The 60117-nt window shown below is 37.8% G+C and overlaps 1 protein-coding gene across 4 annotated transcripts; it reads right to left on the bottom strand.

The window, feature by feature from the left end:
* Window positions 1-7832: 7832 nt before the first annotated feature.
* On the bottom strand, window positions 7833-52064 carry LOC108990165 (AUGMIN subunit 7). 4 transcript variants are annotated; one of them, XM_018964039.2, is made up of 11 exons: window positions 51852-52042; window positions 50961-51292; window positions 48433-48587; window positions 45527-45612; window positions 40194-40255; window positions 23633-23724; window positions 23308-23433; window positions 12343-12433; window positions 10988-11095; window positions 9335-9433; window positions 7833-8342 (listed from the first exon to the last, which is right to left on the bottom strand). In XM_018964039.2, exons 3-11 carry the CDS (start codon window positions 48564-48566, stop codon window positions 8151-8153), a joined length of 990 nt encoding a protein of 329 aa, XP_018819584.1. In that variant the 5' UTR covers window positions 48567-48587; window positions 50961-51292; window positions 51852-52042; the 3' UTR covers window positions 7833-8150. The 4 variants fall into 4 exon arrangements, with proteins under 4 accessions (XP_018819584.1, XP_018819585.1, XP_018819586.1 ...); XM_018964040.2 differs by lacking the exon at window positions 50961-51292 and having other exon boundaries at window positions 51852-52064; XM_018964041.2 differs by lacking the exons at window positions 50961-51292; window positions 51852-52042 and adding an exon at window positions 50566-50865 and having other exon boundaries at window positions 7902-8342.
* Between the last annotated feature and the right edge of the window lie 8053 nt (window positions 52065-60117).

Raw genomic sequence — 60117 nt, 5'->3', positions numbered from 1 at the left:
AAATAAATTTATAATTTAACATATTATATTAAATCACATCAGTTTGTAGATTTATTTTTGTGAGAACTTTTTGTGTCTAAAGCATTACTTTTATTAATTTACTATACCATGCTCTAAAACAGGCGGGCTACACTCTAGCAGCGGCTAGGAGGGATCGCTAGACTAGCAACCAGACCAACAATAAATGTGTAATGATGGTGATTCTACACCAGGCTCAATAAGAGCAATGCTACATACAATCTCCATTTAAGAATTACAATATAAGTTTAGATAATTTTATCTTTAAAATTTTTTAAAATTATAAAAATATTCCTATTAAAATAATAATTTTTCTCGTTTAATAAAGGGTCCGTATATATAATCTTCAAATGGGAACTGTAAATATAATTTCTTGCTCAATAAATAATTGAATGTAGAAAGGGAATCCTAAGAGCGTGGGATAGTTTGTGATTTTCATAAATCCCTTGGCAGTTGAGAGCTCTGATTATGATCTATATTCTATACACCTGGTAATATATTGACACAATTCATGATTTCGAATCAAAACAAGCGGATTTGAATTAAATATGAATGAATTTTGGTTAGAATAGGTTAACGTAAATTAAAAAATTGATCAATTGTAGATCAACTTGTGATACTGCGCGATCAACCTGTATAACGAAAATAAATTATATCTTTAAATTTTATATGTTATTTTTATATTTTGTTGAGATGTAATATTATTTTATTGCGTATTCTACTTGCATTTATTTTACATCGGAAGAAGAGAAAAAACAAAAAATTTCTAACTGCTTCTTGTTGGATTCCTTAATTGGAAAGTATATATAGAAGATAAGGATAAGAATAGGATTCAAGCTTGGGGAGCGGAGTCAGACTAGAATTTTTGTGAGGATATTGTTAGTAGATATTAAAAAATTCGGAAAAAGCTATATATATATATATATATTTAATTAGAGTGCATTAAAACTAAATTAGAAATATAAGAAGAGGGAGTGAGATGTCCCGTATAATAATTCGAATAATGCTATATATAATTGTGAAAAACGCAAACATCATACAATCATTTAAAAAAAAAAAATCTACTATTAAAAAATTAATTTTATACGCGACACACTTAAAACTACATTTACCATTTCTCTAAAAGTCCTATTACATTGATTGCAGTATTCTAAAGTTGGGGGCTGGGTAAAATAATCAACAAGAAAGACAAAAGAACTACAGTTTCAGGTCAATGTTCATTGCCTGAGCCAAATAAGAGACTGTTAATTGTGGTTTGATTTGATCCAACAAGCATTTGTTTTGGTGCACTTCATAGGAATGGAGTAGGCCTTAAGCATCAATAGGAATGGAGTGAGATGGGATGCAGTTTGAAGATTTGAGGTTAAAGAATTCGCGTAATTAATGGTGTGCGTGTAACTATTGGAGTTAAGTGGAAATGCAGCTACTTGAGTGGCACGTGAGGCTCATGCAATGATCAGATGGTGGCAGTTCTTATCCCATCTTGTAGGCTAGTAGCATTTGGAGAATGCTATGAGGTGACACGTGTACTTTTTTGGTGACTAAAAAGCGATAAATATGATATTTTGCGACATAGTAGATAAAAATATTAAAAACAAAGTATCAATTTAGAGGCACGTTGGATGGAGATCTGAAAGGAAAAACAAAAGTTACTAGTGAAGGACTCCAATATTATAAATGTAAAGGCTTTGGATACTATGTTGTCATGTGTCCTACAAGAGATAAGAAACTAGCCTTTATATGTGAAAAGGAATTATTAATTGTGGAAGCTGATAAAGACACGGATGGGGAGGAGTCCAATGGGGATAGTCACGATGAAGAAGAGCACTTGGGTGTGTCGGAATTACCTTGTTGTGTGATCAAACAAGCATTGACAGGGACAAAGAGAGAACTCTAGGGCAATCCCGAGTGGTTGCGCACCAATATCTTTCACACACGAATGGAACATAATGGTCGGGCTTTGAATGTCATTATTGATAATGGGAGCGGTATGAATGTGATCTCTGAAGCTGTTGTCGAACGTTTGGGGACTGAAAATCGAGAAGCATCCCACTCCTTATTGAATTAGTTGGGTTAATGAAACCAACTCAATCCTAGTGAAGCGGCGTTGCTTGATTAAATTTTCATTGGAAAAAAAATATGTGGATGAAGCCTGGTGCGATGTAATCCCCATGACCTTTTGCCACATGTTATTGGGACGTCCATGGCTTTATGATCAGAGGGTTCTTTATGAAGGGTATGCTAACACTTACTCTTTTGATTTCAAATGTAAGAAGTTTGTTCTGGATCCTCTACAGGTTTCAGAATTTGAGACAAAAGAGGAGGTTGTTCCAGTTTTGATGATGCGACAATTCACTCGAGTTATGCATGAGGATAATCTGGTGTTAATGGTAGTAAGAGGTGAAGTGAAGTAGGAGAATAGAAATATTCCAGTGGAGCTCTCGTCAATGCTGGAGGAATTTCAGGATATCATGCCAGATGAAACTTCGAATCAACTACCTCCAATGAGGGAGGTGCAACATGCTATCGATTTGATCCCTGATCAACCTTGCCTAATGTACCACGCTACCGCATGAGCCCAACAGAAAATGAAGAGCTTAGTCGGCAAATTCAGCAGTTGCTAGATAAAGGTTTTATTCGAGAAAGCCCTAGCCCTTGTGTTGTCCCGATTTTATTACGCCAAAGAAGGATGGTAGTTAGAGGATGTGTGTGGATAGCCGAGCAATCAATAAAATAACCGTGAAGTACAGATTTCTCGTTCCACGTCTTGACGACATGTTGGATTTACTAAGTGGCTCCGCTATTTTCACTAAGATCAACCTTCAGAGTGGTTACCACCAAATTCGTATCCGGTTGGGTGACGAGTGGAAGACGACTTTTAAGACAAAAGATGGTTTGTTTGAACGACTAGTTATGCCTTTCAGATTAACCAACGCGCCAAGTACCTTCATGCGCGTTATGACGCAAGTTCTCAAACCATTTTTGGGAAAATTTGTTGTTGTTTACTTTAATGATATATTAATTTTTAACCGAAGTGTGCAGGATCATTTGAGCCATGTCGAGCAAGTATTGAAGGTCTTAAGAGCTGAACAACTCTTTATTAATAAGGACGAGATCTCATTTATGCAGAATAGTGCCAAGTTTCTGGGTTTTATCATTACAAATCATGGAGTCGAGGCTGATCTCTCAAAGGTGCACGCTGTCCAAACATGGTCAAGGGCCCAGAATTTTTTCGAAGTAAGAAGTTTCCATGGTTTGGCCACATTCTATTGGCGATTTATTTGTAGTTTCAGCACTATAATGGCTCTGATCACTGAGTGTTTGAAAGGAAAATTTTTTTTTGGAGTGTCGCAGCTGCCAAAGCATTCACCGAAATTTGAGAAAAGAAGGTGTAAGCACCAGTGCTGAAGTTGCCAGATTTTTCTAAAATTTTTGAAGTAGCTTGTGATGCTTCGCATGTGGGAATCGGAGGTGTGTTAAGTCAGGAAGGTCACCCCATTGCTTTTTACAGTGAGAAGCTTAACGACACTCGCCGGCGCTACTCGATTTATGAAATGGAATTTTATGCTTTAATTCAAACTCTCAAGCATTGGCGACCATACTTAATCCACAGAGAATTTATTCTTTATACAGACCATGATTCTTTGAAGCACTTGAATTCTCAAAGTAAACTAAATGCACGACATGCCCATTAGATGGACCATTTGCAGCAATTTAAATTTGTTATTAAGCATAAGTCAGAGACTGAGACTAAGGTGGCTGACGCCTTAAGCAGGAGGCCTCATTTGTTACATATGTTTTCAACTAATGTAGCATGATTTGATAGTCTAAAAATAGAGTATGCCAACGATGAAGATTTTGGCAATGTATGGAGTGATCTCTCCAATCATGACCACCCATCTGGTAGTGATTATATGTTGCGCGATGGACTTTTATTCTTCAAGTCATGACTATGCATTCCGCTTGGGTCCTTTCGGGAATATCTAATTTTGGAACTCCACGACGGGGGTTTAGTTGGGCATTTTGGGTATGACAAAACTTATGCTATTGTTGTTGATCGGTTCTATTGGCCTCGGATGCGGAGGGATGTACATACAGTGTTGATCGGTGTCGAATTTGCCAACTCAATAAAGGAACAAAGCATCAGGCAGGGCTCTGTACGCCACTTCCCATTCCAGACAAACCATGATAGCATATTAGTATGAACTTTGTTCTTGGGTTGCCAAAAACTCTTCGGCAACACGATTCAATTATGGTGGTGGTAGGTCATTTTTCCAAGATGTCCCATTTTATTCCATGTCACAAAACATATGATGCATCCAAAGTTGCAGCAATATTTCTGCAGGAGGTCGTCCGTTTACGTGGTATTCTAGTCTCCATTGTGTCTGATAGAAACGTCAAGTTTGTAAGTTATTTTTGGAAGACCGTGTGGACGAAAATGGGGTCAAAGCTGATGTTTTTGAGTGCATTTCATCCCAAATCTGATGGCCAAACTGAGGTAACCAACAGGAGTTTGGGAAACTTATTAAGCTGCCTTGTCGCCGATCATGTTACCAGCTGGGATATGGTGCTTCCACACACCGAATTTGCCTTTAATAATTCTGTTAACATATCAATAGGATGTACTCCATTCGAAGTGGTTTAGGGGTTTCGACCTAGCACCCCACTTGATATTAGTTCATTACCATTGCCACCCAAGCCAAGCGAGGCTGCACTGGATTTTTCTAGCTATATGCGAGATGTCCATGAAGAATGCAAACAACGCCTTACTTTCCATACAAATTCTTATGCGGCTTCAGCAAATTCAAAACGTAAGGATCATCAATTTAACGAAGGTGATATGATTCTTGTTTGTTTAAGATCGAAGCGTTTTCCTCTGGGGAGTTTTACCAAGCTTCATGTGCGCCGAGCAGGTCCTTTTAAAGTAACCAAGAAATTGGAAACTAATGCATATGTCGTTGATTGACCCTTTGATTTTGGTATTAGCCCCGTGTTTAACATAGAAGACCTTACTACATTCAAAGGTGATGTCAATGAATTTTCCGCACTACCAGTTTTGGAGGTATCACCAGTTCTACGAGTTCCAGAGAATGCAACGCCGCAATATGAGATTGCTGCCATTCTTGACCATCAATTTGTTTCAACTCGTCGAGGAGGATATTATAAGTTTTTAGTGCAGTTGAAGAATCGTCTGAATTCAGACTCTGTTTGATGGCAAGCTTCAGAACTGAAGCATTTACATCCACATCTATTTGCCGCTTACATTCAGCAAAACTTGCCAGAGTCAAGTTCTTAAAGAGAGCCGACAATTGATGCAAATCAGGAGGGGGATATTTCATAAGTCCGTAATCATTGGAGCTGTTATGTTATGTAGAGGAGTTTTAGAAAGTCTTATTCTATTTCTGTTTTGAATAGATTCTATTTATTTCTTTTTGAGTTTACTGCTTTCCTAGTTTACTTCTTCCTAGTTTTTTGCTTTCCTAGTTGGAGTTGGAGATGGAGATTGTAATATTGGTTTGATATTTAAGGAAAGAACGAAAATAATGAAGGCGGTTTTTGTTGCCCATTCGAGGATTTCGAATTTTTGTTGGTGTGATTCCAATGCCGTAGAGAGATTCTGCATTAGCCCAACTCTTGGTTTTAACGAGAAGTTGATCCAGGAGATTAGGCATCATCTATGTACAGTCGTAGATAAGTGTCGTGCAATTACTTTAAAAAAAAGTAGGGTCTACTATTAAAAAATTAATTTTTATTTTATATGAGTTCTGTATTTATTCATTTTTTTCAAAATACTTGCATGGCACTTACACACTCAAAACTACATTTATCATTCTCTAAAAGTCCTATTACATTGATTGTAGTATTCTGAAGTAGGGGGCTGGGTAAAAAAATCAACAAGAAAGACAAAAGAATTACAGTTTCGGGTCCATGTTCTTTGGTTGAGCCGAATAAGAGACTGTTAATTGTGGTTTGATTTGATCCAACAAGCATTTGCTTTGGTGCACTTCATAGGAATGGAGTAGGGCTTAAGCATCAATAGGAATGGAGTGAGATGGGATGCAGTTTGAAGATTTGAGGTTAAAGAATTCGCGTAATTAATGGTGTGTGTGTAACTATTGGAGTTAAGTGGAAATGCAGCTGCTTGAGTGGCACGTGAGGCTCATGCAATGATCAGATGGTGGCAGTTCTTTTCCCATCTTGTAGGCTAGCATTTGGAGAATGCTGTGAGGTGACACATGTACTCTTTTGGTGACTAAAAAGCGATAAATATGATATTTTCCGACCTAGTAGAGAAAAATATTAAAATAAAAAAGTATCAATTCTATCAACTGTGGGTTTAGGGGAAGACTGAAGAGAATAGGAGAGGGAGGCTCCTCCCTGGGAGAAAAAAACAGGGGCCAAGGCTTTTTGGTTTTCTGGAGAGAAGGGAGAGGAAAGTTTCAAAGTTGTGTTTGGATAGTGAATTCTGTTAATAATAGTTAAAAAATAATAAATAGTAATAAAAAGTAGATAAAAAGTAATAATAAAATAATGAATAATAGTGAAATATTCTGAAAATACTTGAGATATTCTAGTAAAAGAGTTGAAATGTGTTAAAAGAGTTGAATCTTTTTTCCAACTTACGGAATAGTAGTGAAAAATAATAATAAAGTAATGAATATTTTATGTCATGTTAAAAGAACTGAATATTTAAAAAAAAAAAAAAAAGTGTTAAATCAACCCAAAACCCTCCCTAATTTCTTTCAACAAATATTTGTTGGGTGGGCACGGAGGGTCGTTGTAATGTAATGCCATCCATGATATGATAGGATTGGTAGTAAACAAGGACGATTTTTCATCTAACAAAAAGTAACTATGAAGTTGGTCTCTATTTTTTGGGTACAACTCTATTACAACTCATTTCACAATTAACCAAATGCAAGCCTAATAGGATAGGGATCGATTTCGGCCGAACTGAAGGTTGAAACACCCTCTTGTGTGACAGACACAATCTTAAGTATCAAATATTAAGAGAAGGTGCCCATTTTGAAAGAGGCGAAATATGGATACACTAAAGACCCGTTTAGATAGTAAGATGAGATTAGATCAGTTGAGAATTTGTAAATAGTAGTGAGATTATTAATTGAAATTAGATGAGATGAGATGAGATGACCTCTGTATTCAAACGGACCCTAAATGTAATTTCTCCTATTTCTTCATGCCATTTTCTTGTTGAGGTAATATCGTGATGGGAGAGGCCGAGTCTGTAAGAGGCAGATTTTTCTCCCTTCTTTCGTTGGGCTCTGTAGGGAGATGGAGGCTTTCAGTGGAAGGGGAGAGGGGTTCAAGAAGGGAGAGTTTTTTAGCAAGCAAGCAGCTGACTGAAGACATACATTTTAGTCTGTTGGAAAGAAAAGACTACACGTTTAACATTTACCTATACTTTATTTTTGGCAATCTTATAGGCGAAATATGAAAGGAATGACAATAAAGACATCGTGAATGTGATTTACTGTATTTCTTCTGGAGATTTAGATCGATAACTAGTCCGTCCACATGGGCTTAAGAATTTAGATTGATACCCCGACATTTGATGGACGGATACTTCATTTTTCTTTGTTACTCTGCTCAGTCAACAAGTTGGAAAATCTCTCCACTTTCACCATATTTTTTTCCTAAAAAATTGGAATACGAGGACTCGAACCCCAGATCATGACCTGACCACACTACGTATGGGATGAATGCGTTTGTATGGCTCTGTTTGGATACAAAAATAGTTTCATCTCATCATTATAACTTTTTCAAATTTACATAAAATATAATAAACAATTCAATTTTTTCAAATTCTAAAAAAATAATAATATTAAAAAATAATATTCTAACAATATTTTATTCAAGTTTCAAGTTTCATCTAAAACTATCTCATCTCATCTCAATATCCAAACGGAGCCTAAATCTACAGTTACATATCGAACACTTGGTCAGTCAATATCGTTCAAATCCAAATGGAATAATATGCAACAATGCAACCACAATCAACATTCCTATATAGAGACATCAGTATGGTTTTTTCAAATGTACCCAAAAGAATAAGAAGATTGCATCTATGCTTTCCCTGGGCAATACATTTATGTAACAATTTCAGCATAAATTCATCTCCTCTCACCCTGTTCACGAGCAATAGAAGCCGAGAGAATTCCAAGGTCGCGATTTAAAAAAGTTAATGCAGACTCACACTCAGATATTATTCTCGTTACAGAAGAGGGCTCGCCAGCAATTGTTTCGCACGAGCCAACGGCCAGAGCTGCATGGGAGTCTCTAAGATTCCTCAAATTCCCTAGGAACTACAACCAATGCGCAACAGTCACCAAAATAGTGGTCAGGCCAGTTCTTTTACAAGCACAAATATTTCTTTGATGCAATCCATGAAAGGAAAAAATAAGTACTCAAGTGCAAGATTGTGAATCCATGTAATGAGTCATTAATTTTTTTTTTATAAGTATGTAATGAGTTATTAATTTTTTTTATAAGTATGTAATGAGTTATTAATTAGACTTCTTTTTTAAGACTTGTTATCTATGATGTGATTCTCTGATGAAATCTATATTCAGGAATACATGAAAAAATAGAGAGAAAAGTACAACCGACATTTTTATCAATACCTCGCAAAATTATTTGAGCTGAAGTTGGGTATGACCATGTCTTCCATGTAATTTGTATTTTGAAAAACCAAAAACCAAAAGTTCGAGAGAGAGAGAGAGAGAGAGAGAATATGAGTGATGGGTATTAGACTGAATGAGTGTGAAGTACTCGCATACATCATGGTAGCATTCAAGCAAACCCCACCTCACTGGGCGTGCTTGTGTAAATACACTCCCAGAAAGAAACAGGAAGAAAAAGAAAGAAATCAGCATTGGAAACTGAGAAGTAAAGTTTTTGATTGAATGAATGCTTAGCACTGCATACAGAGAATTAATATGAAAACACAATGTACCAACTGTATAATTATGGAAGATTTGAGAAACTAAGAGGAATGAACTTCATAAATGCACATTTATGGAAAATATCAAACTTGGGAAAGCTGGGTTCAGAAATTGCATATACAACATATCCATGCATATAGAGTAACTTATGTTAGTTGTAGTAAACCACCACCAGCAATTTAGCTGGGTTCATGTGCCAACCTAATATGCAAGCCAATAAAAAGGAAACTCACAAACCACATGATGAGAATATCCAAGTGACGGATACCTAGAGAGAAATCTGAAACCAGACTAAAAAACATAAAATAAATAAAATCGAAGATAAAACATATCAATAAGCGACAATGAAATACCTTCAAAAGCATTTTGTATGCATCCAACAAGCGATTGGCAGCTGGGCCAAACCCATGGAGCTGTGGTACCTCCATCATATGTGTCCAGGGACGAATTTCCTACAAGATATGAATTCTATTTCAGAAACTGGGTAACAGTGAGGGTAGAAATCAAGAATCCCAAGAAAGTATGATGCAAATATTCCTCAGCATAAAAAACAAAAGTCACAAATTTTACAGGGATTGCAAAAAGTTCAATAGATTCTATCTTGGAACTTTTCAACATAGGATGATGACACGGGGTGTCAAGAAAGAGTGAGTTGAGGTCCAACAAATAACAATAACTTCTCATAATATTCACCACCAAGGGTGGTGATTCAATAGTCCTTGGGTTACTCCCATGTGGTTTGGCATGTATTAGGTCTTGAATTCGAATCCAAACATGGATTTGAATTAGACTATTATTAGTATTAGCTGCCTAAGGACTCATTGAATTCCCTAGTGGGTTCAGGGTCTAAGCTATGGCTCAAACTCGACTCGAGGGGAGCGCCTACAGCTTCTTGCCGTCTAAGCTTCTCCTGTTCGGTTCCAGTGGGGAGGATGTCACTATGGTCACACTCAGGTAGAGAGACCACCTCTAGTTACCCCTCAAACCCTTTTTTTTATTAGGGAAAAAAACTTCTCACAATCATCAAAACTATGCTAATATATCTCTCTCCCTGCCTGCCTCTCTCTCTCTCAAACCACATTAAACAAGATGAGATCATTTTTCACAATGATGCACATAGAGATGGGTGTGGCGGACATGCCATCTTCTGGATTCTCCCGATGCACCACAGCCAGCAAAATTTACATGGGATTTTGCAATAACCTTCCCTTCTGAAATTTGAAATTCAATGGATTTGTCCTTTTTGCTCCATTGCCAAATGGGATCCAAAAATTGTAGTTACCCAAATTTACTTATCATAAAACAACATGGTAGTTACCCAAATTGCCCCTGATGGTTGTCAACAGTAAGACCGTGACCTTAGCCTTAAGGAGTCCCAACCCTGAACCCAGCCTTTTACTCGTCTTCGGTCTAGAATCTGCCCTTCTAGATGGCAAAAACCCACCATGAGACTGACCAGGAGTCGCAACTTTTGTCCCAACACTGATGAACGACTATAAAAAATATTACCACCCCCTTGAAGCTAATCACAAAATGATTTTAAGCCATTACCATCTCTTCCTTTTGAGCGTTGGTTAGCGACCAACGGTCCTCCAACCATCTCCTACTTGGTGAGTGACAGAAATTGAATAAATCTGTTGGAGCAACACTGAAAGAGGAAGGCTTAGATTCCTGCCCGAGAAGACTCCACAAACCCATCCCAATGATCAATTTTTTTAAAACACGAGATGAGCTGTAAAAAACTGAAACAGAAAGAACATTGACCGAGAACGAGAGAGACAAAATGAACAATAACTCAGACAAACATGTTGATCATACATCTCACAATACAACTCATAATCACTGCCAGAACACAGGCTGGCGTAGTTCATATTATCAGCTCAAAATATTATGTATACAAATATAACGCATACATGGCATTTAATAATTTGTCAGAAAAGAAAGTGAGATGATCAAATATTCTAAAAGCCGATTTAATGAAAAATAGAAAAAGAAGAGCAGGCCACCTTGGTGTAAATCATATTGAATGATCTTGCAGTTTCTAGAAAAGATTCCAAATGTGCCCGCAATTGGGATTCAACCTCAGCGTACTCCTCATCTGGGTTGTAAGCATGCTACACACGAGGAAAAATACAATCACAATGATGCAAAAAAGTAAAGACAATGCATAACTTATAGCATGCAGATTTCAGAGGTACGTAGAAAATATAGCAATGCATTCAAAATTGAGTGCTCATTATAGAATGGAGTGGATTAGAATGCATTAAAAACATAAGAGTTGAAAACATATTCAAAATGAATCTTCATAGAGAAAAGACCACAAAACGTGTATTTCCTGCTCTATTTCCTGCCAAGATCCAAACCTATGATGCTCTGAAACCACGCCCTACCCCTCTGACTTGAAAGGCCCGGGGGGCACACAAATGTTCTGTCACTAAGAACTACTCCAGAAATCTAAAAAATAATCTAAAAACTACATATAATAGTGCTCACATTTTCTTTTCTTTTTTCGGCTAATAGAAGTAATTAAATGCACAAAATGGAGCACAATCCCAGTACACATGAGAAACATAGCAGAGAATGCCCAAAAAGAAAACACGAAACCCAAAACTCAAACTGGGCTCTTAGATGACAAAAATCCAGAGAGAGAGAATAGAAAAAAAAGCCACTTGTCCCTATCATCCACTCACACAGAGACCTCAAAACAAATGCTTCAATTGGACTACAGAAAGCTCTTGAACTTTTATGTTAATTTGAAGAGGAATTCTCCACAGCTTTAATTTCTTAAATGACTAAAAACTGTGCCAAGAACTGTAAAAAATGTGAAAGTAATAAGTTAGGATCATTTTCATCAACACAAACAACTGATGGATGAATTTATAGATGGTCTTTGCTAAAATATGAATTTGAGGGAAACAAGAAGTTGAATCACCTTACCCATTGAAAACTTAGGAATATGCCCATGCCAGCAACAGGTTGGAGAAGAGAACACAACCTAAACTGAATTGTTCTAATGCATCCAACTTACTTGACTTAATAATAAGCTTATTATGACGAAAAATTATTGAGGAACAGAAAAAACCTGGCTGTTATTTTGTGTAATGATGATTTAACAAGATACAATCAAGGTGGAAGAACCTTAAATCCCAAAAGCACGATGTGGGCCAATAACCATAAAAGGGTTCACCACTTTCATGAATCAAGGACTTATTTTATAAACATCACTCCCCAAAGAAGGTTAACACAGAAATGATGATATCATAGATGGAAACTAGGTGGAGCTGCTGAACAGCAGAAACAATTTACAAAAACTTACAAACTAATTGTGAAAGATATGTTAGGGCTACAGAGCTGGGATAACCTTTGATGCCAGATCATCGACCTTCTGTTGAAGATTCAACAATATCTTTGTTTGTTCTGAAAGCTTTGACTCCAGCTCAGAAACATCTGGCCTGAAAATGTAGATTGATAACAAAAAGTTATGATATTTACTGAAAAAGTTACTAACAAATTTCCGCAGCCAAAAAAGAGTTCTATGTAAAAGCCTGGTGTAGCACACCTCTTACTGTGGAACCCAATACATTCATAAAAAAAAAAAAAAAAAGTCAAAATACCAAAACTTTTCTATGTAAGCTGATGTGGCAATGTGGCAAGATTCCACATCAATGGTATTTGGTGTGACAATGAACTTTTTAATAATATTCTTCCTTGCAATTTGGAAAGAAAAGCCGAGTTTTTTTAATGACAAGGAAACCCAGAGACCATGCAAATACAACATGTCTTTTACCCGATTAAACCCCAGACCCACGTAACATGCCTACATCACACCGATTAGGTAATTATCAGCTTTTCACCGATAGGACTTGGCCCTAAAAATTGTTTATACCCAAGCTTCAAACCTTAGACCTAGGGGAACATACCCCCAAGACCAAGACCCTTAGCACTTGAGCCAACTATAGGGATTAACATTTGTTGTAACCCACATAATATAGATAAACTGCACATTGAATACTATAAACAGAAAAATTGTGGTACTTCTAAATTCCGTTTGGTAAAAATGAGGAGTTGGGGGTAGCAAGAGCAGTAAAGTAGCAAAAGAAGCAGTAATGCATAGAGAGTAACGGTAATTCTCTACAGAACATGCTAGCTTGTGCTAATACTGCAGAAATTTCAAAGAATCTCTCTCCTGGATGCACCTTTTGCGTTTTCTTAAGAGTTTTACCACTTACAAGCCAGTGTGTAAACACACCACTTGTTGTGAGATCCATATAGGTATAAGAAATGTTAAAAGTTAGCTTACGTGTAAGCATTCCACATAAGGGGTGTTAGGTGTATCAACACCCTGAAATATTCTTCTCTTCCCCTGAAATATCTTGGGTTACCTTTGGGGGCTCCTCATAAATCTGTGGCTGTTTGGGATGGGGTGATTGAGAAGATTGAAAGGAGACTAGCTGGTTGGAAAAAGCTATATTTGTCCAAAGGGGGAAGAGTTACTTTAATTAAAAGCACCTTATCCAATTTACCCACTTATTACCCTCTCTCTTTTCCCTATTCCAGCGGGGGTGGCCAAAAAAATTGAGAGGATTTTTAAAAATTTCTTATGGGATGGCATTGGGGAGGAACAAAAATTTCATTTGGTGAGTTGGAATAAGGTTTGTACTCCGGTGTCTTGTGGAGGTTTAGGTGTGCGGAACCTAAAGCTTTTTAATAAAGCTCTTCTTGGGAAGTGGCTTTGGAGATACATCAATGAGAGAAATGCATTGTGGAGACAGATTGTAGATGTTAAATATGGAAGGATGTGGGGGAATTGGTGTTCTAATGATATAAAAGGGGTATTTGGGGTGGGTTAATGGAAGTCCATACAGTTGGGATGGGGGGATTTTGTTAAGAATATTAATTTCAAAGTGGGAAGCGGGACCAATATTCTCTTTTGGCACGACATTTGGTGTGGTGATTACCTCTTAAATTAGCATTTCCTAGTCTTTTTAGGATTGCTAAAAACAAAGGGGCTGCTGTGGCTGATTCATATTTATTCTCTAATAACATGCTGAATTGGAATGTGGAATTTACTAGAGATTTACAGGACTGGGAAGTGAGTGAAGCTGCTGATTTCTTTGTTAAACTTTTGAGTCGAAGATTGATCTGATCAGGTAGGACAAGATGCAGTGGGTTCATGATGGTAAGTTTAGATTCTCGGTGAATTCCTATTACAAGGCATTAAATAGATATGATAATAATGCATACCCCTGGAAATGCATTTGGAAACCTAGAGTGCCCAGTAAAGTTGTACTTTTCTGCTGGTTGGTGTTGCTGGAGAAAGTCTTAACAACTGATAATTTGAGGAAAAGAGGTTTATATGTGATGGATTGGTGTTTTTTGTGCAAAAAAGATGGCGAATCAGTAAATCACTTGTTTCTTCATTGCGATATGGTCACTGCTTTGTGGAATGAATTATTTGCAAGGGTAGGCATTGCTTGGGTGATGCCTTTTCAAGTGGTGGATTTCTTGGACAGTTGGCAAGGCGTTGCGGGATGTGGAGGCAATAAAGCTAAATGGAGGATGATTCCTTTGTGTTTGTTTTGTTGCCTTTGGCTGGAGAGAAATGGGAGGTGCTTCGAAGATTGTGAACGCACAATGGGGGACTTTAGGGATTTTTTCTTTAGCACTTTAAATTTTTGGGTGAATAATCTAGTGAAGGACATGAATATCTTGTAATGCTTTTCATTTTCACCTTGCTTTAGTTTGTATCTAGTTGTATTCTCATGTATACTCCCTGTGTACTAGGCTATGCCTATTTACTTGGAATAAATTCTCTTATTACCTATCAAAAAAAAAAAAGGTGTATCAACAAATAGGTTTGCAAATAGAATTTTTTTTTTGTGATGTGTAGAAGTTTTTTTTTGATAGGTAATCAAAAAGTTTTATTCATAAGAGAAAAAGGCATAGCCCAAGTACACAAGAAGTATACATGAGAAGTACCTATCTAGGGTTTACAACCAAAAGTAGAAAATCATGGACATTAGTCCATTAAAATCAATGACCCCGGCCCATAAGAACAAAGTTTTAAAAAAGAGAACTTTAAGCTCATCCCTTGTCCTCTTGCGATCCTCAAAGGGTGCATGAGTTTGATACATTCTCCTCTCTCTCTCTCTCTCTCTCTCTCTATATATATATATATATATATATATATCGATGATTCCTGCAGGTGATAATCGTCATTTCCAGCAAATCTTTATGGGTCAGTTTTGTCGTTTTTGGGTGGAATTGAAAACTTTTGAGTTCTCAACAGTAACATGGAACTTCTACATAAATATTATGGAGGAGCAAAGGGGTTTCAAGGTCTGTAGTACTGAGTTGTGGTGGTGTAGGGTGGCTAGCAATTACAATGGAAGCAAGGTCCAGGCAGAGAGACAATCAAAATTCATAAAACACATGCGTGAAGAAAACACAACGTTTTTGGCTCAACACTGATCCAATGTCCATGGCCGATATTTAGTTGTTATGGAGTATGGTGGAGGAGGTCGGTGGGGTATACTAGTTATTCCTGAAGGGCATGAAGGTCTAGGTTGAGCAAAATTTGCCGCCAACTTACACAGAGCCGATGCTCTGTTTTTCTCAAGTCATGGTCATGGGTCACGAGGAGATGACCAGAAAACGCATTATAAGTACTTTGTTACTTTCATTGATGACTTTAGTCGCTTTACTTGGGTATACTTCCTACTGGCTAAGGCCGAAGTGTTTTCAGTATTTCAGCGCTTTCTTGCACTTCTTGAGACTCAATTCTCTACCAGTATCAAGGTCTTGTGCTCTGATTCTGGCGGAGAATACATGTCTAATGAGTTTCAAGACTTTCTTCAAAGCAAAATGAAAATATCTCAGCACTCCTGTCTTTTGACACCGCAACAAAATGGTGTTGCTGAGAGGAAAAATCGTCACCTTCTTGATGTGGTAAGAACCATTTTACTTGAATCATCTGTTCCTCCTCGTTTTTGGTGTGAAGTGCTTTCTACTTCGGTTCATTTGATTAATCACTTACTCTCTCCTACGTTACATCATGTTTCTCCTTTTTTAAGTTGTTTGGCCATTCTCCTTCATATTCTGATCTTCGGGCATTTGGTTGTGTTTGTTTTGTGCATCTTCCTGCTCATGAACAACATAAACTTACTGCTCAATCTGTTAAGTGTGCTTTTCTTGGTTATGTTATACCTCAAAAGGGTTATGTTTGTTATGATTCTCATGTTTGTTGTATACGAGTTTCTAGGAATGAATATTTCTTTCCATCTCATGTTGAGTTGCCATCTTCATCTTTATCACTTATGCCTAACTTCTCTAATTCTCCAATGAGTGGAACGATTTAAACCTAGTTTTATGTATGAACGACGTCGTCATCATGAGTCTAGTTCCACTTCATCTGTGCCCCCTCCAGATCTCGATCTGGCGCTTGATCCTGTTCCTGTTTCCACCACACTTCATCAGTCTACTCGTCCTTCTTGACCCCTGATTAGTATGGTTTCTCATCCCATGTCTCTCTCGTAACTAATTTATCCTCTATTTCCATCCCTTCTTCCTACAAATAGGCTATGAAACATGAGTGTTGGCAAACTGCAATGCAAGCAGAACTTCAAGCACTTAAGGAGAATCATACTTGAAATATTGTTTCTTGTCCTCCTACAGTCAAATCCATTGGGAGTAAATGAGTTTTCTCTGTAAAACTTCGTTTTGATGGGTCTTTGGACAGATACAAAGCTCGCCTTGTAGCTTTGGGTAACAAACAGGAATATGAGATTGACTATGAGGAGACATTTCCTCCAGTTCCCAAAATAACTATGATTCGAACCATCTTAGTAATTGCCGCTTCACAGTCGTGGCAACTACATCAGATGGATGAAGAACGCATTTCTTCATGGTGATCTCCAAGAAGAGATCTACATGAAGCTTCCATCTGGTATGACTACTTCTTCTCCTCATGATGTTTGTAAGCTTAGGCGTTCTCTGTACGGGCTCAAGCAGGCTCCCCAGGCCTGGTTTGAGAAGTTTCGTAGTACACTTCTTACCCTTTTTTTTTGTAAGTAATAATATTATATATATATATATATCAAAAGGAGTAACCAAGTACATTGGATGTATACAAGAAAAACAACTAGCCCATACAAGAAAGCCCCTAATGGCCCATGAAAACCTACCCAAAATACACAGCCCGAATTGAAAAACTATTGATACACCTCCCCGACCCCATCCCCATCCCCTAGATTCCATGAAAATAATCCTCTACCCAAACACCCCACTACGAGAACGTCTTCACAAAGCCCTCCCTTTAGCCTTCCCTCAACTTGAGCTAGCTCACTTGGTATCGTAGTTGATTTCTCAAGAAAGATTATTTAACTCCCTGCTTTTTTTAAACTTAGATTTGGTTTCAAGCTTGTGGCTTGCCTCAATTGCAATGAGTAGTGCTTTAAATTGGTTTTCATATTCTCCCTATTCTCCATATGAAAGTCTCAGGGTTTGTAGAAACCCATTATCTTTATTCAGAATCCAATCCACTGTTGATCCCGCTATTCGTTAATCGGAGGAAGAGAAACTAGGGAAACGACATTATCCCCAGCCACAGTACCCGACTGCACTCCCTACTCTAAACCTTCCCCCACACGAGGCACCAATGACAAATCGATAATTTCCTTCTCTCCAAATGGTTGCTTGACAGGTATATGGTTGTTTTCCCCTCCATCTGTTACCATTACAGGTTCCTCACCTCCATCAACATTTTGTGTATATGCTCCACCCCTTGACGATCCTTGTCGTGCCACTTTGTCTGACCCTACTGCTTCATCAAGAGGGGAAGCACTACCATTTGTTACCCCGTTTGCATGTTCTAAAAGAGGCTCGACTTTTCTTCCAAAATACTCGAGACCTTGGAGGGACCCCTGTCTTTAACTACAAATGAACCCTGGACAGAAGGACCAACTACATCTGTAATTGGTGCATGAGACCCTATAGCTCCCTTAGAAGGCATAGTGCCATTGGCATGAACAAAGATGCCAGCGTCCAACGACTCTATCGTTGACACACCCTTTGCCTGCACACTTTTCGGCACACTTGTACCCATGATTAGGTCCAGCCCCTTATCCACCTTAATCATTAGATCTCTTACATAATCCATAACTCCCTTCAATTGAGATTTGACATCCCACAAGACCCATTTCAACTCTCCCAAAGTCACTTGAGATCTTTTGTCTCCTACAAGTGCCTTGCCCTTTCTTTCTACCGCTGAGTTGGTCTCAGCCTGACTATCCGCCAGTGACCTCAACACAGCTGCGTACAAAGCACCTTTGATTGAGGAAGGCCTTTCCACTGTTTTCCCATCAACAAACTCTCCACTTCGAAAAGTGGCTTTGGATTCGGTGACACTTAGAATGGACTGCAGAAAGCCTTTCCATCCAATGCCATTTGCACCCTCCGAAATCACCAACAAACATTTCCTCCTTCCATTACGGTAACATGATGTTGAATGCTAAAAACTCCATTACCCATCCTTAGCTCTCTAAAGAAACCTTCATGGCAATTAAGGTCTAAACAATCCTCAATCCCCTTAGCCACCCACGAAGTTGTCGTCCTCCCTAGATACATGAACTTAGCTATCATTTTGCTACATTCAGAAATGCGAAAGATATTTCCTCCATCTTTCGTAAAAACGAAAGTTTTTTATTCCACTTTCAACCACCTCTCACCTTCCAACTGGGACAAAACCGCATCGTGTTTTTTCGTTATTGTCAAATCCCACTGCAAATCTGTTCCTAGTGCTCCCCACTGCTTCCACTTCATCCTAAGGTAAAACACAGATCTATTGGAGGCCTTGAGTTCACGAATTTCCTTGTAAAAAAATCCTTGAGAGAAAGGAGAACTTCCAGTCGTCGGAGGATGACGTCGGATGCCCACAATGTGGTTGCCGAAGTCTATCGAAACAACCTATAGCAGTGGCTAATGGAAAAGCTCAAATCGCAGATCGCCAGAGGAGGAAACGGAAGAGCAACAGAAAAATACCAGTCGGTGGAGAAGGACCGACGTCGGAGGCCCCACAACGGAGAAGCCTGGGTCTGTTGATCAGTTCTGTGACAGATTCAAAGTACACAGAGATTGAAGTCGGGAAAAAAAAATGAGAAAGTGTTCGCCGACAAGGAACCAACAGCGACGGCCCTCAGTGAGGACACCGGGGCACGTCGGCCTCGTCTATGACTGCGGTGTCCCTCTCCGATCGATGGTGGGTGGGGGTGGTGGCAAGATAGGAAGGTTAGGGTTTCTCTCGAATCACTGTTCACACATGGGTTAGGCTTCGTATGGACAGAAAACTGATAACCTATCTGTAGCCAGAATAGGAAAAATAACTTCTCTTGAGAAACCCTAACCTTTAGCCTTACACAAAGTCAGTATGATTCCTCTCTTTTTTTCCACATGTCTGATGCGGGTGTAGTTCTTCTCTTAGTTTATGTGGATGATATTATCATTACTGGCACTGACTGTGGTTTGATTAATAAGCTTCAAAAGATGTTACATGCAACTTTCCATATGAAAGATTTTGGCCAGCTCACATACTTCTTGGGACTGAAGGTTCATCATCGGGCCAATGGTATTTTCTTGAACCAGCATAAGTATATTCAAGATCTTATCACCTTGGCTGGTTTGGAGGACACTCCTGCTGATACACCTATGGAGGTAAATGTCAAATATAGGAAAGATGAAGGGGATCTTCTGGATGATCCTCCTCTCTATCGGCGCTTGGTTGGGAGTCTTATTTACTTGACCACAAATCGACCAGATATCTCCTATGCCATTCATCAGGTTAGCCAGTTTATGTCTTCTCCTCGACACCTTCATCTTGTTGCAGTTCGCCGCATTATCCACTATTTTCGAGGGTCGCTTGCTCGTGGATTATTCTTTCCTACAGGCTTATCTCTTCAACTTGTTGCCTATAGTGATACTGATTGGGCTGAGTGTCCGGATATGCGTCGATCTACTACAAGTTGGTGTATGTTTTTGGGTGATGCCTTAATTTCTTGGAGATATAAGAAACAAGATCGTATTTCTAAATCATCTACTGAGGCTGAGTATCGTGCCATGTCTATTGCTTGTTATGAAATTGTGTGGTTATGTGGTCTTCAGGAGGAGCTTGGGTTTCCTCAGACTAATTCTACCTCTCTTCATGCTGATAACGCTAGTGCTATTCAGATTGCCACCAATCCCATTTTTCATGAACGCACCAAGCACATTGAGGTTGATTGTCATTCTATCTGAGATACCTTGGAGAGTCGGGTCATATCTCTTCCTTACATTTCTTCGGATCTCCAAGTAGACGATGTCTTCACCAAAGCAATGACTCGACAGCGGCATCAATTTCTTGGCAAATTGTTGCTGGTTGACTTACTAACATCAATTTGAGGGGGGATGTTAATGTATACAATATACAATATAGGAATTTATACAATTTAGGACTATTAATATTAGTTGTCCAGATTATATTACCATGTATAAAGGTTGAATATTAGGAGGCAGTTAGACTTTGTGTATAGCAGATTATTTACTTCCTTGTATAGTTTGGGATTACGTTGAATGAGGCAATTATTCCAAAAAGCTCACTTCGTATTTTCTGGTTTCTCTAGTATTTTGACACCACCTACTATTATTTTTATCATATGGGATATCACAATCTCCCCCCGTTAAATTCCTGACGTCCTCGTCGGGTTAGTCCATCGTAGGTGGCACGACTCAAGTCCCACATTTCTGATTAGAATAGGCTCTGATACCATTTTGTAATACCCCAATGGAAGGCCCAAACCACATGGTGGGAAAGAAACAAGCGGTGTTTGAAGATAGAGAGTGTACAATGGCGGAGTTGCAGAATTTTTTTGTACACACTTTAATGCTTTGGTTTTCAGCCATTGTACTTAATGGAAACAATGTGCTTGACTTCTTGTCTTTAATCTCTTGATCTTAGAATGTATTTAGGTGTTCTTTTGTATATTTCTTGTGTACACGAGCTATGTCTATTTCATTCGTATCAATAGATATACTCTTATAAAAGAATAAAATAAAAGAGAGTGAAAATCCAATTTAAGTGTAGACTCCCCACACCACAAGTCATGCCAGAAAAGTATCATCGTCCCATCTCCCACCTTTAATCTAATATGATTAGAAAATTCCCCCTATCCTTTCCTAATGAACTTCCACAAACTCACCCCATATGCACCTCTTGTATCTTTTGAGCACCAATCTCCCCACAAACTACCATATTTTACATCAATAACATTTCTCCATAAGGCAGGGGCAAGGACAGTAAGAAGTTTTCAGTCAAGACATACTATAAAATTCTGGTATCACAAGGTAATGAATATTTTCCGTGGAAAAGTATCTGGAAGTCACACATACCTTCCAAAGTGGCTTTTTTTGTGTGGACTGCGGCACTTGGAAAAATTCTAACCACAGATAATTTAAGAAAGAGGGGACTCATAGTAACGGACTGGTGTTATTTGTGCAAAAAAAAATGGAGAATCAGTGGACCATCTATTATTGCATTGTGAGGTGACGAGAGAGTTGTGGAATGGAATATTTCGTAGGGTAGATGTCGCATGGGTTATGCCGGCAAAGGTGGTGGACTTGCTTGCTTGTTGGAAGGGTCTACAAGGTTGTACACAAGTAGCTGCAGCTTGGAAGATGATCCCGCTGTGCATTATGTGGTGTATTTGGTTGGAAAGGAATGCACGCTGCTTTGAAGATAGGGAGCGATCGATGGAGGAGCTTTAGAATTTTTTTCTACACACTTTACTATTATGGTTTTCAGCCATTGTTCTTAATGGAAACAGTGTACATGAGTTCCTAGCTCTAATTTAGTTTTTAAGAATGTATTTAGGTGTTTTCTATTGTATACTCCCTGTGTACATAGGCCTTGCCTATTTTCATTCATATTAATGAAAATTACTTTTTACTGATAAAAAAAAAAAACATTTCTCCATAAGGCATTTCTTTCCAAGTGGTATCTCCAAAGCCATTTCCCAATTAATGCTCTATTAAACAATCTCAAGTTTTTTATCCCCAACCCACCACAATCAATCGGTTGACATACCTTCTTCCAACTAACCAAATGGAACTTTACTCTAATATGAATAAAAAAATATTATAAAGTTAAAATATTGTTATAATATAATTTTTTAATATTATTTTTGCTTTGAAATTTGAAAAGGTTGAATTGTTTTGTTTGGAAGTTTGGTAAATTTATAATGATTAGATGAAAAAATTAAAGATTTAAAATTGAAAAGTGTGTTTGAGTGATGTTTGGGAAGGAAATATGAGAAATTTTAAGATGAGATGAGATGAGATGGTTTATGTTCCCAAACGAGGCCTTATAGTTTCTTTCTTGGTATGGATGACAGCATTAGGAAAGATCTTGGTCATGAACAATCTACGGAAACGCTGTATTATTGTGATTGACTGGTTTTGTATGTGTAGGAAAAGTGCTGAGACTGTGGACCACTTGCTACTGCATTGCAAGGTTGCCAGGGTCCTGTGGGATATTTTTTGGCAGAATTAGGTTAGCTTGGGTTATGTTGGGGAGGGTGGTAGGTCTCCTAGCCAGCTAGAGAAGTATTCATGGTATCCCACAAATTGCAACAATATGGAGGATGGTCCTCAAATGCTTTTTGTGGTGAATCTGGAGGGAAAAGAATGATCAGAACTTTGAAGACAAGGAACGTTGCTAGATTAACTCAGAAGAATCTGTTTCAACACGATTCTTTTCTGGATAAACGCTTTAGATTTTAATGGACTTTAATGTTCATGATTTCCTTGTATCTATTTTTTCTTCCTAGCTAGGTGTTTTTGGTTGTATACACCCTCTGCAGTTGGCACTTGGTTACGCCTATTAATAAAATTTTCATATAAAAAATTGAATTTTTTCTTCTTTTTAATGAAGTTCTAATACTTGTATAAAATGAACCTAGAAAAACCCCTAGTCTACCATAAGCATTTGTTGTTGGCCAACTCCATGTGTACAATCTTCCAAGTTTTAAATGGTACATCCATTCTAATATATGCAATCCTAAATGAACACATTTGCTAATAGAATTCTTCATGACATCTTTTAAAAACTCCATCCAAAGTTTGGAACAAAGAGCTACTTTTCCAAACTTTGACAATACATAGTTGACATCATTTTTATATGGGGTACATCTATGAAAGGAAAGAAAAGTTTAAAGCTGGTCTATGTTGGTATAGTTTTATACATTTAATAAGTAGATCTTCAAGGAAAACAGAAACAAAAATGAGAAAATTCTGTTCTTACAGTGGATAGATTGATTGAATTTGAACATCCGCAGGGAACAACTTGCATTCTTCTGAGAATATTTGAGCTTGTTTTTCAGCAATAGAATCTATAAGTTGTATATCCCTTGACACCTGCTCATCTATGCTGCAGCAAATAGAAAAGCAAACCAGATTTCAGGTTCAAGAAATTTTCAGAAATCAGAAAACAATTAATATGCATTTATTAGACAAGATTTGGAATAATAAATTTATAAACTGTGATTGTTCATGGTGAAACAAGAAAACTGAATAATCATAATATAAACTGTATTAGAAGTAAAAATAAAACTGAGAATCATCATAACCTCCATTCTGGATTATCAGCATAGATGCTCGCCTCCACAAGATCGACAATAAGACGAAGCATTTCACTTCGATCTTCATAGCTTCCTCGTCCCTGAAAAAGAGGGAAATTCTAGTTAGCGAAGTTGAGGGGAGGTTTGCTGCTTTATAAACACAGAGAGTACACGATGCTTCAAATAACATATGATAAACATATTTTCTTTCATGTGTATTATGAAGATTAGAATCTCAACTAGATACACATTGTACAGTCAAGCAAATCCTTTGAATCCATTTTTCCTCTATGGATTCATCCTGGGAATAAGAAATCTCAGTCAAATCCTTGTACAAAATTATGTCGACCCATTCATCTACTGTTTTTCCTTGGTAGTGCATTTGGAAAAGCAAAGTGCCTCTCAAGGTTGCTTTTTTCGGTTGGTTGGCTTCTCATGTGAAAATCTTGACTATTGATACGTTGAGGAAGCGTGGCATTTTTATCATGGATTGATGCTTTACGTGTAAAAGGTATGGTGAATCAGTGGATCGTCTTTATGGGATGAGATCTTTTTAGGCTAGATATTGCATGGGTGATGCCTAGGAGGGTGGTGGATCTTTTGGCTTGTTGGAGTGGAATTCAAGGCAATTGTCAAATAGTGGCTGTTGGGAAAATGGTACCATTGTGTCTTATGTGGTGCATATGGAATGAGAGGAATGGACGTTGCTTTGAAAATAAAGAACGTTTGTTGGGGGATTAGAGATTTATTTTTCCATACATTGTTACTTTGGGCTACGGCTATTGTATTGGAGGGGATTAGCTTTATTGATTTTTATGCTGCTTTTTCTAGCTCATAGATCGTAATCAGGTGATTCGCTCTCGTATACTACTTGTGTACTTGGGCTATGCCTAAATGTGGATCAATAAATTTTCTTATAAAAAACTTTCCTCTCAATAAATTTTGTAGGGAAAAAAAAAATCCTCGTATCTTTTTTTTTTTTTGATAATTAATAAGAGAAATTTTATTCCAAGTAAATAGACATAGCCCAAGTACATAGGATGTATACAAATAAGAACACCTACTTACAAGCTAAAGCAGAATAACACTAAAGCAAAACATTACAATCATTCTCGTTCCTTACAAGATTATTCACCCAAAAGCTTAAAGTACTAAGGAGAAACTCCCTAAGTTCCCCTATAGAAAGTCACAACTATCAAAGCACCTCCTATTCCTTTCTAACCATAAACACCAAAGTAAGCACAGGGGGATCATCTTCATCACAGTAGTGTTGTTACTTCTCCCCTCAATACCTGGCCAGCATGCAAAGAAATCCACCACATGCATAGGCATCACCCAGAAAATGCCAACCTTTGCAAAAATCACATTCCACAACGATGTCGCCACCTCACAATGAAGGAAAGGATGATCAATAGATTCACCATCCTTCTTACACATAAAACACCATTCAGCCACCTGACGACCTTTCTTCCTCAAGTTGTCAATGATTAGTATTTTCCCAAGAGACACCAGCCAGCTGAAGAAAGCAACCTTACTAGGCACCATGGCTCTCCAAATACATTTCCACGGATAATCTTTGACCCCATGACTGGTTAATGCCTTGTAAAAAGAACTCACTGAAAATTTGGAATTAACCGTATGCACCCACAACAAACTGTCCTCCCTGTTCTGATCAAACTTCATCTCATATAATTTTTCCTAATAATTCTGAAACTTCACATACTTCCCAATCTTGCACATCTCTAGTAAATTCCACAATCCAGCAAATCATATTGTTCGAAAAGTGATAGGAATCAGCCACTGCAGCCCCTTTATCTCTAGCGATCCTGAAGAGATTAGGGAAAACAACCTTAAGAGGTGAATCCCCACACCAAGTGTCATGCCAAAAATAGATCTTTGCCCCATCCCCCACCTTGAATTTAGTATTCTTGGCAAAGTCCCCCCCCCATCCCAGCCGAATAGACTTCCACAAACCCACCCAAAACATCCATCTTACTTCATTCGTACACCAACTCCCCCACATCCTCCCATGTTTAATATCCACAATATTTCTCCAAAATGCATTACTCTCATTATTGTTGGATTTCTAGGAGATCAATTAGGAAGTTCTATTTTAAATATGTCGGATTTCTAGGAGATAAATTAGGAAGTTCTATTTTAAATAAAATCTAAAATAACTATTTCAGATTTTAGATGTTTCTGTTTCCTGTTTTCTAGCCTAGAGATTTGCTGATTTTGTGGCCTTCATGATTTGGTGGCCTTCCTCTCCTATTTATATTGTAATCGTTTCTCTTGGAAATTAATAAGAATGGTTATTCTTCTTCTAAAAAAACTACATGGTATCAGAGCTTCGTGCTCTTTTTCTATTTTCTCCTTTCTTCTGATGATGTCGTATAAGTCGGCAATGACCCACGCCCAAAGAAATCCTCCCGTCTCTTTAGACTCTTCCAGTACTTCCAAAACCATTCCACCCAATCCCACTACTCCTCCCACGCCTATATCTGCTGATTCCTATTCCCATAATTCAGCCCCTTGATCACACGGCTACAAAACTCAATGGGCACAACTATCTCAAGTGGGCTCAGTCCGTAAAATTGGCAATCGATGGCAGAGGAAAATTTGGGCATTTGACTGGCGAAATATCAAAACCTGCTCCTGGTGACCCTAATCTCAAAAAAATGGCAGTCCAAAAATTCTCTTGTTATTGCTTGGCTCATCAATTCCATGGAACCTGCCATTGGAAAACCTCACCTATTTCTTCCCACTGCTCAAGATGTCTAGGAGGCAGTTTGAGATCTTTATTCGGACCTGGAGAATTCTTCTCAAATTTTTGAGTTGAAAACTTGGCTCTGGAAATCCAAGCAAAATGATTGCAATGTTACTACTTAGTATAACGAATTGGTAACGTTATGGCAGGAACTTGATCAGTGTTCTGAGGATGTTTGGGAAAATTCGAACGACTATGCTCGTCACAAAAAGAGAGGAAAACGACAGGATTTACATGTTTTTAGCCGGCCTTAATTGAAGTTTGGACGAGGTCTGAGGCCGCATTCTCAGCAGGCAACCATTGCCCTCTATTCGGGAAGTTTTTCCTGAAGTTAGACGTGAGGAGTCCAGGAGAAAAATCATGTTGCGCAATACCAAAACTGGTTTGAACTTGGAACATGAAAATTCTGCTCGTGTCAAGAAGTGTTGATTCTGACAATGACGGGCGTAATAAACCGTGGTGCGAGCATTGCAAAAAACAGTGGCATAGGAAGTAGACGTGTTGGAAGCTTCATGGTAAACCTGCAAATTGGAAGCCAAAATCCAAACGTGATGGTCGCGCCTACCAAGCCACTGCTGAAGAGACTCAGGAGCCATCTACCAACTCGGATGCAATACCTTTTACAAAGGAGCAATTAGAGCACCTGTACAAATTATTTCAATCTCCAAAATTGTCCTTAACTCCGTCTTGTTCTTTGGTACAGAAGGGTAACCCTCTTGCTCATGCGTTTTTAGGTGTTATTCCTAACTCTGTTCATTCTTGGATAATTGATTCTAGCGCAACTAATCATATGACTGGTTGCTCCAAACTGTTCTCATCCTATAGTCTGTGTGCAGGCAATAAAAGGGTCAAAATTGCAGATGGTAAACTCTCAGTAATTGCCGGGATAAGAACTATCAAACTCACTTCGTTGTTAACACTCCATGATGTGCTCCACATTCCCAATTTGTCCTGCAATTTGTTGTCCATCAGTAAAATTACCTATGATCATCAGTGTCAAGCTAATTTCTATTCTTCTTATTGTGAATTTCAGGACTTGACCACGGGGAAGATGATTGGCAGTTCTAAGGAAAAATATGGACTCTATTATTTTGAAGATGGACCTAACTCGAGTAGACAATGTCAAAGTACTTGCTTAAATTCTGTTTCTGTTTCCAAGGATAATGATATTCTGTTATGGCAATATAGGTTAGGCCATTCTAGATTTCATTACTTAAAATACTTGTTTCCCAAATTATTTCGGAATAAAAGTCCAACTTATTTTCAATGTGAAGTTTGTCAGTTTGCTAAACATCATCGTGCATCTTTTTCCACCCAACCCTACAAACCAACTACTCCATTTACTGATATTCATAGTGACATATGGGGCCCATGTAGAACATCTATGCATTTTGGAAAAAAATGGTTTGTGACCTTTATTGATGATCATACGAGATTAAGTTGGGTTTATTTGATGACGGAAAAATCTGAAGTGGAAACAATTTTCAAAAACTTTTACACCATGGTACAAAGTTTCAAATATTTGAATATTTTAAAAAAATATTCAAATATTGCAGAGTGATAATGGTCGAGAATATTTCAAAAACATTTGGGCCAATTTTTTCTTGAAAAATGAATTGTTCATCAAAGCTCTTGTGTTGACACTCCGCAACAAAATGGTTTGGCTGAAAGAAAAAACAAACACTTATTGGAAGTAGCTCGGGCATTGCTTTTTACCAGTCAGGTATCTAAATATCTTTGGGGTGAAGCCGTTCTTACTGCTACATATCTCATAAATAGAACACCTAATAAGGTTTTAAGCTTTGCAACACCTTTTTATATTTTTCTTAAGTGTTATCCAACAAATCGGCTTTCTTCTTCTTTACCACTAAAGATATTTGGTTGTACCACTTTTGTTCATATTCATAGTCATAATCGAGGAAAACTCAAACCCCAAGCCACAAAATGTGTGTTTGTTGATTATGCTCCCACTCAAAAGGGGTATAAATGTTTTGAACCTATTTCAAAAATGTTTGTTACAAATGGATGTTACATTTTTTGAATTACATCCATATTTTACGCCTCATCTTCAGGGGGGGAACCAAAACATAGATTCAGCTGGTTTTCATGATTTTTTCCAAACTTCAGACTTGCAAAATGACCCTTCTCCAACTTTGATTATTCAACCTGAAAACCCAAGCTTTATTATACCAGGGAAAAGTGAGCTGAGTTGTTTAGATACTGAAAAGGCAGGTCTCCCTACAATGCCATCTCATGATGTTCACAAAGGAAAACAGAAATGGAAAACACAACGATGGTACCATTTGACATTGTCTACTCGCGACAGAAGACAACTCGAAAGAAAGGGTCTTCCAATCCTTCGCACTGCCCAGAATTCGTAAACCCTCCAGGTAATGTCCTCACCAAGCCCTTACCTCATGTTCAGCCTATTTAATCTTCTAGTTCTAAACCCGAGTCTGGGTCTAATCCTAAGTTCGATGATTCTGAACTTCCCATTGTTATCTGGAAGGGTGTGAGATCTTGCACCCAACATCCATTATCCAATTATGTGTCATATGAAAATCTCTCACCTGTTTTTCGTGCTTTTACCTCAGAATTGTCTTGTGTGGAGATTCCTAATATTGTGCAGGATGCTTTGAAAGTTCTTGAGTGGAAGGAGGCTGTCTTCGAGGAGATGAAAGCTCTTGAAAAAAATGGCACGTGCGAGTTAGTTGATCTACCAAGAGGAAAAACAATTGTACGGAGCAAATGGGTGTTTACAGTCAAGTATAAATCTGATGGCTCTCTAGAACGGTATAAAGCTCGATTGGTTGCCAAGGAATTCACTCAGACCTATGGCATTGATTACTTAGAGACATTCGCCCCAGTCGCAAAGCTAAACACTGTAAGAGTTCTTTTATCACTTGCGGCTAATCATGACTAGCCTCTACAACAGTTGGACGTAAAAAATGCATACTCAATGGAGATTTGGAAGAAGAAGTGTACATGGATGCACCTCCAGGATTTGGTGAAAAGTTTGGCACAAAGGTGTGTAAACTGAAGAAGTCCTTATATGGGTTAAAACAGCCACCAAGAGCCTGGTTTGAGAAATTCACCCAGTTTGTTAAAAGTCAGGGGTATACTCAAGAGCAAGGTGATCATACGATGTTTACAAGACATTCGCAGGATGGGAAAATAGCAATACTGATTGTGTATGTAGACGATATAATTCTCACTGGAGATGACGTACTTGAGATGAACCGATTGAAGACTTCCCTCTCATCAACATTTGAGATCAAGGACTTGGGATCTTTGAGGTATTTCCTTGGAATGGAGGTTGCTAGGTCGAAGAAAGGGATTGTTGTCTCCCAACAGAAGTATGTCCTTGACCTCCTCAAGGAAACAGGGATGAGCGGTTGTAGGCCAGCAGACACTCCAATCGATCCAAATCAGAAACTTGGAGATGACAAGGTGATCCAGTGAATACAACTCGATACCAAAAGTTGGTGGTAAAGTTAATTTACTTATCACATAAACGACCCAATATTGCTTTTGCTGTGAGTTTGGTAAGTCAGTTTATGCACTCACCCTTCGAGAAACATCTTGAAGCAGTTTATCGAATTCTCAAATACTTGAAAAGTACACTAGGCAAGGGTTTACTCTTTCAGAAGACCACATAGCAGAACATATAGGCATACACTAACATTGATGCAGATTGGGCAGGCTCGGTTATTAACAAGAGATCCACGTCAGGATACTGAACTTATGTTTGGGGAAATATGGTCACATGGCAAAGCAAGAAACAAAATGTGGTTGCAAGGAGCAGTGCCAAGGCAGAATATAGGGCTATGGCTAACGGAGTTTGTGAGATGCTATGGCTGAAGAGAATTCTTGAAGAGCTACGGATGCCGGTGAACGTGCCAATGAAGTTGTATTGTGACAACAAAGCTGCTAGAAGTATTGCTCAAAATCCAGTACAACATGATTGCACTAAGCGTGTAGAGATTGACAGACAATTCATAAAGGAGAAGATTGATAGTAGCACTGCTTGCATGCCTTTTGATCCTACTACTCAACAAATAGCCGATATCTTCACCAAAGGACTTTTCAGACCTAGTTTTGAGCTCTTTGTAAACAAGTTGGGCATGGTAGATATCTACACTCCAACTTGAGGGGGGTGTCAGATTTCTAGGAGATAAATTAGGAAGATCTATTTTAAATAAAATCTGAAATAACTATTTTTAGATGTTTTTGTTTCCTATTTTCTAGCCTAGAGATTTGATGATTTGATTTGCTGATTTTGTGGCCTTCCTCTTCTATTTATATTGTAATCGTTTCTCTTGGAAATTAATAAGAATGATTATTCTTTTTCTCAAAAAAACTACAATTATGATACCTCCAAAGCCATTTCCCAATGAGAGCTTTTTTGAAAAGTCTTAAATTTCTCACTCTCAACCCTTCGCAAGAAACCGGAAGACAAACCTTATTTCAACTCACCAAATGAAACTCTCTTTCCTCCCCATTACCATCCCACAGAAAATTCCTATAAATCCTCTCAATTCTTTTAGTAACCCCAACTGGTAAAGGAAAGAGAGAGAGAGAGGAAATAAGTGGGGAGATTAGTCAAAGTGCTCTTAATTAGGGTAACTCTTCCACCTTTAGACAAATATAATTTTTCCTAGCCAGCTAACCTCCTCCTAATCTTCCCAATCACCCCATCTTAATAGAAACTGATTTGTGAGGAGCGCCCAAAGGTGGTCCAAGTTATCTCATAGGTAAAGAAGCTACCTTACAACCCAAAATATTGGCCAGATCTAGAATATTTCTGATCGTACCCATTGGAACAATTTCAGACTTGGAAAGATTAATTCTTAATCCAGAAACAGCTTCGAAACATAACAGTAAGGCTCTCAAAACACAAAGGTGATCCCGCTTTTTTTTTTTTTTAATGTCGGGGAACCTCTCCAAGGCCAAGTATCAGAATCAAAGTATCGTCTGCAAAAAGCAAATGTGATACTAAAATACTATCTCGAGTCTCATCACCCACCACAAAACCCGACATAAATCTTCCTTCAACAGCCGATTCAAGCATACGACTCAATGCATCCATCACTATTACAAAAAGAAAATAAGATAAGGGGTCTCTTTGCCTCAAACCCTGAGAGCTGTTAAAAATGCCAACCGGATTGTCGTTCACTAATATCGAAAATCTGGCCATCGAAATACAATGTTTAATCCATGAACACTACTTCTCGTCAAAACCAAATCTCCCAAGAATGTAAAGAAGAAATTCCCAATTGACATGATCAAAAGCCTTTTCCATGTCCAATTTAACAAAAACTCCAGATTTACCCATTCTTATTCTGCTTTCCAAGCATTCATTTGCAATTAGAACCGAGTAAAGAATTTGTCTTCCCCTGACAAATGCATTCAAAGGCTTTGATATAATCTTGTCCATAACCACGCTAATATACGATTGGCTAACACCTTGGCTATGATTTTATACACCCCATTTACCAAGCTAATGGGGAGAAAATCTCTCATCTCCACTGTACCGGCCTTTTTAGGAATAAGAGCAATGAAAGTAGTATTGATACTTTTCTCAAATTTCAGGAACGAGTGGAATTCACCAAAAACTTTCATAACGTCATCCTTCACGATGTCCCAACATGCTTGGAAAAATGCCATGGAAAAACCATCCGAGCTCGGAGCCTTGTACTTAGTCATGCCTCTAACCATATCAAGAACTTCTTCCTCGAAAGTTCTCTCTAACCAATCTGCACTCAATTGATCAATGGGCTCAAACACCAGCCCATCTAACTTTGGTCTCCATGAGTGTTCTTCCCTAAAGAGCTTCTCATAATAACTCAAAATGTGATCTTCAATCTTTCCAATATCAAAAAGAACATTTTCACCATCTTGAAAAGCTTCAATAGCATTGTATCTACAATGAGAGTTTGCCATTTTATGAAAGAATTTTGGACAGTTATCGCCTTCCTTCAACCAAAGGATCCGGGATTTTTGCCTACACGAAATTTCCTCCATAAGAGAAAGCTTTTCAATTTCTGCATTCAACTCTTTTTTCTTCTCTTCTCCTCAAAGGAAAGTCCGCCCGCAATATCATTATCTTCCAGAATTTGCAACTGCTCCATAAGCTGTTTTCTTTTATTTACTAAATTACCTAAAGTCTCCAGTTCCAGCTCTTCAAGTTTTGTTTCAGCGCTTTGAGTTCGCCCGCCAGAACAAAACTTGGAGTACCAGAAAAATTATAAGAGGCCCACCACCTCCTAACCCTTTCAACAAAGCCCTCATCCTTCAACCACATATTTTCAAATTTAAAATATCTTCTCCCACTTACAATGCCCCCACAATCCAATAAGATAGGATAGTGGTCAGAAACAATTTTTTGCAACCTTTTCTACCTCACATCCATAAGGCTTCCCAAGAAGTCGAAATCAAAAATCTATCCAACCGGAACCATGCTCTCCCATTTGACCATGTGAATTCCCTCCCACCATGGGTAAATCAATCAACTGTAGCTCGAAAATAAGATCTGAAAATTCAGACATAGCTTTAGTAATTTGAGAATCCCCTCCTCGCTCACAAGGAAACCGAGTAACATTGAAATCCCCACCAAAGCACCAAAGGAGATCCCACCAACTGCAAAGTCCCGCCACTTCATCCCACAAAATACTCCTTCTAGAGTCCAAGTTAGGCCCATACATTCTAGCAAACACCCATTCGATTCCATCATCCACATTCTTAAAATGACATGCCACTAAATAATTTCCCACATAGTGGTCTACTAATTCCACAACCCTCCTATCCCACATAATAATAATATCTCCTGAGGCTCCATTAGAGACTAACTCAGCCCAACCCACCCAACAACTCCATAGGCTATTAATCATTGAATGATTAACTTTCTTCAATTTAGTTTCTTGAAAACAAATAACTTCTGTCTTCCATTGACGAACCATATTGTTCACTCGGAGGCGTTTCCTATAGTCGTTTAGCCCCCGGACATTCCAAGAGACGATCTTGGGCTTCATTGGGAACCATTAGTAGCCTTCTCCATACCTTTATTACTAAAGGCACTCCCTTACCGTTATCTCCATTGAGACTGGCCTGTGCAGGTTGGCCTGTCTCAATGGCAATAAGTAGAGCTCTAACTGTGACATACCAGTTTTAGTGTTAGGGTATATTAGTAATATTTCCTAGTAAACTTTTATTTTAGAATTTATATTTTTATGAGTATAGTTTTATCAGAATTTATATTTAATTTTATCTCTATATTTCTATTATAGTTGCTATTTATGATTTGTTAGAGTTTTGTTTTAATAAGGATTTTTAAAGTGTTTCAGATTACGTTCACTGCGATGTGTGTTTTGAAATTAAAGTTTAAATTTTCTAGTCTCCGAACCTCATCACTTTGTTAGCCGCTGTTTGACAAATTCAAATCACCAATCCGTAAGTTCATCCACTTTGTTTCAAATTTGAAACCCTGATCTCATACTCTTTCTCATCCCGTAGTATGTAAATTCGAGTCCTAGTAGGAGTCTAACTCTCATTAGAAAAACCCTATCAGATAGCCTTTCTATCGTCTTTATAAATCCATCTAAGAATATCCGATTCAAACACAAGAAAAATACAAAGAAAACTCACTTGTTTTGGAGTTCTCTTCTCTGACCCGCAGCCACCCATTTCTTCTCGCAGTAACTCCACGCCACTCAGAGACGCGGGACTCCCTTCCGGCGTCACAGACGGTGCCGACCAGCCCAGCCCTAGCTCAGCCACCTCTTTTCCGGTAAGGCCTCGACCGCCATCAGCTCTCTTTCTCTCTCGGTAGTTTTCGGGATGTTTTCGGACTAACGGTTCTCTCTCTCTCTCTGTGTCACGGCGTCGCACCACCTTTCCCAGAGACCCCATCGCGTCGCCAGTCACTCCAACCACTCAGCGCCGCCGTCGCCCTCTACCCTCTCTCGGTGAGCTCCTCCATCGCAGACTCATTCTCTCTCAACTCTCTGTTTTCCTTTTCATTGTAGCCATGTTTCGGATTCTAGGGAGAATCCGTAGGTCTTAATGGGCCATTGGGCCCTAAGCCTTGTGCGTTCGATGGGCTCATGTAGTATTGTTTTATGGGCCAGGTTTTGACCTTTTGTTAGACTATAATGATGTTTAATTGAACTTATATTTTAAATTAGACTTGATCTTATTTTATTTAATAATTGCTTTAGTGATTTATATTGAGTTTAATATTACTAGTTGAGTTTATTAAATAAATATATTTAGTTAAAGGTTCTTTTTAATAAATGTTTAAAGAATTGGAAAGATGTTTTAAAGTATAATTTTTAAGTCTAATATTTGAGTTAATATTTCTTTTGTCAATTTAGTAAAGATTTTAATAAGATTTCTATGTTAAGAATTTAATGGAATTTATTAAGTTTCTTATAAGATTTAATAATTACGTTAAGAAATGAAACTTAGTTTAAGAATTTAAGTTTTTTGTGAATTATTTAAAAATAGCTCGAGTATTTCTACTAAATTATAAATTAGTATTTTAAGTAATTTAAATACTATGAATTATTGATTTTAGTGTTAAACAAATATTGGTTTGACTATGTTTTAGAATTCCGAATTTAGTTAAGTAAGATATTAGCATTTATTTTAGTTCCAAACAATTTAGTGATAGTTATTTATTGAATATAGGTCTCAAGTTACGAAGTATTATTCAAGGAGAAACGCATCGAGGTAAGTAAATTTGATCATAAATTAGGTCATCACAGTTAGCTTATATGTATGTATTATTCAATCCAGTTCTTTGATAGCCATTATTTATGAACCGCTCATGTCATATGCAAGCATGTCATCCAGCATAGCATACGATCATGTCATTCCACATCACGTTTAAATTCAGAAATTATGATTTATGTATGTAATATGTCATGCATCTCATGTGTATAAGACACGTAAGCCATCTTAATTTCAAGTGTAAGATAAGTTTAGATTAGTTATAAGATGGCCATTCAGATGCATGGTACCAATGCAGTCCAGTTTCAGGGTGGTGTGCAAGCCACGAACTCAGTCGTGGTCCACCATAGTATGCTAGAATACTATCAGCAGTTCCCCTTGCTGCAGCGGGATGTGGGGCTGGTGCACAACCTTACACACAGGGTTAAGTGTGTTGGCCAGTCAGATAAGTAAGATAAATCAGTCAGTTAGTTCAGATAATTCAGTCATACATGGCATAAGCATTAGCATGAACAGTCATGAATTTTAAGTTCAGCATGAAAGTTCTTATGAAAATGTTATGTTTATTATGTTTTCGTTATGATAGATTTCTTACTGAGTCATCGACTCATTTTAGTTTATTTTCATGTTTTTAATTACCCAGGTGAAGATGATGATTACGAGCATGCAGGCCAGGAGTAGAAGGAGCATTTTAGTTTTGTTCAGACTTTTAAAATAAAATGTGTCTCTTATGACGAATTTATCCAGTTATTTCTTAAATGTTTTTGGGAAGACATTTTATTAGACCTTTTTATTTCAATAAATTATTTCAGTTTATTTTTAAATTGTGAAATTAGAGAATCGCTTGCCGGGTTTATTTTTCATGAAAAAAATACGTGACACACCTAGCCTACGGGAAGGGGGTGTTACACTAACTGTTCCTCAAAACCATCACAAGAAATCCCACACAATTCCTGATTTCTTCCACCTTCCTCAACACCCAGTCAGATGATTTATTTGACCATTCGATACTAGGATTAATAGAACACAGAAGAACAGTATCAGGATCTTCATCTTTGTCTAAAACAATCAGCTCTCCAGATTCACTAGAAATAGAGCCTTCGCCTCCACCAATCACCATCTATAAATCGGAGAAATTGAACTGAGTATAAGGAACCTCAGAAACAGACTTCTCGACCCCCATCAAACCCTCACAATAGACATCTTCTTCCACACTTGCCTTTCCTGGCACTGTACCTAAGGAAGACACCTCATTCCTGTCAATCGAATAGGAACTCGACCCCATAGTGCCCCCTGAAGAGCCTTCAGTTTTTGTCACATCCTTCTGAGTTATGTGCTCTTCCACCATCGCCATGATGGGTTTGGACCTAACAATGCCACAATACTGACCCTTAGAAGGATAGGAATCAGTTTGAGGAGTCGCCTGAGACGAACCTACTGTCATATTGCTATTGGGACGATCGCCTTCAAAGGTCGACCTTTTCTGTGTAGAAAGAGCCTTCGTCGGCGCCGCCACTTGAGTGGCATGTTCCTTAGATGGCGTTATGATTTGAGAAAGCCCTTTCGCCATATTAACCGTATTGAAACTCACTGCCGAGGTACCCCCAAAAGATTCGCCCCATCAACTCTCTCAGTGAAGACGGACCAGCCATCGTAGCTGCTGCAGAAATGGGCTGAAACTTCACCCTTCTCAACTTGTTTCGCTCTGAAGCCCACAACTGTTTTGGTCTTTCTGAAGCACAGGCCTCTTAAGTGGGCCTCTATTAGGCCTATCTCCTTTATTATTTTTAGAAACCTTAGGCCCATCCAATCCCCCCTTCTTCTCGACAGAAACTTCATTATTGTCTTTAGAAACAAAGCCTAAGCTCGAAATTAGGCCCAGTCCATCATCAACTATCTTCATCAATGAGTCCAGCCTCTCTTTCCACCCCTGGAGCTCTGCCCGAACGTGTCATAGTGACCCTTCGACTTCTCCTAATTTCTGCAACTTTTGGGAATGCCAACCGTCGACCCCAACTACAGGAAGCTTCCTATAGATCATATCCATCGGTCTTTCCTGCTTATATCGTGCAATCATCACTGCCTTGTTATGCCTGGTATGAACTTTTCCAATTGTTTTACTAGAACCAGGAATATCATTCACTGGTACCATCAAAGCTAACAAGTAAGGGGCTTCGACGAAAGAGGAAGCCCCTCTGTGAGGGTTAACCTTTCTCACCTCTTTTCCTTTGGAAGCCTTATTATCAGCACCATTGAAGAAGACACCTCTGTTTTCAGAGACAAAAACAGAGGATCTTAAGCCGACAAGGTCTCTCACCTTCCTCACAAAACCTTCCCAACCACTACCATTTTTATCTTCAGGAATTACAATGATACCCTTTCCTTTGCTTGTGCCCAGCTCAGCCAGTTTCACAAACCTACCATACGTGTTTTGACTAAGGAGACGTTTGGATTCGCAAGTCATCTCAGCTCATCTGAACTCATCTGAACTCATTTCACTACTATTCATTACTATTCAGCAACTTTAACTCATAAATCTCACTACTATTCACAACTCATCTCATTACTATTCACAATCCATCTCAACTCATCTCAGTTCATCTCAAGTCATCTTCGAATCCAAACGTCTCCTAAGTTGGATCAGGAAAACTCTGTTTCCCTCCCTTCTAGTCTGATATGAAGCCCTATTATCCGAGAACTTCAAGCAATCCTCAACCGCCTTGGCCAACCAAACCACCACATCTCTACTGATGTATAGAGCCTTCGAGAACTTTCTACATTTCTCAACTCTGCAAAATAGATTCCCCCCCCCCCCTCTACTGATCACGAACAACTTAGCTTCAATCCAAACACTATACTCCATCGACCCCTTACGCCAAAAACTAAAGAGAAGAAAAGTGCAAAAATTAAAACTAAAAGAAGAATGGATCCAGAATAAGAAAACGAAAAGGAATCACCCATTCCTCCATCATTTAGTCTGGCTTCCATTGTAAATGCAATTTTCCATGTTATCTAATGGAAAAATCATTGGCAAATTAACGATTCTCAAATGATACAGGCAGTGAAAAGCAAAGTAAAACTGAGTGTCATCAAACACATCAGTGATGGTCCAAAAATACACAAGACTCCAACACCTAGTAAGAACTTACTCTAATGATAAGTTGCATTGTTGTATCATAGAAATTACAAGCTATATAGGCAAGACTTCATTCATAGTCCTATGAACAATAAATGCGTAGTCTAAAAAAAATTACAAAAGATAAATATGTTCCACATTTACTGTTCCATCTCCACTTAACAATAGAAAATCATATCTTCTCACCCTCCCAAGCATTTTTTTGTTGAAAAAGAAATGCAGGGATTTGTAAGCCATACGAGGGGTTTCAATTTGGTTTCAATGAAACATAAGTCACTTTCAGTTGTGAATCTTCCTTCAGCATTGTTGCCCAGACATGTACAATCTTGAGAAATTTTTCATCCACTTCACAGGCATTCAAATTTTTAAGAGCTTAAGAATTGTCTCATCTCTTGTATACTTCCTGTGTACTGGGGCCTCGCCTAATTATGTGGATTAATAAAATTCTTCTTACTTATCAAAAACAAAAAAGAATAGTCTAATCAAACATCAGAAATTCCTTCTATTTTTCAGATTAAGGTATGTCTAGCTGTTTTCTTCCTTCTATTTTTGGCTGAGTGGCTGCTCTATGTTTGCAAACAACATTGTCTGCTTGTATTATTTGCTTCAAAACAGAAAAAATAATTTTCTGTGCAAAATGTCAGTTTTCGTGTTCATAAGTTGCTGTTATTTAAACTGACTCTAAAGGACTCTCACGGATTATAAACAAAGAAAACATATCAACTGTTAAATAAAGGGGGGTGTTAAATGACATGATGGCAAGATTGATCAGTACCAGGAAAACACTTGACAGCTGTCCAAAACGCATTATGTATAATGGAAGATCACATGATAACTCAAGATCATTTTAAACTAAAATAAGGCTCAACAGTTGGCCAAAACAAATGTTGTTTTTTGTTCGTGCAAACTATCTAATGCTTATCAAATACTGGTCTCAAGTTATGGGTTTTTGTGGTTTCAGATTTTGGGCATTTGGGCTTTTAGTAATGCTGATTATTTTAAGTTTTCTTCCACGTTCTTAAGTTGTAAGCATTGGAGGAAGTTTATGTTGAATAACATTTTAATTGATTTCTCTCTTCCATACCATTGCTTTGGTGATCCATTGATCAGCAAAACTTTCATGATCCTTATTCTTGCCATTCTTTCTATAAAAGTCTACAAGTTTGATGAGTCACCAATTTGCTTGATGGTCATTTCTTATATGGTCCCTGCATCACACACCCCCTTGGTGCCGTCATCAAGAAATAGATGTACAAAGCAAAGAAAAATGGTATAACTATTTCATATGCAGAATGGAGCTCCCTTAAAAAACAACATGTAAAAACTACCCAAGAATTTACTCTTGCAACAGTTAAAAGCCCATCACGCATTTTAAGTGTCTCAAACAACATAAAACAGGTTACAATCCACATAGTGGTAGAACCAAAAAGTTTAAATTAAATTCTTAAAGGAGCTCATCACCAGAAACACAAAAAGAAAAGGAAAAAAAAAGCCTTATCATATTCCTAGCTCTTTCAATACTAACAAAATCATTGATAAGAAAACCATCCATATAATGCTGACAGACCTTGATAAAGGTATCTAGGAAAACAAAAACTTTTTTTTTTTTTATGTCAAGGAACCTCTCCAAGGTAGAGCCCTTCAGACCCACCCCTGCAGAGTAAACCCCGGTCCCGTGCACCGAAAACAAAAACTATATTAATGAATATTGTAATTGCAAGAATAAAAAAAGAAAGACTATGCCTTAAAAAAGCAATGGTACCATACATTTCATAACAAAAAAAACCTGTCAATATAAAAGCCTTAACGGAGGTAATTTGCAATAGTTATTTTTACTAATATATTGCCTGTGGAATGAAATAGATACTGCCACACAGCATTATGTAGCCAGAATAATTAACAAATATCAATAAAGTAGGAGGAACTGGATGACTAACTTGGATAGCTTCTGTATCTATGGTAGTTGTTATGCCCAGAAACTTTGCAATCTCTGCCAAATCTGCCAAAAAAAGAATGAAGAAGAAGAAAGAGAAAGAAATGAATTAACCTTGTGATAGAAACAATAAATAAGAGATACTTAAATAGTCCTAGCTAAATGGTTAAAGGGATAAGTCAGCATATTTGTAGCAAATCATATAATGATGCGATACACAGTCAGAGAAACACAAGCTGCTTTCAGAAGACAGAACTTTGGTAAGAAGGAAGCGATGCAAAGGTGCTTGGAAATACTATTAGATCATAAATCTTCTGGTTCAAAGCAGTCCCAAGCTTTATAGACTATCAAGTATAGCAAGAACATCCCCCAACCTGTCAATATTGGTCTGAATACCTCTTTCCATTGTTTTCCTTCATTTATAAAGAAAAGGGTTACAACTGAGCACTCTCTGGTCAGCACGATTCCAGCGCTTAATTGCTGCTGGTTTTACTGTACACGTTATCTATTTACTTTACTTTACATGTTATCTATTGCTGCTGGTACACGTTATCTATTTACATGTTAAGTCTATTTACAGCCAAGCTATTTAGACATAGAAAGCATTTCTGTAACATCCCCCTCAAATTGATGCTGATGGATCAAGAAGCATCAATTTGTCAACCAAGAACTGATGCCGGTGCCGAGAAAGAGTTCTAGTGAATATGTCTGCAGTTTGACGTTCAGTGGAAATGTGAGGAAGAGTAAATCACATGTCCGTCAAAGGATTCACGTATAGAATGACAATCGACTTCGATATGTTTCGTACGCTCATGGAAGAAAGGAGTAGCGGTGATCTGAATAGCACTGGTATTATCAGCATGAAGAGGAGTGAGATGTAGCTGAGGAAAACCAAGTTCACCCAATAACCCACGAAGCCATGTGATCTCAGAGCATGCAAAAGACATAGCACGATACTCAGACTCAGTAGAGGACTTGGAAACTCTATCTTGCTTCTTACTCTTCCAAGAAATGAGTGCATTGCCTAAGAACATGTACCAGCCAATAACAGAGCAACGAGTATCTGCACATCCGGCCCAATCAGCATCACTATACCCCAACAACTATAAGGAAGATCTTTTAGGAAAGAACAACCCACGTGTAGAGGTGTCCTTTAGATATCGGATAATGCGACAGACAGCAGCTAAATGAAGATGTCGGGGAGCCTGCATAAATTGACTAACTTGTTGTACAACAAAATAAATGCCAGGACGAGTAATCGTCAAGTAGTTCAAACTCCCAACAAACTGCCGATACAAGGATGGATCTGATAGAAGCTCCCCTTCTTTCTAACAAAGCTTAAGATTTAACCCCAAGAGAGTAAAAACAGAATTACCCGATTGGAGACCACCCAATGAAATAATGTCATGCGTGTATTTGTGCTAGTGTAACAACGTACTAGTTGGAGTAAGTTGTACCTCAAAGGCCAAGAAAGTACAGCAGGGGACCAAGATCTTTCATGTGAAAAGAGGTATTGAGATGCTGTTGTAATTGCTTGATTAACTCAGTATCGGAGCCAATGATCACAATGTCATCGACATATACGAGAAGCAATACGATTCCTGCAGAAGTCTTGCGAAGAAAAATAGAGGAATCAAATTGACTCTGAGTAAAATGAAAAATAAGCAGGTTAGAGTGAAATTTGTCAAACCATGCATGCGGAGCCTGTTTCAGTCCATACAAGGATCAGCGTAGCTGACAAACCTCTGAGGAAGGTGTAGCTAACATGCCGAGAGGTAGGGACATATAGATTTTTTCCTTTAAATCCCCATGTAGAAAAGTATTCTTCACATCCATCTGCCGAAGAGACCAACCTTGAGACGCAGCAAGTGCCAAGATAGTCCGCACAGTAGTCATTTTGGCAACAGGTGCAAATGTTTCTTCATAATCAATATCATACTCCTGTCAGTTCCCAAGAACCATGAAACAAGCCTTATATCTATCTAGTGAGCCATCAGGTCGAAACTTGACTGAATACATACATTTACAACCAATAGGTTTGACATCAGATGGACAAATTATGAGGTCCCAAGTGTGATTGTCTTGAAGAGCTTGGATTTCCTCTTGCGTGGCTTGCTGCCAATATACTTGGGTAGATGCCTGGGTATAAGAGTAAGGAACAAAAATAGTGTCGAGAGTGACAGTAAGCGAGATGTGAGGAAAACCATACCAATCTAGTGGATGTGTAACCTGGGTGGAGTGCCGAGGTATAAGAACCATAGAATCATATGACGGATCAGTGTCTGGAAGGGGTGTTGAAGAAGGGAGAAGACGTCGATGATACACCATACCTGGTTGAAATCGCTTAATAGAAGAAGACACATCATCAAAAGCGGGAAGAAGAGTAATAGGAGGATCAGAAAGAACTTGAAACTGAAAGAAATATTGATTTTCGAAAGAGAATCACATTCCGTGAGATTCGAGATTTATTTGCATGAGCATCACAACAAACAAATCCTTTCTGAGTAGGACTATATCACATAAAGGCACCCGTGACAGACTATGCAACAAGCTTGTGACGCTCAACAGGTGGCATATTAACAAAACAAACACACCCAAAGATATGAAAGAATTGATACTCAGGAGATATGCCAAATAATCGAAAATAGAGAGAATCATAATCTAGAGTAGTAGTAGGCAAATGATTGATCAAATAGACAGTAGTAGATAAAGCTTCTACCTAGAACTTACAAGGTACAGAAGAATCAATCAACAAAGTACGGACGACATTTAAGAGATGACGATTTTTACGCTCAGTGACTCCATTTTGTTGAGGAGTATAAGGACAAGAACACTGGGAAATGATCCCCTTTTGCTGAAGAAAAGTTTGGAAAGAATGAGACATGTACTCCCCCCTGAGTCAGAGCGTAAAGTTTTGATACAGGTACTGAACTGTGTCTCAACAAGCACAATAAATTTTTGAAAGATAGAAAACACATCAGCTTTAGAACGGAAAAAATATATCCAGGTGAATCGATTATAATCATCGATAAATGTCACAAAATAACGATACTGACCATGAGAAATAACAGGACTCACACCCCAAACGTCAGTATGCACAATCTCAAATAGTTAGAAGCACGACTACCATGCAGGAAAAGGTAAGGTTTTACTTTTACCAAGCCGACAAGTAGTACAATCAAAAGATACTGGAGAAGAAGAAAATGTATCTTTATTGCCCAAAAAACCATGTTTCATAAAATGAGTTAAGACAACAGAATTAGGATGATGTAATTTCTATGCCAGACTTTATTAGTGTTGACAGTAGCCGTACAAGAGAAACAACATTAGGAATAGAAAACTGTAAGGGAAATAAACGTCCTATTTTAAGCCCCTTCACGGTCACTGTCCCCGACACCTGATCCTGCACAAGATAACCACCACGAGAAAAGTGAACATCACAACTATTATCTACCAATTGTCCAACAAAAATCAAATTGGTAGACAATCTAGGAGAGACAAAAATATCACGAAATGAAGAGCCCAAATTACCAATAGCAGTAATAGGAAAAGTACTGTCATCAGCGATCTAAATATTTTGCGTGCCTCTATACTTACGAGCACCATGGAGACCCATCGTATTACCAGTCATATGATTATAAGCGCCCGAATCAACAATCCAAGAAGTTGAGTTAGTACCAGTACCTTGCAGGCCTAAGGCCGTAAAAGTAGACACAATCATCTGTTGGACCATTGTTGGTGTGAGAACAGATGAATCAGAGCTTATAGTAGGCGGCGCAGAAGAAGAAGAAGAAGAGGATTGTATAGCAGCCTGAAAAGCTTGGGATTGGCAATTATGAGGTCGGCTACATTCACAGTCTCAGACGTTCTTAGAAGTCATACCCATCTAAGTGGATAATCGCTGTTATTCACGCAACAAATCTCTCAAACAAATATCTAAAGAAGGAACCGAATTACGGTTCAACAAACCAGCTCGAACGAGCTCAAATTCAGGTCGAAGCTTGATTAAACGGATCGCGTTGACTCTCAGCATGAACTGCTTGAAGAGCCGCGAGTGCCGTAGTGAGAACCTTAGCATGAACAATGGCAAAATACTCGCACCAAATGTTAATAAAACCATAATAAAATTGTGCGATAGGTAAATTGTCTTGACTATAATTACTAATTTTCAATTCTGATTGGAACTTCCAGCACTATGATCTTGATGGTAAATGCGGTGAGGATAATCCCACATAACCTGAGCCGTAGTAAAACAGCGAAGATTGGTCAGAAGGTGAACTCAATCGCCCCCAATAGCCAAGAGATTATCTTGGCATCCTTGACCTCCCATTGAGCAAATTCTTTTTCATCAGTGGGAACTTTAGCAGAATTATCAATATGACTTGATAATTTTTTTCTTTTCAAAAACATCTTAAACTGAAATTCTCATGTAGAAAAATTCTTTCCAGTAAAGCGAACAATAGTATTTTCAGTAGACATGATGAAAAGCACTTAGAGAAATATGCTCAAGCAGTCAATCAAATAAGTGGCAAGCCTAACTTAAATTAGGACCAAAATAAGCCAAAACTGAAAAAGGCCCAAAGTCACGATAACAAGGGGGGGTCCAACGTCCTAAATAAGTCCACTCCCAAAATAAAAGGCCCAGACTAGAAACTTTCGGAAAACCACTCAGAGAGAGCCGACCGCAACACAGCCACCCAGAAACTTTCGGACTACCACACAGAACCTGTAGACAGCCTCAAAGCCACCAAGGTGATGAGCCCACAAATTCGAACTACCCAGATGTCAATACTCACCAAAGGAGAGACTCGCACGTCTTTAGCCACCAGAAACTGCCGACAAGCTCCAAACTGCACTGCCCAGAACAGGATCATGGCAAACCACCACATAGAAGACGCCGACAGCCTCAAAGAAGCACCACCACCACAAAAAAACCACTAAGAGAAGTGGCCCGCACCAAAGGACAGAGTTTCCAACTTTGACAGCCACCAAAAACTCAAACCAGAAGGTTTGACTCTAAAGAAGTCACTGAGACCCATTAAGAGCAAGAAAGAACTTGCTGAATCAGAAAAACAATTCTCCCAAGAATAGCGAAAAAAAAAATTGCACTTTGTGATTAAGACCAACGCGACGGAAATCAAAGTGGCTCTGATACCATGTCAATATTGGTTTGAATACCTCTTTCCATTGTTTTCCTTCATTTATATAGAAAGCATCTCTGTAACACCAACCTACCTCTCTCTCTCTCTCTCTCTCTCTCTCTCTCTCTCTCACACACACACACATGTAGAGAGAGAGAGACATGTGCAGATGATAATGATGAATGGGAAGGCTTACATTGGATTCGAGAAGTCTCTTCCTCACGATCCATCGCATCCGCTTGGGGACTTTGCTGTGAGAATGGTGACTTATCACCCAATAACCTACAATTCATTAAGAGTAACTCAAAAAAGATTAGTGGTTTCCTCCAACTTTCAATTTGGATAACAAACACCAAATAAAAAAGGAAAACACGGACAATCTAATTGTAAATTGGACTCATTTTGTAACAGATAGATATCAGCTTTGCTTTCCCTTGAAAGATAATCTGGCGCAGCAAGATTCCCCCTAAAACTAGTATCCAATGGACCATGATCTTTGGCCTTTTTGGGATAGATTGAGTCATGCCTTCTTGAGTAATGGACCTACTAGCATGTTTGAGAGGCCAATTTGGTAGGTATCAGTGCACTTTGTTGTTGGAGATGATCAAAGCCTGCTTAATGTGGTGTATTTGGAGAGAGCAAGAGAAAGAGAAATGTGTGGCGCTTTGAAGATTGTGAAAAGTGGTGTTAGATTTGAAGTTATTTTTTCTCGACACTCCATATCACCACACGATATTGTTACTTTTTCTATTTCTACTTTTCAGGATTTTTTAGACTTTTTTTCCCTTCGGCTAGTTAGATGTCTATTTTCTATACTACATATGTACTCAAGAGTCAGATAACATCCTCTTTGATTCAAAAATGTTTTATCTTACTTATCAAAATAGGTGAATATAAAAGAAAGCTAAGACTAGAGTCTAGTGAGAAAGCTTCTTCCAAGAGTTTCATGAACAAGGTATTTTTGAAAAAAAAACCTTCATGCTACTTTCATTACTCTTATACCAAAGAAGCCTGGGGTGGTGGAGATTAAGGACTTTCGTCCTATTAGCTTGGTGATTGGAATGTACAAAATCCTTTCAAACGTATTGGCTATCCAATTGAGTACGATATTGGAGATGATCATATCCAAGCCCCAAAAAGCATTCATCCGAGGTCGGCAAATCCTTGACTCGGTTCTCATTGCCAATGAATGCTTGGAGAGTCGCATCAAGTCGGGTGAACCCGGATTATTATGCAAACTTGACATGGAGAAGGCATATGATCCTGTAAACTATAATTTTTTGTGACACATGCTTGAGAGGTGTGGACTTGGAGCGAGATGGTGCTCTTGGATCAAATTTTGCATCTCCACCGTACATTTCTCTATATTGGCGAATGGTTCCCCAATGGGTTTCTTTCGAAGTTCAAGGGGTTTGAGGCAAGGTGATCCCCTATCTCCATTACTCTTTGTTTTCATAATGGAAGCTTTTAGTAAAATGATCACAAGTCTTCCATTGGTTGCATCTTTAAATCGTTGTCTATTTGGGATGGAATGTTAGAAAAAATGGAGCGTAAACTGGCAAGTTGGAAGAGGATGTATTTATCCAAAGGTGGTAGAGTTATGTTGATAAAAAGTACTCTATCCAAATTGCTGACTTACTTTTTATCTTTATTTCCAATACCATGCAAAGTGGCTCACCTGGATAGAGAAATTGCAAAGAGACTTCCTTTTTTATTTTAATTTTTTTTTTTTTTTTGGAGGGGGGGGAATAGGTGAAGAATTCAAGTTTCATTTGGTGAATTGGGCTACGGTTTGTACCCCTATACGAGAAGGCGGGTTGGAAATTCGGAATTTGTTAGTTTTCAACAAGGTTTTATTGGGTAAATGGCTGTAGAGATACCACGAAAAGGGGAGCTTTATGGAGGGTGATTAGAGAGTTAAAATATAGTGGATTGTGGGGAGATGGTACTCGAATGAGGTGAGTAGATCACATGGGGTGGGGCTTTGGAAACAAATATGAAGATGTTGGACCAATCTTCATCGATACACATGTTTTGCAGTTGGGGATGGTTCCAGAATTAAATTTTAAAATGACCTATGGCGTGGAGATCGAATCCTCAAATAAGCCTACCCAACACTATACACCATTGCCCGAAGAAAGAAGGCTTCCATAGCAAAGCTCATGGATCTCTCTAGTGGCTCTCCTCAATGGAATATCACTTTCCTCAGAGTTGCCCAAGATTAGAAAATTGACACATTTACAGATTTTTTCAACCTTGTGTATACTTGTAGAGTGATTGGAGGAGTAGATAAGATTATGTGGTCACAATCCAAGAAAGGGAATTTTACTGTACAATCATACTACAAGTCCATCATGACACATTCTACGAGAACATTTCCATGGAAGAACATATGGAAGACCAAGGGCTAGTTTGGGTAGTGGGAATTCACTACTATTCATTACTTTTTCATTACTTTTTTACTACTATTCACAGAATATCTGAGATCACCTCATTACTCAAACGCAACCTAAGGCCCCCCTAAAAGCTTCATTTTTTGTATGGACAGCTTCACTAGGGAAGATTCTTACCTTAGATAATCTAAGAAAACGCCGATTGATGGTATTGGATTGGTGCTATATGTGTAAGAAAAATGGAGAGTCTATGGATCATCTATTATTGCATTTTGATGTAGCCATGAGCTTATGGAATGATATCTTCGCTAGAGTGGGACTTGTTTGGGTAATGCCAAGAAGGGTTGTTGACTTTTTGGCCAGTTGGCAAGGCATTCAAGGTAATTCTCAAATCGCAGTAATGTGGAAGATGATACCAATTTGCCTATGGTGGTGCATATGGATGGAGAAGAATGGTTGGAGTTTTGAGGATTGTGAACGGACAATGGACGAGATTATAACTTTTTTTCTATTCCATTGGTCAATTGTAATTGACTTTAATGGCATGAACGTACATGATTTTCTTGTATCTTTAGACAGTCATGCATAGGTGTGGTTCTTGTATATGTCCCATGTACTTGGCTTCGCCTATATTTAATAAAATTCCTATTTACTGATAAAATAAAATAAAAAGACTAGGGAGAATTCAAGATTCAGCGATTTTGCATACCGGAAGAAGAGCCACTCAAGAAGGGCGTAGCGCTCCATGCCTGCAAAGAGAAGAGACTGAGCAGGAGCATTGGCTCTTGGGTAATTCAGCATACCCAGTTTTCTCTGTATTTCTTCCATTTGCCTTGCTGCCATTTGATAAAATCCCACGGTTTTCTGCAATTTCCATCAAATTCCATACTTTTGTTAATTTTTGTTAATTTATGTACTAATTGCAATTATCATTATCCAAGAAAAAAAACAGTATGACTAAAAGGTTGAGCAATCAATTATTGCAATTATAAAGTTCCACGATAAAATAAATAATTGTACCTTTTTTTTAGAAGATAGAATATTAGAAGAAAGAGTAAGTTACAAATTAAATATTACATACACATGTTTTTTTAAGTGTACCAAAACTTGCAATTGCAAGCTGGTATAAAACCTGTCCTGATAATGGGTTCCTATGCTTCATGGAGGGAAACTTATGTTGTGGAAATTCCTTTTTGCTTCAACTTTTTTCTTTTAATTTTAAAATTCCACAATGCTGGCTTCTAGAAATTAAGTCGAAATTATTTTCATAAAAAATGTGAAAGAAAAAGCTAGACAGAAATTAATCGAGTAAAAGAAACGCAATACGATGGATTGCATTTTTCTGATGAAATTCATAAGCGCTAGAAAACCCAAAAAGCCATCCACATGCCTAATCATCCAATCTCAACATGAATAAGAGCATTAGCATCAGCTTGGCTATCCTATTATGAAAATTTTGGCTAATATCTCACATTTTACCTTTTGGCTATTCTACTCAAAACCTAATCCCACATTGGATTATCCATCTAAACTCTCTATAATAATAAAATATTATTTCTTTTCAATTTCTTTATTATTTTGTTATTAAGTTTTTTTCATCTTTTCATCTTTTCATCTTGTTTTACAGATCTAGCTGTCATATTTTATTTTTTAATAAACGGTCATAATTTTTAATTTAATTATCATGATTTTATAATACACACTTTTCAGATGAATTTATTAGTTAATAGCATAACGGATATCATTCATTTTAAGTAAATGATTTTTTTTTACTTATATTTAATCATTTTTTGCAAAATCTAAAGTAATATCTAAAATTCTATCAAACTATCTTTTTTACAAACTCAATACTCCAGCCACTAAAATTTGTCCATGTTTATGACTTAAATGAGTTAATGAACAAGTTTTAGTTTAGCTCCCTATGTGATAATAAAATTTGTCCATGTGGTTGACAAACAGAGTACTACATTCCTATATTGTGCATGGATATAGCTCCGGCTGTAAAGAAATAGAGGAGATTGTCCAATCAATCTATATTGAACATTCAGATTTTACAAGCATTCAACCAATCTGTCCAGCAATATAATCTAAAAGTCCAACCAAACTGTCCAAAAATCTATAAAGCTTAATGAGTAAAGACACAAATCCACAACTCCAACCAAAATGTCCAGCAACTTTTCTTGCATTCAAACACAAAGCCATACATAAAAGCAAGCTAATTTCAGATACAAAAAACTGGACAACTTAATGAGATACGTCATAGGAAAATAAACCATCCAACTTATTCCTCAAAGTGTCCAACCTCTGAGAAACAATAACTGTACAACTTAATGAGATACAAGAAAGAAGCCTAATTGCACATTAAATAAGCAAAAAGAAGCCTAATTGCACATATTAAATTCAAATATGTATAAACGTAACAGATGCCAATCTCTTGATCGAACCTAATGCCAAGTGCACAATTTGACCACAAATTCTCAAACTTCCAAACACCACCAACACGGCAACTCAACATCAATTAAGCTCAAGATCAGAGCGCCCAAAATTCCAATGACCATCAGAACCTCAAAGCTCCGGTGGTCAGATTCCCCAATTCCACACACCTCACCCAGAAAATGTTGATAAAAGAACCACCCTGACCTTTCAAATCCCAACTCTGGTTCAAAATCCCAGAAAACCCAGACGGGGAAAAACACACAAATCTCCACTTCAAATCCTTTAAACTAAACCAAAATATAAAGCCAAATGGGTTTCCAAACCGGGACCCAAAACCATCAACAACTGCCCAAAAAAAGCCAGAAACAAAATCCCACAGAATACAAATGGGAAGAGATAAAGGCACCGCTACGAGACGGTGACGAAGCTTGTGCAGAGTCGATGGAGGATTGACAACGTCGAGGGTGTTTCTCTGTGTGTGAATGGAAGAGAAATACAAATCAGGACGAGAAGCACCCGAAGGATATGCAGCTCGAGGAGAGAACTAATCGACGGCTTCACTGCGCGTATGAATGGAGGAACCAGAAAAATAGAGGATGGTTCACTGCGTATGTGAATGGAGGAGAGAGAAAATTCGAGGATGGAGATGAGTACCGGTCATTGAGAAAATTTGAGAAGAGATGGTTGATGATCTATTCCATGGAAAAAGCAACAACACACCCACACGCGCGCGCGCATATATATATATATATATATAGAGAGAGAGAGAGAGAGAGAGAGAGAGAGAGAGAGGGCACTGACATTTTGAAAGAAGAGACCTGGACGCCAGAATCAGTATATCTACAAACACTTTTTGTCGGTTTCACCAGTTCTCACAAGGTAATCTCCGGCGGTTCAACCCCATCTTCTTCTAAGCCCTCTGAAGGGCTCAAGTCTTCTAATGCAGATCAAGTCCCCAAGAAAGAACTGAAGAGAGCTGAGCAGCACTAGCTCCTCTCTCGGCCGAACTCACCGGAATTGGGAGGAAGAGATGACTAGAGAGAGAGAGAGAGAGAGCGCCACTGAGTTGAAGGGAGAGACTAGCAGATCGGGATCGCCGGAGAGATGAAGAGGTATGGAAGGACAGCAACTTCCTGGGACACAAAGACAACCACCGTCGACGAAGAAAGACACAAAGAACAAGTCAAAAAATAAATTTTATTGCATAATATGAGCATAATAATCATCAGGAACAACCAAATGGGCCAAAAATATTGCAAATGATACAGAACCCAGATCAGAAATCCCAGCTTCAGATCATTCAATCAGAAGAACCACAGTATATGATACGATATCACAAAACAAAGCAGCTGAGCACGAAGCTCGGAAACGAAAATCAATGGTCGCAGAAACTGCATATCAGAAAAAGCAAAGTAACCCAATATAACTTACAACAGCACACATATAACACAACGCAATCAAGGAAAGAGCGGCAGACAAAAATACAGACGGAGAGAAAGAGCTCGTGTATGCGCAAAACACAGACTTTGTGCTCGTTGAGGAAGATAGGGACGGAGATAGAATAAAATACTACGAAAAAAAATGAAAAGAGAAAGACATTTGTAAATTTTAAATCTGCAAGCATATAGTGGGTATTTGGATTATGGATTATGCCGAAACCCAAACCCAATCTAACCTTCAAATAATCCTTACCTGAGAAATTGAAGATCCGCTTGAGTCTGAGAGAATGAGAGAGCCACGGAGATTTCTCTCAGAGCCACGGAGATGGGACTTGAGAGACAGAGTGAACTCAGTGAGAATGAGAGAGTGAGCTGCGAGGGAGAGAGTGAGGCTGCGAGGATGAGAGCTGCCGCTGCGAGGGAGACAGCGAGCGTCGAGCGGGAGAAAGGAGAGGAAAGGCTGAGATCTGATTCGGTAAAAGGCCAAAAACGACCCCGTTTTAGACACAAATCGGGTTCTGGTATTACCCTTTTCGGGTCGGGTCGGGTCGGTAAATCGGGTCAGCCGCTGATTTTATGATCTTCAAAATAAAAAAATACCGGTGTGTTTTGATAATAAAATCATCTCAATTCATCTTATCTTATCTCATTATTATAATTTTTATAAATTTTCACTTAAAATATAATAAGTAATTTAACTTTTTTAAATCTCAAAATAATAATACTATTAAAAAATATTTTATAATAATATTTTATTTAATTTTCATCTAAAACTATCTACTCTCATCTCACTATCCAAACTTTACTTAAAACAAAAATGCTATTCGGAATCCCAACATCCCGCACACCTTTGAAAATTTGTGGATTGTCATTTTTGCCCACCTATTTTACACAAACAGCTCATTTTCACCTCCTGTCTCAGCACACAACCCTTTCCTCTTCTCCTCCAACGTACCGTCTCCTTTTTCTCCTTCTCCTTCTTCTTCACATTCCGACGAGCAAAACTTGGAGGGCAGAAAGGGCTTAATTTCTTAGCCTTCAGTCACCGATAGTCAGTATTTTCCTTCCATTTTTTCTTATGTTGGCAATAGCCAATTCCAATACTAGCAATATGTCAATCTTGTAAGAAAAGATGAAAAAAAAATGATTTTATTAATGAAAAAGAGAACATAAATTTAGCTAATGGATTCGGAACAAAGCAATGTACTAAAGCAATTGGAACAAAAGTAGGCGGAAAAAAGGGGGAAAAGAAAAGACAGACTAATGGGGTTTCATTCAACCGACATTCACAAGTAAACCAAACAGTAACTTGCATGGAATAAAGTGTACCTTTACTTGGGCAATGGGTTCCAGAGAAAGAGACAGAGAGAGGCTCTTGAGCTTCTAGGTTTTTAGTGTTATGTATGTGCTCCAAGCTTGGGAGAGTTTGGTGGTATGAGAAAGACAATTTTGGAAAATCATACGGTCTTTTAAGAGCATTGGCAATGGTCTAGCCATTTGCCAATGCTAGACCATTGCCAATGCAAGTCCAAATTAAAAACAAATGTGAGAAAAATCATCTACATTGGCCTAGCTAAACTTTTCAAGTTTGACATTTATGCTACACAATATCTTAGCTCCTTTCCATATTTGGCGAGGTACTGTACAAGGACTAAAATATTATTTTATCATTTCTCTACCTCCTGCTCATTCTTTCTCTTGGTTTTTCTCTGTCTTCATTCCCAAAACCCTCCATTTCATCTTTATTTTCTTTCTTTCTTCAGAAACTCCCTTATCTTCTTCACCCTTTTCTTCTTCAACCCACAAGCCATATTCTTCTTCAGCCCCATTCTTGCTGAGGGACGTTGCTCTTCTCCAACCCGCAAGCGTCCCCTTCTCTCTAGCGGTCGCCTTCTCCAGCGGTTGTCGTCATCTTCGTTCTCTCCAACCTAAGTCTCTCTTCCTCGCTCTTCTCTCCCTTTTCTCTGTGTATTCTTTGTGCCATCTCTTCTCTCCCTCTTCTCCAATTCTCACTTTATCTTCATCGAGTGATTAAATCACTTCCTCTTTTGTGTTGCAAGGACAAATACTTGTTGAATCTGCTTGGCTCCACGAATTGTCCAGAAGGTTCTTCAATTTCCTCCACGAATCAACTTGGCTCTACCCTACACAGCATCTGCCACTACAAATTGGCCACTACCGTTGTGCGATTTAGGTAAATGCTTTGCTTTTTTTTTTTTCTTTTTTTTTTAGGATGAAATGGTATGGTGTATTAAATTTGCCACAGATTTGCTTAGTATTTTATTGGGCAACTATTGATATTGTGTTTGATTCTTTGTTTTGGCACATTGTTATTGGGTATGGTGTATGGTGTATTGCATTTCATTCTCTAAAATTGTATGGTGTATTACATTTGATATTGGGTATTGATTCTCTACCATCTCTGTTTTGACATATTGTTTGTCTATTGTTTGTTGATTTTGGCATATTGTTTGTCTGTGAGGGTAATATTTGCTGCTAGCTTAATGGTTCAAAACCTTGGATGTAGGCATATAGGAGCTTGATGTTTACATCATGATGTGCAACTTTTTAAGCATGAATGCTGCATGATGAAATAGATTGTTGTCTAGCAGGGTAGTATTCATGTCCTTCAAGATGAGTAGCACTACAAACTAAGTTTTAAATGTAAGTTTTATGGATTTATATAAGTATTGCTTTGAGGTTTTTTTATTTTATTTTCTACCCATCATTCTGCCGATTTGCATCATAAGTTAAGGCTTCAAAGTAGATCCCCATTAATGACTACAAATGATCGTCATCATGCTGGTCTTATTAGGATTCAAGTATGGAAGTACAGAACCTTGAGAGGTTCGACTAGCATTGAGATATGCAGGTTCATGATTTCCCAATTATTTATATATTCAATGTTATGGAACATAGAAATAAAATACAAGTTTAAAGCCCTTAGAGACGAAAGATTTATTCAATTTTGTTGAGATATGTCTTTGCTTATTTTTTAATAATGTCATTAATGGTGCAGACCTTGCTAATTTTTTAACCATTATCATATATATATATATATATATATATACACATATATATACGGACAAGATAGTACCCCATTGATTAATGGTGCAGACCTTGCTAATTTCTTTGCTTATATCAATTGTGTTGTGCCACACTTTTCTTGAATGGATGTTTGCTTTTTCAAACTTTCAGATTACAAAATAACCCTTGTACTTCTATTCCATGCTAGATCTAAGTGATATGAATGACATGCAGCAATAATATTTCAGCCATATACAACTCAAAATATTTTAGTAATGGAGGTTCCATTCCGGAGGTACATTCTATATCTCTTTCAACACTTTATGGAGGTGTCTAACGTCTAATGTTGTTAGTGAAGAATTTTTTTGAAATTTTAGTAGCTGCCCAGCCACATATGGGTTGGATAAATATGTGGCTGGGTAGCAACTAAATTAATGGACTATTTTGGTAATTAGTTGATTGTTTTGGGGTACATTAGTGGACTATTTTGGTAATTAGTGGACTGTTTTAGGGTACATTAGAAGATTGTTTCATCTATTTGTGAACTGGATGTTATGGACTTATCAAAAAATAAAAGAAACTGGATGTTATGAACTGGATGTACTGTCCTAGTTCTTCTATTACCAAACTCTGCTCTATCCATTTTTTCATGTGCAACACTCAAGTGTGGAAATTATATGCACTTGCTCAACTCTAGAATGCTTTAGCTCAAAGTTCAAGCCAAATTTGTACACTTGGTAATTCTGTGTTATTTGTAGCTATCAAAAGTATAGTAAAGATTGAGATATTTTACAATCATATGCAAACCTCAACATGGGAAACTCCCTTTTGTTGATAGGCCACGACGTTCGGGTAGGGGCCTAAAACCAAATCCCAAGTATATAGGAGGAGGTTAGACGTGCGAAGGCTAACAAGGACGTAGTGCATGAAGTGGCATGCATGCGTGCATGGACTGAGTCATAGCTGTTGAAGTCACATACGTGCATGGACTAAGTCGTAGCTGTTGAAGTCAGTTTCTATTTTCTGTTAATCTTTCTATTGCTGCATTTATTTTTCTGTTGTTGCATTTCTATTTCCGTTAGAACGTGGAGTGTGGAGTCAAATTTCATTGGTTCAGTGGTTAGGCGTCAGTCACTAGTAGTGGCTCTAGGTAGTTCCTCTGTTTTCGGCAACTCTGTTTTCAATTTGTAATTTCAGTTTTATGGACTGCTATTTATGCAGCCGTGGGTTATCAATGAGAGGGCAGAAAAATTATCCCAGCACTTAATTGTGGTACATCCTCACCCGAAGAGGACATATACTTGAGTATTATCATCTACAATTATAAGGGACCTATCATTTGTTCAAATTATGGAAGAATGTGATGATTCAGAATATGGAAACAGAGTAATATAGATGTTAGTGCTATTTCGAAACATAGCAAGAATTTCTAACTATTTGTAATATTGTAGATGGTGATTGGTTGGTATAATAAGTTGTTGGCATGTTTGTTGGCTTCAACCACAATTCTAAATATAAATGTTGAGTAGAAGAAATATTGGTATGTTTGTATATGTGATTGTTGGGTGAATGGTTGGCAAAATATATTTATTGAATAATTAGGTTGAGGGAAAAAATAATTGAAAAATAATAATTTTATTTTTTAATAAAGTTATTAATGAATATATGAAGCGTATTTGTAAAATATTAAAAAAAATATCAAATATTATTAAAATATATAATATTTTATTATTATTTGGACTTTAAGATAGCTAGTCCAATGTGGACTAATCTGGCTAGAAGTCCATATTATGGCCAAAAGATAACATTCTAGCTAAATTTTAGACTAGCCTATGCCAATGCTCTGAGTGAATAGAAATGCTTGGGGAGTGTACGTGTTATACCTTATTCCTCTCTATGTGTCACCCGTGACGATGACTCCCAGTCCAGTTCTTCCTTCACCCTCTCAGTTGAAGTTCTCAAATGACGAGCTTGAGCACCTTTGAATATTTAGGCCAAACGGTTTCATCGCATCTCATCTTATTATTTTAATTTTTTCAGATTCCTATATAAAATATAATAAATAATTTAATTTTTTCAAATTTTAAAATAATAATAATATTAAAAAATAATATTCTAACATTATTTTATTTAATTTTTACCTTTCATATAAAATCATCTCATCTCATCTCACTATCCAAACGTTGCCTTAGATTGTAACTTATCTCAAACCAATTATTAATAGGATCCATTATTTTTTCAACTTTCTATAAAAAAAACTTAAACTTGTATCAACCTAGTTCATATATTTTAACTTAAAAAGTTAAACTCATCTCAATTTAAAAAGTTAAACCCATCTTAATAAGATCCACAAAATACCACTAATTCACAACTCAACTCAACTCATCTCAAAATTTAAACATAGCCCTAGAAAATCTCATGATAATGGTAAATAGTAATGAAATGTTTTTTGAATTAATAGTGTTTTATTGAGGAGAGGTTTAGATAGTGAGTTTAGATGAGATGAAAGTTGAAAGTTGAATAAAATATTATTAGAATATTATTTTTTAATGTTATGTTTATTTTAGAATTTATAAAAAAATTAAATTGTTTATTGTATTTTGTGTGAGAGTTTGTAAAAGTTGTAATGATTAAATAAGATGAGATGAAATGAGTTAAGAGGCTATCTCAATCTAAACAATTACGAAGTTTTAAAAAAATATATAGAGAAAATATTAAATCAAAATATTATAAAATCAAAATATTATTTGAATATAATATTTTAATAATATTTTTATTTTGAAATCTTAAAAAAATTATATTATTTTTGTGTGTTTTATTTATGAGTTTAAAAAATTGTAAAAATTAAATAATAATTAAATAAAAAATTGACTATTTAAATTTAAAAATATTTTATATTTAAGTGATATAAAAAAAATAACAAAATATTTAAAAATACTTGACAATACTTTAATATCCAAACCTACCTTAAGTCTGCTCAGAAGCATAATACAGGAATAACAGTTCTATTTGTGTGCAATGGCTTTCAATTTTGATATTCTAAAGGCTCGTTTGGATTCAGAGTGTTTCATCTCATCTCATATCATTACAACTTTTCTAATTTTTCACACAAAATATAATAAACAATTCAATTTTTTTTAAATCCCTATTCAATTTTTTCAAATCCCAAAACAATAATAATATTAAAAAATAATATTCTAAAAATATTTTATTCAACTTTCAACTTTCTTTTAAATATATCCCATCTCATCTCATCTCACTATCCAAACCAGTCCTAATTTTCATTTTTTTGTTCCACATCACCGCAAAGCAAAAGATGTGTGGGATGTGTTAAATAATAAATACTAAGAAGTACTTTTTTGTGTTTGAGAGTTCAAGAAGTATTATTTTGAGATTTTTGTCGTGCTCGTACTTGTTTTAATTTAGCACCTTGTACATTTCTGTTTTAACAATAATCTTCATGATATGGGTTTTGGGAGGGACATTCCACACTCGACCAATGCTAGTTGGACTTGGGCAAAATAATGAGGCCCATTTCAATCCAGGCCTTACCCTCAAACGGCTCCAGAATCGCCAAAAGGGTTGGGGCCTCTAGTTGCATTCGGTGAAGTATGGTGCATCGCGCGGGAAACCAAATGAAGGGGACAGATGTGATGCACTGACTCTAACATCCCTTGTGACACCAAGCATTAAAGGACCTATGCCGACAAGTGAATGGAGGACGCGAGCAACCCTCCATTCGCTGATGAAGGGGACCGGAAATGATAGTGTTGCTCACCCACCGCCGGGACGCCCTTTGGAAGCCATGCCGCATTAAAAGCCTTACCTCATACACCACGTCACATTAAATATCTAGGCTAAGACACCTGTGGGCGGGACGACCAAACCTTGACACGGGGTACAGAACGTCCCCCAGTAACCTCGTATAAAAGCTACATCTTAGGTACACAGAACTTTATCTAAACTCAATTATTAATGAACTATTACTCCTTGTACAAGAGATTGACTTAAGCATCGGAGGTTCTCCGAATCACTCCAAGCCCACCTTTGTCTTCATATTTGTAGGTGAAGATCGTGACTTGAGTTGTTGGAACCTTGTTCGGACATACAAAACACGACGTTAATAGTGGTGCTATCTGTGAGATCAGCCTATAGACATTACATGTCCTTTGTATGCCGGCGACAACTCGAGGGCCAGAAGTTTTATCAAAAGACATGGAAGCATGTTTTGTAGAGATGGAACAATTGGTGAAGACGTTGACCGCACAAGTGGAAACATTTCAGAAGGAGAACAAAGCTCTACGAGTAGACACTACCAAGCTACCTGAAGACACTGAGCCCAGTTACAATAGGCAGGGCGAGTCGCGAGGCATAAGAGGGATGGGTGTCAATGACAAAGAAAAGAAGAAGATATAGCATGAGCTGCACGACCTCATGCGCAAGTACGAGGAGATGGCTAAAAAGGTGGGAGTCTCATCCCCGATAGACTAGATGCTCACAGCACAAATCTGCTTTACAGTGCAGAAGTGATGGCCATGCCACTACCATCAAAATTCAGGGTTCCCCAAATAGACCTGTACGACGGATCCAAGGATCTCCTAGAGCATTTGGATACTTTTGAGACCCATATGACTATACATGGATTCCTCAGAGAGATTGCTTGCAGGACCTTCCCTTTGACCCTGAAAGATGCAGTGTAGGCATGGTTCTCGTCATTGGCACCAAACTCAATCTACAGCTTCTAGCACCTGGCTCACCTCTTCATCAGGCTGTTCATGGCCAGTAGGAAGAGAATACGTTGGGCGGCTTACCTCCTGACCATCATGCAACAAAAGGACGAGAGTCTGAAAGCATAATTGGCCAAATTCAACAAAGAGCACATGTCTACTGATGACCAAGACGAAACGATTACCCTTACCTCCCTCTTGGGCGGAAAATGGCCCTGAAACCCATTTATGGTGGAGTTGGCTAGGAAGACTCCCACAACGCTGCGAGAATTTAGGGACCAGATAGACGAGTTGATAAACGTTGAATACACGCTCTAAGCCTTGACATCACCAAGAAAGACAAAGCTGAAATGGGCCGATAGGAAGGTCAAAGCGCCAACCCAATCCAAAGCTGCGAACAAGGCCAAAATGGGATATCACAACAAAGGGCGAGATGACGCTTGCCCCTCAAGGGGTTTGGGCGCCCGATATGACCTGGCTACACTGACAATATAGGAGGATGATAGGCTTGCTGTTCGCATAAAAATATATCTGCAAGTACACAGAATCGTAACAAGTAGTAAAATGTTTTAAAGAAAACGGTTATCGAACCCACAAAGAATAATTATGATATTGAGTATTGAAATTGACTAAATTAATTACTATTTGGAAAATCTAAATTTTGAAGAATGGTTTATCTAAATTAAAATGAAGAAAAGAACATTAAAATTAAGATTTTAAAAATAATAAGAATAGATCTAAAACATTTGATTTCATCTAACAAAT

The sequence above is a fragment of the Juglans regia genome, chromosome 9 (genome assembly GCF_001411555.2).
Source record: "Juglans regia cultivar Chandler chromosome 9, Walnut 2.0, whole genome shotgun sequence".
Taxonomy (NCBI): domain Eukaryota; kingdom Viridiplantae; phylum Streptophyta; class Magnoliopsida; order Fagales; family Juglandaceae; genus Juglans; species Juglans regia.
The sequence above is the reverse complement of the archived record's forward strand: the minus strand, read 5'-3'. Positions and strand labels throughout refer to the sequence as shown.

Bases quoted from the DNA above. Each gene is read 5' to 3' on its own strand.
- LOC108990165 (XM_018964040.2), bottom strand. From the start codon at position 48,566: ATGGCAGCAAGGCAAATGGAAGAAATACAGAGAAAACTGGGTATGCTG. The intron at 23,725-40,193 runs GTTAGTCATCCA...CCTCTTTTTCAG, and splicing joins TAGATACAGAAGCTATCCAA to GGACGAGGAAGCTATGAAGA. The intron at 9,434-10,987 runs GTGGCCTGCTCT...CATATCTTGTAG, and splicing joins TCAATATGATTTACACCAAG to GAAATTCGTCCCTGGACACA.